General features: G+C 39.8%; 1 protein-coding gene across 2 annotated transcripts; it reads left to right on the forward strand.

The window, feature by feature from the left end:
* Positions 1-27114: 27114 nt before the first annotated feature.
* KLF3 (KLF transcription factor 3) lies at positions 27115-60457 on the forward strand. Of its 2 annotated transcripts, XM_067551549.1 has the most exons (7): positions 31488-31920; positions 32499-32550; positions 40310-40406; positions 49522-50014; positions 50763-50913; positions 54794-54954; positions 56205-60457. In XM_067551549.1, exons 3-7 carry the CDS (start codon positions 40350-40352, stop codon positions 56384-56386), a joined length of 1044 nt encoding a protein of 347 aa, XP_067407650.1. In that variant the 5' UTR covers positions 31488-31920; positions 32499-32550; positions 40310-40349; the 3' UTR covers positions 56387-60457. The 2 variants fall into 2 exon arrangements, with proteins under 2 accessions (XP_067407649.1, XP_067407650.1); XM_067551548.1 differs by lacking the exons at positions 31488-31920; positions 32499-32550 and adding an exon at positions 27115-27663.
* The last annotated feature ends 491 nt before the right edge of the window (positions 60458-60948 follow it).

Consider the following 60948-nt stretch of genomic DNA (forward strand, 5'->3'; position numbering starts at 1 on the left):
CCATGTTGTTATTATTGAGGGGGAAGTAGAAGCAAATTGCTGACATACAGCATTTGGATTTCTCTGGTAACCTGCCAAATGGCAAGTCAGTCATCCAGAGACAAGCAGTTAAAATCCTCCTGGATTGTTAAAAATCTTTACCAAGTGTCCAAAGCCTTGCCAGAGATGATAGGAGTTTCCCCCAGCACTCCAAACTCACTTTATCATTTTAAATGGAGAACGACCAGAGAATGTACTATGTACCAGAGAATGTACTATGTTGTTGACTGTTGTTGAGCCCTGGCCCTGTTTACTAGTTGTATCGCAAAATTCTGGCGTGCCATGCGGCCAGTGGTGCTGGTTTAAACTTTAACGATTTGGATATTGTGGGTCTCTCCATGAGCTCTTTATTTCGTTTGTGGATCCTGCACCTCTCCAAAGCACAGCTCTTTGTTTTCACTCTGAAATCAGCTTCCACAGGAGGCCATCCTTTCTGAGGAAGAGAGCAGTCCAGTATTGCCAACCCCTAATGTTCATAAATCATGATTCAGGCTCACCAAAAATCATGAGTTTGACTTTAAAATCATGAGATTGTGTAAAAATAATAGATTTGGAATTCTTTTTGTTTGCCTTCTGCTTTTTGAGCCTTTAGGGGACACTGGGGTCCTATTTTGAAGATTTCTCCACAGCCACAAGGGCTAAAAACCTACTTTTTCTATAAGAATGAAGGCTGAAATCATCATATAACCACTTGACTCCAGAAGTTGGGGCTTTAAGAAAAACAATAATTATCATGAGAAGTATGACAAAATCATGAGAGTTACTAACACTGATAGTCTCCCACGGAGCCAGGATCTGTGACCTTCTAGCCCATCTGCAACCTTGTGAGCTTTGCATGGTCTGGACAACAGTGGATATTGCATACTGAAGGGAAGCCTGGCCTTACTTACAGCAATTTCCTATTTCTTCTTCTTCAGTCTCATTAAGCTTTCTCTGACATAGCTGACACCAGCGCTGCCAAAGAGATCGGCTGGCTAAGAAGGCTGTATTAGTAATGCAGCTGGCATTTTGCCTCCCACAGCTGAGATCACTTCTGAGCACAGACTCTTTGCTTGGTCGGCATGGTGTGGGAACCTTACATTCTTGCCTTAATTTGAACTTCCCAATGCTTTAGTGGGTTTACCCTCATGCTATTGGGTTGGTCTTATGCAAGCTTATGCTGATATCTATGCGTCTCATATTTTTGTTACTGTCTTCAGTCTCTAGACAGACACTGGAATTGTTGAAATACTGAGCATCTGTATCCTAATTCACTTCTAAACCTCTTGTTGGCCCTGTAACTCATTTATCACAATGCTTCATTCCTCTGAGTCAATATGTATTTGCTGAATTATTAGTTTATTGAAAACATTTCTAAGGTATATTAGAATTTGTGGACCTAAATATTCTTTTGTGAAAATTCTTCCCTTTTATTCACCCAAACCCCTTACTTTGCTTCAGGCTCTTTAGTATTGACCAGAGATGTGAATCCTAAACTTTATTTTCCATTTATGGTGTTTGGAAGATCCTGAATTTTAAAAAGTTAACAAATGATAATGATACTTAGCATATAGTGCTTTAGGTCTCTTTTTTTATAATCAATAACTAATTAATCCTCGCCACTGCAAGGTAGGTAAATCAATATTGTTAGCCCCATTTTATGGGCAGGTAAATGGAAGAACAGAGCGGTTATGTGAGTTGCCCAAAGACAAAGTGGGAATCATGGTCAAAGCAAGGCCAAGAACTCAGGAGTTCCTAGCTCACAATCCTGTGCTCAGATTGTTAGACCACACCTTTTTCAACAAATATCTTTTTTTGTTGTTGTCGGCAAAGATCTTAATGGCACACTGATACTTGTTAGTTGATGGCAGTGCTTTCTTTTACTAGCAATCAAAAAGTGGCAGCGTCTTCAGAGTTCTTTGGGGCTGGAGCACCCATGCTTGTGAACAAACTGATGACATTAGGCCGAATCTTATCCATGTAGACAAGCCAAAAAAATGGGCTATGTGCTGGGTGTGGGGATTCTGGGAAGACATGGAATCTTCCCCTATCCAGGCTGTGGAGCTTCAAAGACACTCTGCAGTGGCTACTGCAACCCTAACCCTTAGCTTTCACAGCTACTGCATGACACTTCCCCCTCCCATTGATGTGTGGCCAGTGGATCTGCAATTCCACTGGTTAGATTTCCTTTTCCCCAAAACTTCCAGAAGGCCAGGGTGAATGACGCCAGAGAGCACAGCTTCCTAGTAAAGTCCCACATCCAGCCACTTAGTATTCCTCCAGTTCTGAAGCCTATTGGATCGTCTGTGTGCCTAGAAGATGGGGGAACAGGATTTGACCCGTTACCTAGGCTGAACTGTAGAGCTGGGTGAAATTTTTCAGTTGAATAGTAAATTTGTTGAAAGTTGTGGTGGACCAAAACTATTAATGAATTCAGGTCAAATTCAGAGAATAGTTTCAGCTGAATAAAAATGAAGGATTTTTTTTTCCAAAAAATCAAAATGACATTTTGTTTTGAAATATCATTTCAAAATGCCACTTGAAACATTTCATTTGACCCAAACAACAAAAGAACCCAATATGTATAACTATTCTTAAATCTCATGATTTTAAAGCCAATTTCATGATTTTTAGTGCCTGACTCAAGATAACTGAATGCTTGGAATTACCAATACTGTACACAATCCAACTGGAAATTCCTGTGATCCCAGATATCTTCTGCTTTATGGAGTCAAATTCAGTCTCCTGTGTACAGCCTGAGTAAGCAGACAATCCACCAAAGAGATCAGTCAGGGCAGGGAAGGAGAGGAATGTCTGCATCACTAGAGTGAATGGTTACTGTTCCATGTCATTTTGGAATCCCTGGACACCCTTCTGCTCTGCCCCTAACCCACTGTACTCTTATCCTTTCCAGAAGCAGGAGAGGATATGCTCTGTGGAGTACAGAGGGTGCATGGTCTCCTGGAATCATGCTCCCCTGCAAAACCATGCTAGAGTCACAAGAATGGGGGCAGGATATGTGTGCTTTGCGTGAAGGAATAAATGTAACCCATTGACATTTTGCCACTATGCACTATGAAAAAGTCCAAAATCTGGTATTTTAAGTCCAAACCGCAAATCATATAAATTGACCTTCACGTCCCATACTGCGTGCTTCAGAAAAGCAGTGCGGTGCCAGAGAGAGGAGCTCTTTTTCAAAGAACAAAAGAAAAATTGCGGAAATCCACACTGTTTACTGCATGTAAATCTCTTTCATATGGTAACGAATAGCTTAGACTGCAAGCTGTGACCCTAAAGACACCTTAGTGGTCCAGGAAGTTCAGAGCTATTTGAGTTAAATATTGTGCAATGCAGGTGCAGGCTGCAGATGGGAGGTTTGGGTGTGAGACCATGCCAAGTGCATAACAAAACTCAATTGAAGGAAGCCAATTTTAAGACCACAGTCTGAATTAGTTGAATATAAATGACAGGAATTCCATAGACACCCTGTGAGAGGAGTTTTCAAGGTTCTTCAGTGTGAGTTTGCATAAAAAATCACTGGTACAGTATAAAGGCACATTATCTTTTTTTATATAATTACAGTTATCATTTTTCATGCCAAAGTATAGCCTCTCTAAAATATACAGGCTAAATCCTCTCATGTAACTCCATTGGAGTCTGCAGAGAGTTTAGCCCACAATATGTACATGTTCATTGAATTCATAGATGTACGAGATTCAGATCTCACTTACACCATTGTAAATCAGGAGATCAAGATCAGAATCCTGTCTTGTATCAGCAGAGATAAAGATTTTCAAATCAATATTGAAACTTTAGGGAGAGTCCCTACTGTACAGGAGATAAGAATTGGGATTCTTAGATTTAAAAGCCACTGAATATTCAAGACTACAAATAAACAGCCTCCAACATTTTAACACGAACATATATTTTCATTTTAAAAATCCCACTTTCATTCTGTGACGTTCCTTCCTTGCAATCCGGACTGATGTGTAGCTGTGTCACCCCAATTCATCACTCCTGGGCCCTGACTTACCCCGATTTGCTGTGTGATCACCCACTCCTGGGTCAGCCCATGCCCAGCCTCCTGAAAGTAATCGGTCCCTGACCTATTGAAAGTCTTCTGACCAGCCACTCCTGGGATAGACCCCCAGTCCCAGATGCAACCCCGGGAACTGCCATTTTGTAGGGTTCAATTCTGTATACTGCACCTTGCAAGCTCATTTACATTTGTCCATCAATTATCAAAGAAATTGATATGCACCAGCTCTGTCACTCTAAGTGAAGTCTTTGCACACACTCAATCCACATGCACTGTTTTAAATAAAGCAAACAAATAAGTTTATTGTCTACAGCAAGATTTTAAGTGATTCCAAGTCAGATTAATATAAACCAAAATATTAATAAATGAGTCAAGGAGTTAATCACGATTAACTAAAAGATAACTCGCATCTTAACCTAAGATTAATATTTCAGTCTGTATTTAGCTTGCCACACAGGCTGGTTGCGATGTCTCTTGCAACCAGGTCCTCCCCTTCCTGTGGGTAGATTCTCAGTTTTTGGTGTTGCTTAGAAGATAGATTCCAGGGAAGAGCCAAGACACAAAGATGCCTCAGCTTTTAACAAGTTTCCCCAATACCCACTGGAGTCAGGTGATCGGCCCTGTCCGGCAATGGGCATGATTTCTTCCACTTGAGCCAAAGTGCTCACAGGTGTTTAGACCAGTCCATTGTTCCTGGATGCATGCCTTTGCGGGGCGTGGACACGCAGCTTTGTGTTCGTCTGCATCTATTCAAGCCATGTGAGACACGCATTTGGGGATATGACACAGCAGAGTTTCATATCTGTACATATGTATGACATTACAGGAAACATGCTACCATAACAATAATGTTCAGTATGCCATGAGCATTCCAAAAACACCTTACATGGCATACTTTGCATCAGACAATACACAGTTACACTGTAAAGGTGAACATGAATGATATACAAATCACACCATAAGAGTGTACATGGGGTACAGCGTGTCACAGATTCATTTTTGCCTTTCATAATTTCAATCTTTAGGAAGACATTTATATAAGAATGATCATTTAACATTTACTTTAGAGTTAAAAGAACTGGAGTTTTTATTCAAACCATAGAGCATAGTGCTGTTATTTTAATTCTTCTTCCACCTTCTATTCCTACACAACTCCACCCCCATCCTATGATTTGCCTAACATTCTTAAGAAATCCTATTTTGGTATGTCTCCTACTTTTAGGTTTCTTCTATCCTCATATGTGTTCATCCATAAAAAGAGAAACTGTAGCTTGTTTAGCCTGTAAAGTTGGCAGAATTTGAAGGAACAAATCTGATTACAGGCAAAACAAAAACAATTAACAAATTTTCCTAAAAAAGGAGAAATGAGCCCAAGTTGCAAAGTCTGGATGCTAGTCTGGATGCAAACTTTACCAAAGTTCAGAGAAGAGGGAGTTCACATCTTGGTTTTGGTTTTTGCCAATCTGTACTAAATAGCAATATTGATAGCTCATGTTTTAGAGGGGGAAAAAATGTCATGAAGAAAATACAAAAGCTATGTAACATGTCCTTAAAACAAATGTTCTTTGCTTGGCTAAATGACAGTGTTTGATAAATGCCTACCACAAGCAACATTTTAAAAAAGATGGCAACTGTCCAGAAAAAATCCACCCTGCATAATGTGTTCGAGTAAACCCTCAATAACCTTTGGGTGAACCTGCTGGCTCAGTCTTTCCTCGAACAGGATCTTTAAAGAACAAAAGAAAAACTGATAGACGTTTTCCTTTTTCTTAGTTTCCCCAAGTTGCACTCAATATTATGGCTTAGTATGGGTTTCAAAATGAGAAAGCTGCTGTGCTACATAGCCTTATAACCATACTAGTACGTAGCCATACTCTCCGTTGATTGGTCTCTTTGGTTTGGGTATTCTAATTTAGTTAATATGATGCACGTTTTATAAAGAAAAAGGCAGAAAATATTTGGCTTAGTTCTCCCATCATTTAGTTTCATATCTGTAAAATGAGGATTATATATATATATATCCCTGCTTTACAAGTTCTAGGAATCAGGGCCTGCAGCAAAGCCAGTCTCCAGGCAACCTAACAAGCACAGCTGCTTCTACTAGGCTGCTTGATTGGCTACCCTGCCTGATTGTTGGGATGACTCAGCAGACCAGCTCTTAAGCCCAGCAGCAGCAGTTTGGTGGCTGCTTAAAGCATCCACCCATGGCTGCATTAGTGCCTGTGCCTGTTTATTCCTAGCACAGTTCCTGCCTCGGACCCAGCCCCACTCTTGCATTGGCCCTGCCTTGCCTCATTCCAACTTACCTGGCTCTGACCCTCAGCTGATTCCTGACTTCTCACTCCGGCTCTGACCCTTGGCTCTGGCCTCTGACCCTGGGCTCCTATTCTTGGCTATCAACTTCAGCTCTAATCACTAGGCCTGACTCGTGCTCCAACCACTCGGCACAACCACTCATGTTCCAGTCTCTAACAAGAAGTCTGTCATGTGGAACAATTAATGAATGGGCTCCATTCTGCAACACTTAGTTTCCAAAGCAGTCCCCCTTCCAGAAGATGATCAGAATGGGGACAGCTTTGTCATTCATAAAGACATATATAAAATAATGTAATATAAGGAACATATATTTCATATGCCTGTTGACAGGGATGTAGGACTACTGAGATAAAGTACTGATTGTTAAACGCATCAGCAAATGCATACATGACATATGCATTTACCACCAGTAGTGTTTGAAAGGAGGCACTGAATGGCACACAAAAGTTGCACAATAAAATGGATGGAGATTGATTTGTGATGGTGAGCAAGAAACTGGAGGGGTTGGAGGCCAAAAAGGGGAAACAAGGGGGAGAGTGAGTGCAGAATACCCATACTTCCCTGCACTCGTCCTGGATTCCACTATCCAAAGAAAAAAGAGACAAGCAGTTGGTCACCAAACATAAAGAAATGTAAATTCCAGTCAACAATTATTTCATAGCCAGGGCTCACTATACATTCACAAAGAGTGGGAAGGGAATTTGTCAGCCATTTAAAAGGTCTCTCAGCTTGAACCAGTATGCAAAGGTCAATGCACTCATTGTCTCTATTAGTATGGGGTGATTTCCACAGGGCAATTCCATCACATATTAGATACTGGACAACAGACTAATGAGCTGCACTATTTGATCTGCTACCTGCTATGTGAGTAAGGTATAGCATCAGAGAAGGATGGTCTTTTGGTTAAGACACTGGACTAAGATTTGGCTGCTCTGGGCTCAGATCAGTTCCACAGTTTTCCTATGGGACCTCAGTTCCTCATCTGTAAAATCTACTTCACCAAGCTATGCTGAGGATAAATACATTAATATTTATACAGGGATGCAGGCCATGTGATTACCTAAACAGATGGCTAAACACTGAAAAAGAAATTAAATGTATACCCATTAGCCCCAGAGAGACTTAGCATATTAAGGGTCTTCCAAGAATGACTATTACAGGATAGCAGCATAGTTAAAGCACTGGAGCAATACAAATTCCACAACAGTTGCACAGACTGAAATCAACCTCTGTACCTGATGACTGGAAGGTAAGCAAGGGCTCCAGAGGAGATCCTGGCAATTACAGGCTGGTAAGCATAACTTCAGTAATGGGCAAATTGGTAGAAACTATAGGAAAGAAGAGAATTATCAAAAACATGGATGAACACAATTTGTTCAGGAAAAGTCAATATGGCCTTTGTAAAGGGAAGTCACACCTCACCAATCTATTAGAATTCTTTGAAGGAGTCAGCAAGCATGTGGATAAGGGTGATTTAGTTGATACTTGGATTTTCAGAAAGCCTTGGACAAGTTCCCTCGCCAAAGGCTCTTAAGGAAACTAAGTAGCCATCGGATAGGAGGGAAGATCCTCTCATGGATCAGTACCTGGTTGAAATATAGGAAAAAAAGGGTAGAAATAAATGGTCAGTTTTCTCAGTGGAGAGAGGTGAACAGAGGTGTCTCCCAAGGATCTATACTGGGATCTCTGCTGTTCAACAATATTCATCAATGATCTAGAAAAAGGGGTGAACCGCAAAGTGGCAAAATTTGCAAACGATACAAAATTATTCAAGATGGTTAAGTACAAAGCAGACTGCGAGGAATTACAAAGGGATCTCAAAAACCTGGGTGATTGGGCAACAAACTGACAGAAGAAATTCACTGTTGATAAGTGCAATGTAATACACATTGGAAAAAATAATCCCAACTATACATATACAATGATGGAGTCTAAATTAGCTGTTGCCACCCAAGAAAGAGATCTTGGAGTCACCATTGGTAGTTCTATGAAAACTTCTGCTCAATGTGCAGCAGTGATCAAAAAGACTGAGAGTATGTTAGGAACTATTAGGGAAAGGTATAGAAAATAAGACAGAAAAATAACATAATGCCACAATAGAAATCTATGGTGCACCAATACTTGGAATATTGTGTCCAGTTAAGTTGCCCCATCTCAAAAAAGGATAGAGTGGAACTGGAAAAGGTTCAGAGAAGGGCAACAAAGATGATCAAGGGTATGAAATGACTTCCATATGAGGAAAGACTAAAAAGATTAGGGCTGTTCAGCTAAGAAAAGCGACCACTAAGGGAGGATCTGATAGTGGTCCATAAAATCATGAATGGTATGGAAAAAGTGAATGGAGCAGTGTTATTTGCCCTTTCACACAATACAAAAATCAGTGGTCACCCAATGAAATTACCAGGCAGCAGGTTTACTATGAACAAGAGGAAGTACTTTTTCACACAATGCACAACTAACCTGTGGAGTTCATTGCTGTGGGATGTTGTGAAGATCAAAAGTATAATTGGATCAAAAAAAAACTGGATAAGTTCATGGAGGTTAGGTCCATCAATGGCTACTAGCTCAGATGGTCAAGGAAGTAACCCCATACCCAGGATTACCCTAAACCTCTAACTATCAGAAGCCGGAAGTTAAAGACAGGGACGGATCACTCCATAATTGCTTTGTTCTGTATATTCCTCCTAAAGCTCTGGTACAGGCCACTGTCAGAGACAGGATGCTGGGCAAGATGGACCATGATCTGACAGAGTATGGCTGTTCTTAGACCATCAACTTCTATCTTTGTACTCACAGCCTCCACTACCATCCTATCTGAACACCTCATAAAATTTAAAAAATAATTGTGCCAATCACTGTTTTTCCCTTTCTTCCGTCCCAGCCTGTGGGAGAAAGAGCTTGATAATTTGTTAGTATTTTTTGCTTGCTTGTGTGACAATAGGTTTGTAATGTCTCTGTGTGAAGAAATTATTGAGGAAAAACTAATTTTTTTTCTGTAAGTGATTCATTACATGATCACACTTTTCTCTTATGGAGGTGAATTCCACAATAGGTCCATCTCCTATGAAAGACACAAGCTTCTCCATATTGGTCAACAATGTTATTGGTCCAGTGGAACAAAGCTGTTTGTGGAAGAGATTTCTTGAGTAGCAAGGTCCATTGCCTAAGAGGACTTTGAATAACAATGAAACAGTATGATCACAGCAACCTATGTTGCTACACAGACAGGCTGCTATATGTTTTGTCAGTTAGAGTTTATTCAGGTATGCAGCTTCACTCCAAGATGCAATGAGCTGCAGTGTTCAAAGAAGTTATAAATGTGTGGATGCCTATGAAACAATTTCTTGGTTAGTTGTACATGGAAGTGGGAGTTTTCTGCCACTATGACTAGACTGTTGCATGTTTTAAGGAGAATAGAAGATTGCCTTCATCAAAGGAAGAATTGATGATCTCTGGTAGCAGAGGTCCCAGGAGTTCTCTGCTCTCTTTCACCACCCAGGAAAGACAGGAGTGAGAATTGCAGATAGTGGCCCTGATTGCAATCAATACTTCTATAACATCTTCTTGGGTGAACAGGACAAATCCTTGGGAGGATGGTGTGTGTTTCTAGTTCTGCTCTAGACTTCCTATTCTTAGTGCCCCATGAGGCTATCAGAGATGTAGATAATCATCTCTGTGAAATAAAATGAGAATTCCACATAGCAGGTGGTGCTATTTTTAGGGGTTGAGTTAGAGCTGTCTGGGTTTGCAGAGTGATTTATGGGTGAGGTTTTGTTCTGTGCCTCTATGAAATTCAGCACAGAACCTGCATCTCTGGGGGCTGAGGGTACTATGTTGATTTAAAGGTGCCTTTGTACCATCCTGATGCTGGGTTGCTTTGGTATCTGGAAGGTCTCCAGCATAATTTAGACACCCCTGACAGCCTACCTGGGCTGCCCTATTCGTGGCAGCAATTCTCAGAATCACCAGAGCACTGCATATTGTAGCCTTGCCCCTAACATGCTCCCTCTTTTTCGAAGCCTCACCTCCAGCAAACCCCTTTGCTATGGTTTGCAAGGGGATCCTGAAAAGGCAGCTTTACATCCTACTTCCAGAGTGCTTGTGCCAGGGGAATACTCCCCCAGCCAGAACTGGACTTTTGCATCCCCTTTATGCTCTTCTAGCCCTTTTACCTATTGTAAAGGGGATGGAACAGGGATGAGGATATTACGCATGGTCCAAAAAAGTCCTACAAGATGTAACTTTCCTGTCTCTGTGGCAGAGGAGAGGTAAACTCTCATTTCTGGACAGTTTTCAGTAACTTTTTCTTGTTTTGGAACTCTCTTTTATTTCTGTCTAAATATACCTATCACAGTTTGTGGAGTTCAGTGGCATGAAGTTATATAACCAAAACTTGCAGAGATAGAGGCCAAGGCACTCAGGAAGGATAGCAACACTACTGTAAAAACTACAAAAGCATGCAGCAGATTAAATATCACGGCATGTGCAGAAAGAGATGCACCTCAGCCCCCTCTCCAGCCTGAGGTATTCTACATGGCTTCCCTCAACCCCATAAGGGATAAGAGGATTCAACATGCCTGAAGCATCTGCGAATGACTATGTGAAGAGGTTCTGTAAACTTGTCAACTTTGGGGGTAGCAGGTGTTGTGAGATGGCAGATTATATATGCAGACTTCCAGCATTCTCAGGGAAGGCTAATGGTGAAGATGGGATTACTGGCACTGGTGCAGCAGATATGGAGTAAAGTTTTCAGAAGCACCTAAATGACTTAAGAGCCTATGTCTGTGACCCAAGGACCTCTTCATGCCAATTAGCAGAAGGCACAGGGATGCATAAGGGTTACAAGGATCCCCTGGGTCTGGTATTTACATACTAGTTCACCAAAGTGTCACGTGAGGACTCAGCTGAAACCCTGTGTCACAATGATCATCATAATCTTTGTGAAATGTGTGTGCAGATAGTATGTAAGGAAGTATGTATATATATTGAAAACTATGTTATTAAAACCTTGAAGTTAAAGACAGGTTACCCAGAGGTAACATGCCTTAAGACAGGCTCCACCAGACAGGAGGTGGGAGACACTTATTTCCCTTGCTGACTATTGTGTATTGTGTGTCTTACAATGAAAGGTTATTGGCAGACTGAATCAAATGCTAATGAAGAGATTTCAGAGACTTCAGGAGAAGAAATTAACAGGAAGAGGTGAACAGCAGAGGGACACTTTTTACAGGTGAAAACAAAGGTCTGGTCTAATATATCTAGGGGTGCAGAGAGACACCCTTGCATCCTTCATCTGGGGAGACAGTGGGCTTGGTCTTATGAAAGTAGGTTATCAGATATCCAGGCTGAAAAATGTTGTGGGAAGGACTTTGGGTAAGCAGTACCTTATTAGACAAAAAAGCTTCTTGTTAGTTAAGTTTAGGCTCTAGAATGCTGTTATGATTTTATTTTATATGAACCAAAGTCACCACCGTCAGATCGATCTTTCTGGATCGATTGAGCAGTCAGTGTAGACCCGCTCAATCCATCAGGAAGTTGACGCTGGTAAACCATCCCCTCGAGTGGTGTAGCGCTGCGTCGATGGGAACGTGGTTCCCATCAGCGCAGTGCAGTGAAGACGCCGCGCAGAAGGGAAGCACAGCTGTCGACAGGAGTTACGCAACCTACTCTGCGTAGCTTGCGTAACTCTTGTCGACTGCTGCCGAATCTCCAGGTAAGTGTAGACCAGGGCTTAATTTCCATTAATCCTACTTGCTTATTTTCAAATCTCTATTCTTTGTCAAATAAACTTATTCTTGTTTTCAGTATAAACATATCTCAGTGTTGTGTGTTAAACAGAGCAGTGATCTTGATGCAAAACTAATAAGCTGGTGTATACTATTCCTTTGGGAGTAGCAAATCTGTGCATTCTGTGAGTGTCCAGGGGAACAGGGGTTGGACACTACAGGGGGACACCCAAAGGACTTGAAGGTTGGAGTGTAACTATCACTAACCTGCAAAGGGATGGCAGAACCAGGGTAGGCTGAAAGGAGAGTGCTTGGGTTGCCTGTGGCTATTAGCTGACCCCTGGCAGGCACAGACTAGGCTTCCTCGCACAAAGGAGAAGTGGCAGTAAGGTCCCTCAGAACCCTGGGGACCTCTGGGGAAGCGTCACAGTGTCCCAATGACTTTCAATGAAACTTGGGCTCCTATGTGATATATCCATTTTGAAAATGGGATTTAGACTCTTTAGGTCATTTAGGTACTTTTGAAAATGTTACCCTTAATCTCTACATTCTGTCTCAGATTTCCATGTGTAGACTGGTGATGATACTTCTCTACCTCATATGGGTATTATGAGGACAAAATCCCCTACTGTGAAGTGTTGAGATACAGATCATATAGAGAGATGTAAGAAGTGTAGTTTTGCCGCATCCCAAATATATGAAAAGCCTGATGCTCTGCTCTTAGTTTAAACTAGGGTCTCTGGGAGTTTTGTCTCTGAAATGACTAGAGGATCAGATACATAGTGCCTTTACAGACTTTAGACAACAATCCACCACTAAAAAGACTGCCCCATCTTCAGTCAAACAAAGCAAGTGTTTAACAGGGTATAGGAAAAGCACACAGCCACTTATTACAGGAAGTGAATAACACTGAATTAAAATTTCAAAGGAATGTATGTAGGCAGAGCATAATTAATTACATTAAGTGGAATTTGGTTAGGACACTGGAGTTCACATTCATTTGAAAAGCACCATTGGATATTTACTGACAATTTTATCTAAAAGACAGCATTATGTACCTTAGTACCATGCTGGGCCATGGTATTCTGTGCAGACACAACAAAGAGTGCCACAGACTGATTCACCTATACTAGTTCCTGTACTACCAGGCAATTCATTGATGTATCCCATCCAGATTCTAACCCAGACTAATACTGCTTATCTTGTGACTGCTGGCAGTCAAGCAGAACAACCCGTCCACAAAACAGAGGTTGTCTGACTGTTCACCGCAGCTTTTTCCTAACTCTGTACTTCCTCTAACAATTTTATTTGATCACACTTCTTCAAATATCATTTATACTGATATATGGGCAAGGGGAGGATAATCCATCTCTGTGCAGTTTCATCCATCAAACCGCTGAATATTTGAATATTCTTCAATATTCACATACTGGCAATCAGCATGTACAGTACTGTCCTTGAAATGCAGAATAGAAACAGGGTCTGACTTTGATCTCACTGAACTGCTTTTAAACAGTGTACAGTAACTCCATTTAGGTTAATGGATTTGCTCCTGATTTACACCAGTGTAGTCAGATCAGAAGCAAGCAAACTAAACTTACATACTAAAAATTAAAAAGTTTAATCCAAATATAAGGAAGAAAATAAAGGAAGAAACGACCCAAACTGATAGGCCAAATATGTGGCGAGGTGGCTGGAGTGCTGGTAGAGCACAGATATTTATACATACACACATTTTCTCTTTTCCTCCCATTCCTCCTCCTTCAGTCACCAGGAATGAGCTTTTCAGAAGTGACTAGTGATTTTGCGTGCTCAACTTCAGATACGTTGAAGAGGCCTGATTACTAGAACATTCTGATCACCCACTCTCTGAAAATCAGACCCCTTTAAGATGTCTCAAGCTGGGCACCCAAACTTTGAGGGACCATAAATCACTAGTCATTTATGAAAATTTAGGCTCAGAGCTAGCTGTTGTAGGATGGACCAAGAAGGAGAAAAATTATGAGTCATTTTTCTGTTTTTAAGTTTAGCTAGAAATCTATTTCATTTGATGTTGCTTCTAATTTTGTTCTATGTAAAATGCCATGAGATATTTGTATGAAGCATACCGTAAAAACGCATTTCCTATTTTAGTGAAAAAACTTTTAATACAATTTGAAAAGATGCGGCTATTGCGATCCTGTAAGACATCTTTGTTTCTATTTCATTTTAGTATCACTGAATATTTGTTAAAAGTTAGTACATTTCTCAGCTAATCTGAGGCGTCCCAAATTAATAACTTTCATTTCAGACAATGCACAGAATCAATACCTCATACCATTAGCTCAGACCAATAGAAGATGCCCAGGCTCCATGTTGCTAACTGACCCGAGAAGCACCCCGGGGTGCTGGTTAATCTCTGGTGTGAGGATTGTAGGAACGATGATTTTGGAAGAAGCATCAGAAACCTGCACTTATGTGAAAAGCTCCCCAAAAGCCTGGGGGCAGTGAGGATCAGCTGGACTGCTGTCCACTGCAGGGAGCACATTAAGCACCTCCAGTTCACCTACTGCAACGCAAAGGATGGAAATGGCAAGTCCGGCAACTCCCTGGCTACCTGCCACCACTATGAAGACTTCTTCAACCAGGTGCTTTCCGTCACCACTGGTACAGACCTCATAGTCCTCTATGACTATCTCCTGAGTAGGGAAGGTATACTTTTCAGACCAGAGACAGAGGGGTCGGGGATAGCACTGGAGGAGAGCCCAGTGACAGAGTTGCAGTAGCAGACGCTGGAACAGAGCACAGTGCTGGAACTGGCACTGGGTCAGGCTACACAGCAGGATGGGCTGGGGAATATCTTGGTGCCGTATTCCAAAGATCTGTTGAGGGATGGGCCGGGGGAGGAGCCTGAAGGAGAAGTGGCACCAGGATACTAGGCACAGGTGTCAGCCACCTTTATTATGTTGCAATTTGCAGCATAAGTCGGGGGGGAGGATTGATATCGAGGAAATTTCATGCCGGGGGTTAGATTTAGCTTCTGTTGAGGGCAGAATTCAAAACAGCCTTGACAAATTGGAAAATTGGTCTGAAATCAACAAGACAAAATTCCATAAAGACAAGTGCAAGGTACTTCACTTAGGAAAAAAAAATCAAATGCACAACTACAAAATGAGGAATAAAGAGGTAGGTGGTAGTGCTGCTGAAAAAGGATCTGAGGGTTATAATGGATCCCAAATTGAATCTGAGTCAACAGTGTGATGCAGTTGCGAAAAAGGATAATATCATTCTAGGGTGTATTAATAGGAGTGTCATATGTAAGACACGGGAGGCAACTAGTCCTGTTCTATCAGGCACTCGTGAGGCCTCAGTTGGAGTACTGTGTCCAGTGCTGGGCACCACACTTTAGGAAAGACATGAACAAATTGGAGCCAGTCCAAAGGAGAGCAATAAAAATCATAAAAGGTTTAGTAAACCTGACCAATGAGGAAAGATTACAAAAAAATAACTGGGCAAGTTTAGTCTTGAGAAAAGAAGATTGACTAGGGACCTGATAACAATCTTCAAATACTGTATGTTATGGGCTGTTATAAAGAGAACTGTGATCAATTGTTCTCCAGGTCCACTGAAGGCAGGACAAAAAAAGTAATGGGCTTAATCTGCAACAAGGGAGAGTTAAGTTAGATAATAGGAACAATGTTCTAACTATGAGGGTAGTTAAGTACTGGAACAGGCTTCCAAGGAAAGTTGTGGAATCCCTGTCACTGGTAGTTTTTAAGAACGGACAAACATTTGTCAGGAATGGTCTAGGTTCACTTGGTCCTGCCTCAGCACAGGGAACTAGATTTATAACTTCTCTAGGTCTCTTCCAGCCCTATATTTCTATGGAAGCCATGCTATTTCCCTGGCCCTCTTTCTCTCCCCCCAACATATGGGATCCAAGATGAATTCCAAGCAGGGGGAAAAATTCTAACAAGCATCTAGCAATTTTTCTTTCTTTTTTTTTTACTAATTATATGCTTACTGTTAGAAAAAAGAATCCGGATTATAGACTTAGCATGCATGAGTGCATATTTGGGCATATATGGCTCTCTATGTACGTAACTTTGTTACACTGATAGGCTGTTGTAGAGTTAGACCTCTGCTAGCATGGCAACAGTGTCCCAGACTGTCTGGAGTATAAATCCCAGTGACTGTCGCAGGCAGCAAAGGCTCGTTGAGGACAGTGGTATTTGAGGATGGTGATATCCTGGCCCCCTGTCCATTTGTGGCATGCTGTCTAGGCTAGAGAAAGGGGTCAGGGGGAGGGGCAATTCTGCTGCTGGCAAGCCTCCACGTCCTAGCTCATAATTTTGTTAATGTGTGCCTGGATTTTCCCCCACTCCTGCCTGGTGGTGCTTGAAAATTTTTCACGCCGGAGAAACTCTACTCTCCACTCATTCACCACATAGATAGATGGAATACCTCTACTGGCCTAGAAACATACTCCTCCTTTCCACTCTGGAATTTCTAAGAGATTAACATCTTCCAAGGCTTCCCTGACCTGAAATAATGTTAAAACCAACATGGGTAACCTGAACTTTATTGAGATGACCACCCACACCTCCCAAGCCAGGCCCCAATTTTGTTTCTTAAAGAATGTATTATGTAATTCTATACAGTACGTCTGTGGACTGGCATCACTGACAGTAGGAGCTGCTGAGCAGGCTCCAGGTGGAGGCCCTAGCTGTAACCACCCCCACCTCCTCTTCTGAGAGCTTCTGCCATTGACTTCCAATGGATAAAAACTGCCACTGAAATGTCCACCACTGTCTCACAGGCTCTCCATCTATGTCCTGCAATAACAGTGCAGCTGTGAGCAGGAAAAGCTCTTCTATCAGTTCTGGATACAGGGATTAGCTCAGGCTGGAATGGACAAAAGCAAGCAATGTTCAGAGCCCTATGTGCCATGGCTAGATGTGTCAGCGGGCCAAGAACACTTCCACAGAGGGGCTTGGGAATGACAGATGAGTTCTCCCACAATACACCAGGAACCAAATCCTAAGTAGCTCCAGCTAGCGAGATACTAAGAACCCTGAGATACAGGACCTGGGTGGCTCCAAAGATGTATTCAAACTGGAAATACAACATCAATTTTTAACAGTGAGGGTAATTAATTATTGGAACAATTTACCAACTGTCATGGTGGATTGTCCATCACTGGCAACTGATAAATCAAGATTGGATATTTTTCTAAAAAATATGCTCTTGGAATTATTTGGGGGAAGTTCTATGGCCTGTGTTATACAGGACATTAAACTACAGGATCACAATGGTCCCTTCTGGCCTTGGAATCTATTAATACAACCCAGAAATCCTAGTGCAGACATGTGTCAATGCTGTGCCAGTGTGGACATGGCTGCACAGGTATGGGATATGAGTGACTCTGCCATGTGAACACTTGAGGGCAGGGTAGGCAAACATGGGTTCGCATGAACAGAAGCCCAGACTCAGGGTCACTCTGCAGCATACACATACCCTTGGTGTGATACAGGTCAGTGTCCCCTATCTGTTAGAAACAACCGCACAAGAGAATATCAGGACAGTTTAATCATATGTCTTCAATATAGTTCCTAACCAAGATAACCTACATAAAGAAATGCTAGTTGTGACCTTACCGCTTGCTGAATCTGTAAATAGGTAATTATTTAGCTGACTTATTAAAGTAACACCACACCCTGTCTAGGATGGAAAACCAGATCTACAAGATAATCCTCATCTCATGTTTCTGCTGGCTGTAAAGTCTCTAAGTATTTGCTCATATTCTAATAGTGAAATTATATAAATGCTTTGTACTAGAGCTGCATATGAGAGGGTCAGGTATTCAAGCTAATGATAATCTAATAGGTATATTCTGTCTCTGAATTCTATGATTCTATAACCCAAACCTGCAGACAAAGATGTGTACTCCTCCGAACAGTTTTTATTGATGATTATTTTATTCTACTACTAATTTAATTAGCTCAGTTTTCATTAAAATATGCACATAAGAGAGAACATCGATATTGCTGTTGCTTTGTGTATGCACATGTAGGAGAGAGAAACATCAACTAAGCAGACTGAAGTTTACATGATGATTGATATCACAAGTGGAACAAGCCCATGTTTTCACTCCTTCTAAGGCTCAAATAAAATAAAGGCCAGTATTTTAAAAAATTATGTGGAAACATGAAAATGAAAACAAAAAGTCAGAAACTAGACACTGATCTTTTATAAGAAAAATATTTATGAACCAATGTGCAGCTATAACTATTTCCCCTAATGTATTTTTACATTAAACAATTTTGAATCTTCAGTAAGGAACTCCCCCAGATGGGGAAAAAAAATTTAAAATTTAAAAAATAAATTGGACCATGAAGAGGGGACGGATGGTCCGGTCGTTGGGGTGCTAGCTCAGGGTATGTCTACACAGCAAACTCCTCATGGTGGTATGTAGAGTACATACACTGCACACTGTACACTCCCCTAGCACAGGTAATAGCCGTGTTATGGGGAGGCATTGCTTAGGGCTCTCTTACACAGCTCTCTACAGGCCCAAGCAGTGCCTCCCGTATCTACACTGCTATTTTTAGCAGTGTAGTGTCCCACTGCCTCCTCACTAGTGGAGCCTTTCCTCACCTCCCTGAAAGAAAGAATCTGGCAGCCGAGAAAGAATCTGGTGGGGAGAGTCAGCCCCACGGCTAGAGCCTTTCACTGCCGTGTGGAGCTACACACCACAACGTGGATGCAGCCTACTTTTTCACTGCAGTGTGCATCTTCATGTGTGGTGCCTGTATACTGCTGCTGGAGTAGACAAGGCCTAGGACTTGGGAGACCCTTATTCAGTTCCTTGCTGTGCCACAGACTTCTGTGTGACCTTGGGCAAGTCAGTCTCCCTGTGCCTCAGTTCCCCAGCTGTATAATGCAGCTAATAGCACTTCCTTACCAGACCGGGGTATTGTGAGGATAAATACATTAAAGACGCCCGTATACTATGGTAATGGTGGGAGACTTATAAGTACCCAACACAGCTAAATACTTATAAAGGCATGTTTATAACATATCTATCATAGGGTTTTATACTACTGCCCATCAGTATAATATCTGAGCACTGTCCACATAAAAGCAATTCTAATAGCAAAGTCCCTAGCAGACTTCATGGAGTCTCTGGCACTTCTTCCTTTTCAGGTGCAAAACTCTGCTTAGGGTGGAGGGGAGGGGTTGGTAGGGGTTTAGGAATAAAAGGGTATTTGACTTGTGATCTTATGTTATTCATATCACTTATAAAATCTTTCTTGTAAAACCCGCACAAAGCTAAAAGCAATAATTCTTATCCAGAATACTTTTCTGGTAAGAATTTAAAACACCAGACATATTCTAATCTAGCTAAAACACTTTTCTTATAATAAACACTGACTACTCTATTTATAGTTCAGTATTGTAGTGAGATAAAAATTGCTGGAAATACCTATTGGTGAAATTGCAGAACAGAATAGTTCTTGCTAATGTATCTAATACTACATAAGGGTATGAGAGAAAAAAGGAACCAATGGTTATTGCTTTGCTGCTTTGATTATTATGTGAAGTTAAGATGACTGTAAATATGAGTTTCATGTTGGGATTTGTTTTTATTTATGTTGCATCTTGGATAACTATACTAATTTAAAATCAGAAGTAGAGCCTTCCAAGGCCAGGCCTGTTTTGAACCTGGTACATTATGATCTTTACCTGCCTCTATAAACTGGGTCTTAATGTACCGCTATGGATCAGATTATTTTTCCTATGTGCTTTCAGATACCATAGCCTCTGCTGAAAATTAGTTACTGAAACATAAAAGAAACTGGAAAAAGATGGTGGTTTGAATGTACCAACAGTTAACTCCAGTCAGAATTTAAACAGATTATGCAGGGTTGTTTCAAACAGAAAGAAGACATTACTTGTTATCATGCTGAGTTCATACCACCCGCTGATATAGAAGAATTGATTCTGTACCCTGTCTGAAATGAAATTTGTTATTTAGGACTTCACAGAGTAGCTGAGCAACACGCTCACTTTTAATAAATATTCAATTACATTAAAATGAAATAGAAACAAAGACTTATAGTCTTAAAATAGCTGCAGCTTTTCAAACCGTATTTACAGTTTTTCATGAAAATCCAGATTTGGGGATATACAAAACATTGTCATTTCAACTTGAATGCCTTTAGATGCTGTTTTTGAATATCAGGCATTATGAGTCATTCAGCAGTTTGGAAATTCCATTAAAGTCAATGGAGTTATGTCAGGCCTGAATTTGACTGAGTTTCTGATGGTCCCTTCTAATCTATACACAGAAATAAACTCCCCAGTGTGTGTGTGTATATCTCTCTCTCTATATATATATAAAGTAAATTATGTGCAAAAAGTGATTTCCTCTAATAAAAATACAGACTAGATACAGAAAAAATATCATCCCAAACAATATCCAAAAATGTTCCTCTGAGAATAGAAAACCCAAATCTCTCCACCTCCTCCAACATACTATGCTTTTTGGTACGAGGATACATACTAAATATAATAAATTGAATTTGTGGATGCCCCAAGCCCAAAAGTTTCTGTGGCGCTTACATCTAAATAGTTCTAAAGAAAATTATGATAAACAGAAGCCATCTGCCAATAAAAATGCCCAAAGCTCTGGAAATGGGGAAAAAATCAACCCAAAGCAGATCTTTTTAAAAAAAAAAAAATCTTGTTTTGAGCCTCACCTAAGTATTTTACCACTAAGTAAAGACAAATAACTACCAGCTAGCACTGCAAATACAATAGCTCAGGCTAATTACCAGTAGCTAGATCCAGGATATAGAAGAAAGAAGGAACTCAGCATTGCACACATTGAACTGCTTGACTGAGCAAAATCAAAGCAGCCTCTACGGGATGGAGCAGCTCCTCAGCAGTTGTAAATTGCCATAGCTCGATTGAAGTCAATGGAGTTCTGCCAAATTACAATCGCAGAGGTTTAGCCCTTTATGTCTAAATGGATCATAACACAAAAAGGCACATCGGCCATAGCCAGTGGAATTGCTCTTGATGGAAGAATTTGTGAGGATAGCAGCACAGATAGTGAGGTTTCTTTGAATGCAGCATATGTGAAATCAGTGAGCACAGTATCATCGATTCAGGACTTTTGTGGCTCATTTCAGGGAGCAGGGCAAAGAAGGACCCAGCATTAATTCAGTAGGAGTCATCAGCAACATAAAAGAAGCCTTCAGAAGACTGGTTGACATAATATGCTACAAAAATCTGAGCTCAAAGGAGTGTTCCACTTCTTCTGAACTGCTTATCCAGTTCCAGCTTTGCTTCCAGTCAGCTGCTCTGGGAGTGGTATAGTAGATAGAGATCAGGGATCTGTAGTCAACAGGACTCTATTTCCCAACTCTGTCACTGACTCCATATACCTATTTATGTAAATCGCATCATCTTTCTGTGCCTCTTTTTACCCACTGGGCAGGAATGTCAGCACCACTGTTTACCAAAATCAAAGGAGTTCCTGTGGACCTCAAGTAATGAAATTCAAGCCCAGCCAACAAAAGCAAGAAATTGAGCAGCTGCACACTAGCTGTCAAAAGAACACACAGATGGCCAGATTGAGATGGAATCACTCTGGATTTACACCATTGTAACTGAGATCCAAATCAGATCCCTGAAGCCTAGAGTAGTTACATGTGGATCTCTGCTATTTGGTATTGAGATTGTCGCTGAAAATTTTAGGTCTCACTGGACCAGATCTATGTTATAAATAATAACAATGGCCTCTATGGACCTCAAGTAATGAAATTCAAGCCCAGCAGCCAGTACCAATTACAACTGCAGCAGAAACATGTTGGCTCTCAAAAGCGTGCAGATGCACGCTCACACAGAATCCGAGCTCTGGCCTGAGTCGTTTCACTATATTCTTGATTAGTGCTGCTGTGAGTTAGGTTTCTTATAATAATGAAGTACTAGGAAAGTAACCATGGTGGTAGCAGGCTTAGGACTTGGGCTGACAATGAACAACCAGTCACCACCATACTGATTAACGGCAGTGCTGACAGCCCTGTGTTGCATTGTTTGAAATCTACTCCTACCTAAATGTCTTTAATTGTTTCTTTCCCCCTGCACCTGCACTACATATACGGCAAGTCTGGCTCTCTACCTTGCTACTTCTCATCCACACCTTTTCTCCACCTAAATAGGGGCCCAATTATGCAAACACTTATGCAGGTTGAGTTAAACAGGATGACGCACATGTATAAAGTTACTCACGTGTGTGTTTGCAAGATCAGGGCCCAACTTTTTGAAAGGGGAAATTTCTGACTGTTATGAATTTAATAGATTCCTGATTGTGGAGCTTTCACAACAAGAGCTTTCACTGCAAGCAGCAAACTGATTTCATCTCCAGCCAGCTCCCAGAACTGAGTGAGAAATGTCTGCAAAAAGATGCAGATGAGTCATATAGGGCATTCACCTGGGAGATGCAAGAGTTGTATACCAGGTGCTACCCTTTATCAGCAGAGGAGGGTGTGAACCTGAGTCTCCTACATGCTGAGGGAGTGTTCTGATCTTGGGTACAAGGGCATCACTAGATCCTCCTTCATTTTTTGTGAAAGACAGCTCACCTGACTTACACACTAAACTCCAATGGCTGTGAAACCTGAGTAGAGACAGATATTTTTCTCTGGCCCAGAGTTAGACACCAAACTGCCTTTAAGGTGCAGGGCTGAGGCCCCACCCCTCTCCTCAGCATTTCCTTTTGGTAAACGAGGCAGCCAGCTTTGGTGACTTCCTTTTTTAGATGCCTAACTCTCCCCATGCATTGTATAGGGAGCCTGGGCACCTAACTTGGGGCTGTGAATTCCAGTAGGCAGCAGTGCAACAAAAGTTAGGTGCTGCTATGCTCAACATTGCTGTGCTCAAGTTCCACTTGTGAATCTAGTCCTCAGTGTTTCAATTCCACATTTATACAACTGGGAAAAACAACATTTGCCTACATTACGATATTGCTATGATTAATTAGCAAATGTTTGTATCATCCAAACTTGTAATAAAAAGTATAACAAAATATATTTATTAGCATACAACTTGAAATGGTCTGTGAAATATATGGCTTCTCAGAGATGTGTAATGTGTTTACCACAATCAAAGACAATGAATACTACTGTCGATATGGAGAGCAGTCTCCCTTTGATTCATTCCAGAGACAGGTTCATGAGTACCAGATTTAGTTGCTAACTACCTGACCTGAAACTTTGCAGTATTCACTACTCAGTTTACAAACACATATTTTTGTACTTTGCATCTCTGTAGGCCTTATCCCATATCCCTTGAGAAGGCAAAACTCCCATTTTATTGGGAGTTTTTCCTGCATATGGAATATAGTATTGAGCTCTTTGCAACACATTGCAATTCATGTCAGTTTAATAGCTGCAGTGTTTGAGACCAGCACCTTTCTCCAAGTTCTCCCCGATGGTCTAAAGATTAGTGAAATGATTAAAAATATTATAGCAGTTTCCAAAACTTGTGGCAGCAAAGTTCTCAGCTCTGGATTTAACAACCTTTCATTTAAATTAATTTTGTCTTGGGAAGCAAAATAAAAAACATGGCTTACTTTTAAAAAACATAATTTTGTAGGAACTTTGGAACAAATTTGTCCGTGTAACTCAGCTGACTTCAGTGGGGATAAATTTCACCAGGGTGAATATGGTCCTATACCATGACTTTGGACTGACCCTTTAAGCATTTTAACTAGAAGGTCGCACACCCCATTGCTGCTATAGGGTGAGCTCATTGCATACACCAGGAGCTCCTTTAATCCTTCCATGCTCACCCCCCACCACTAGCTCCCTCCCACACCTCTCTATTTCAGTGACTTCTTGACCCCTCCCACCTTGCCCCACATAGGAGTGTCCCCTCATTCCTCCTGCCCCCATGCCAGAGTCCCATATGCTCTCCCCTCCCATGCCAGAGGTTCTGTGTGTCCCCCATTCCCTCCTCCACCACATGCCCAGGGTTCTGTGTGCACTTATTTTCCCATCACCGACACCACGGTCTCCCATTCTCCCCTATATTTTAAACTCTATTGGAAGGATGGGCAGAGATAGAGGGTATTAATGACTGCTATCAACCAGTTCTTTGATCTTGAGACAGATACAGACCTGGATGAAGCTAATGTGGGTGCTAACCAGGTGCCGGGAGCTTTGCATGTCCCTCATTTCCCCTTTCCATTTTTCTTATTTTCACCCCAAATCAATAGGGTTGTACCCACTGATGCCTAGAACACTCTGTGAAAATTTGGAATTGATTGGATACGGCATTCAAAAGTTATTGCATTACGACAGACAGATAAATGCTGTCAAATTGAGTGCAGGGCCTTACTTTGCTTAGCCAAAAATGACTCAGAGTCCTGTTTCTCCTCTCACCTGCATTGGTATAAATCTGGAGTCACTCCATTGAAGTCATGACATTACATTGGAGTAAAACAGGTATAAGTGAGATCAGAATCAGGCTATAACAGACAAAACTCCCTTTGACATGAGAGAAAAGCAGTGGGACCTAATGGACATATATTATATCTTTTGATATTTCCAACAATTTGATACTGAGTCAATTCTGTTTTTGATTTCACAGGTTTAATACTAGTGCAATCAGTGGTAACTCCACCTGAATAAATTACAGTAGAATTGGCACATAATTAGTAGTATTACTTTTATCTTACCTTATACTTGAACATATGTATGTAGGAACATTGCAGCAGCTCCTCTTCGCTACGCTGAGATACACTGCGACCATTTGGTGTGCACTGATTATGTTTATTTTTATATATATTTTTATAGCCTTATAACATAAAATTTCACATTTTAAGAGTTATATGATAATATTTCAACAATACTGCATAGTGACATGATGCATCATAATCACTCAGAAGGAGAGATTACAATTTATTGTTGTGTTAGTGTAGTATTCTTCCAAGTTTCAGACTGGTGCTCTAGTTCAGTTTTTACAACACCATGGTGCCTAGAGAATGTGGTAAGATGATCCAAAGAATACATTAAAACATCCTTGAACTAAAAAAGCACGGATTGTAATGTGTCTGTAAACAAAGCAAACAGTAGAATGCTTAAACAACTAGGTCTTTTTGCCTTTATGTCTTTGTATTGTTTTTATAATATTATTATAAAAAAATCAAAGGGAATAGAATACATTACAATCAAACTTTTGAAAAACTGGTGCCTAAAGTTAGGTTCTTATGTCCTTATTTAGGCACTGAAATATATGACCTGATTTTCAAAGGTATTGACATATATTGACTTATAATATAAGGTCCTGATCTTGCAATAAGGTCGACACACAGGACCCCTGCACTCACAGAATGTTCTGACGGGCTTCCATCTGTCCACACAGCTCTTCCATGCAGTATTTGGGCCTTAGGGAAGGCAGAATTTGTCCCTTGCCTGGTTTTATTTTTAGGTATTATAGGTGTGTCAGGAGATTGCATGATTTGACACACCATACTGAATGTGTTACAATTCCTAGCCATAATGTGGCAAGTTAATGACAGAATCATAGCCTAACCCATGAAGTTGGGAACTTTAGACCTATATTTTCAAAAATGGGCTCCTATAATTAGGCTCTTAAATCCATATTTGGGCATCTAAATAAGTGACCTGATTTTCAAAAGTATTGAACACTTAGCAGATTCCACTGAGACTCCTGTCCTAAGTAAAAGTAGATAAATTGGAGACATGGGGCAAATTCCACTTTCAGTCTATGGTTGCATGTGTGTGAGAGCAAAATTTTTCCCATTGTTTGTGTGTCACTCTAAAATTTGAATATCCTGGGACCTTCTACTTGTGTATCACTTTGTACTGTAGTGTATTTGATTGTAATCTCCTTCGGGAAAGGGCAACTGCCTCTTCCATAGCCTGAACAGTGCTGAGCCCATCAGTGGCACTCACTCAGGGCCAGATTCTGACACCCTTAATCAGGCTGGGTAGCATGTGAGACCACACATTGTTCTACTGAAGTTAATGGGACTATTTGTGGAGTAAGGGTTCCAGAAGCTGGCCCTAAATACGTAACAATGTCTCGTAGTTAGAGGATGGGACTAGAAATCAGGAGATGTGTTTCATTCCTGGCACTGTTTCCCACTTAGGGCCAGAGCATGCTCTGACAGCCGTCTAAATCCAGAGTCACTCCATTGACTTTAAGATTTACATTGGTGTGCCCAAGAACACAATTCAGGACTTCTTGTGTTGCCTTGACCTGGTCACTTTGGCCAAACCTGTTAAGTACCTAAAGTTAGGCACTTAGAAAAAGTTGGCTCAAGAATCGCTGAGCACATACCACTCCTGTAACAGAAAGCAGAACCCGGCCCCTAATGGGATTTCCATTTGTTTTCTTTGTTTTACTTTTTCTTTTAATGTGATAGCAGCGACTCTACATTTCTGGTCCGTTTCATGTATGCGATGCGCCGGTGCCCTAACCCCTAGCCACGCTGGATCACAGTCACAGCCTTAGCCCACCACAGGGCCCGGGGGTGCAGCCGCGTCACACCGCAGTCCCCAAGCCCATGGTAACTAAGGGAAGGGGCAGCCCCGCCAGAGGACGGACGGAGCCGCCGTGGTCGCTCCGGCTCCGCCGCAGTGCCCGGCGCTATGCAAAGGGCGGCCCGGCAGAGGCGGGCTCCGTGGGTGGGGGAACTGGGTCACCGGGGTGACGGCCGCGGCCGCCTCGGTCTCTACGTGGTGCCGGTCCTCTTTCCCAATCCCAGCCACGCCAGCCCGTGCTCGGGAAGCCAGCTCAGCTCAGCCCAGCCCAGCCCAGACCCTCCCTTCCTGCTGTCCCCGGGGCGCGCCGCGCCGCGCCGCGCGGTTGTTTTGCCGCGGCCGCGGCTTTGCTCGGCCGGCCGGGGGGCGTAGTTGGCGCCTGGTGCCAGGCGCACGCCTCTGCCTGACACACACGCAGCTCGGGAGAGGCGGGGGAGCAGCTGGAAGGGCCGGTTGGGCGGCGGCTCCGCCGCGGTGCTGGGGATAATTAGTGTCTGTGAGTCTGTCTGCCCCCGCGGGGCAGGGCGAGGGGGGGAGTGCGTGCCTGGCTGGGTGTGCGAGCGACTGACTCGGCCCCTCCCGTCCCGGCCCCTCCGGCGCAGCCTCCACCCAGCGAGCTGGGAGCCGCCCTGGCCGCGCTCCCCTCCCTGACCCTCCCCTTACCCCGCCGGCCAAGGGAGCCTGGCAGAGCGAGCGGCGCCGGCGTCATGTGACAGCGGAGACTAGTGCCAGGAGCCCGGGGGAGCTGAGCCGAGCCGAGCCGACTAGCGAGCAAGCGAGCGAGCACCCGCTCCCCACCCAGAGACGCACGGCCACCGCGGACTGAGCGCAGGGAGCCGGGCCGTGGGCTGGTCGCTTTGCTCTGTTATCACAGCCCCCAGCCCCGGGCTTTTCGAGCGACCCCGGAGGCGGCGGAGGCCCCCTACCCTGCTGCGGGTGAGCGTGGAGCGGAGGCTGCTTCTTGGCTTCTGAGAGCAACACGCGAAGTGTCCAGCTGCTGGAGCAGGTCGGCGTTTGGGGAGGAGCGGTTTGGGGTTGGGGGTGACCTGGGTGCATGCAGAGCGGCGAGCCCGCTGAGGCTCTGGGGGGAGGGGTCTGCTCGGGCCGGGGGCAGGTTCTGCACGCCCGGCCCGGCCCGGCCCGGCAGCTTGACACGCTCCAAGTAACTTCTGTGGGACTCGGGCTGCTGCGAAAGTTGTTGGGGGGTAGGGAGCCGGGTGTGTGTGTGTTTCTATCTCCAGCTACTGTGGCTTTATTATCAGGTTCTGCACAGCTTGTGAGATGGGGAGGAGGGGTTACCAACTCCGCTGATACTTTGTCTCTTTCTGGGAAGAGAAGAGACAGAGGGGACAGAAGGTCACGTGTGTGTGTAGGGGGACGAGCAGGGGGGTTTCTGCGGATGTTTCCAGCCCCAGCTTCTGCGATTGCTGCAAAGCTTCTGAGAGAGGGTGGGACAAAACAGAGGGGTCTGCTCTGGTGTGTGTGGTTTTCTCTGACTTACTGGCTTTGACAGAGATTGGGTAAGAAAAATCACACACCTGTGTGGCCTTTGGCTCCGCTCTCTGGTGCTGATCCCGAGACATGTACATTTGCTCCATTGTCTCACTATGAAAGGGAGTCACTTTCTTCTCCGCTCTTGGCTCGGACTGTTTGAGACGTTCTCTTGGGCTCTTGCTACTCAGTTAGTAGCAGTTGTTTCAGCCCCCAGAGCATCTATCGGCAGATGGGGGACTGCAGTACAATAGAGGAGTTTACATTTAAAAATGTCATCAGAGCTTGCTAATGCTATTAAAGTACAAAATTGGGTTGGACAGTGCAATGGGTTCATTCACTTCGGTTGGATTGCAAATGTTGGTCTTCTCTGGGGAAAAATTAGTGAAGACGTTTGGTTTTGCTTGTTTGTTTTTTAAATAGTAGTCTATCAGTAAGACATTGTCAGGATTATAACACTGTGGAATAGTTTAATGGCCAAATATATAACTGGTATAACTCGACTGACTGTAGCAAAATTACATCAGGGATAAAATAGTCCTTAAATGTTTTTAAAACCAAATATTAACATCATCTAGTCTCATTTAACACTTGTCTAGGAAAAAGTTAAAATGTCTAATATTTATGATCGCTTGGACACTTAATATAACTTTTATAAGAAATTGGAAATGACATCCATAATTGACTTCCTGCCTTTATGAATGTTGTTGCTCCATGTGTAAATGGGAATAGGAATATTTATCTTCCATCTTGGTCAGATGTAAGTTTTTACACTGAAGTATTATAGCGGGGGGTTAGGGAGGAGAGGAAGGGGGAATGGACTAGAGAAACAAGTTCTTTAAGATCCCATGCTGAAATCCTACAGAAAGTAGCAAAATATCAGGCGTAATACTTTAGCTTAGAATAGTTCAAATGGTCATTCTTTTTAACTCAGAAATACTTTGATTAAATCAATATATTTATCTATACTCATTCTGATTCAGATTTACTGTACCTGCATTGTCTGCTTGTGCTCTGCCTCTACATAGTGGACCTTTGAAAACTCAGGAAGTGTCACAATTCATAGGGCTCAACTTTGAATGTGGTATTGTTATGAAAAGCTGAGTTTGGGTCGCTGATGGAGGGACTTCATAGCTTTGATTTTATTGATAATGTCCATAAGTGTTCTTTAATCTGTATTGAAAACAAAAAACAGAATTGCTGCTCACTCATGTTTTTTCTATAAAATATTAAAGATATGCTCTCTTGATTGTTATATGAGGAACTTCTTATATGAGAGGAACCACCACATCTGGATTTGATAATCCTGTCTGACCTTGAGGATACTTACATCAGACTAACTTTATCCCTTGTACTTTAAAATGTATGATTTAATTCAATAGAACTAATATTTTCAAATATAAGAGTATGCAGCAGAGTGTAGTTGAGTGACATACTTTCCTTTTATGCAAGCAGGTAAATGTGTTTTGCATTCACTAGTTAAAGCCTGGGACAATGGGAGGAGGTGGGAGGATGGAGAAAGGAGATGTAAAATGGTCCTTTCCTTTTATGCAGAAACTAACATTTTGTCAGTAAGTAAGTTATGAAAGTGCCCAACAATATTGTGGAAATACACAAAAGCTATAGTAATCAGCCAAAAACTCAGGTGAGACAAGGTGGGTGAGGTAATCTTTTATTGGACTATATTGCCCACTTTGCCTCTCTAATATCCTGGGACCGACATGACTACAACCCTACAAAAACAAAAGTGTTCAGGTAAGGAATGATGTAAAAGTGAATTAAGCTAGTTGAAAGTGCTCAGATATTACAGAGTGGGGGAGGGAGGGCTAAACAAATACTTAGCTACTTCTTATACTTACCTTTCCAAATGGTGAGTATGAAGAAAATAAGAAACTGGTAAAATAACTATAGAACATACAACCGTACACTGTTGTATAGATTCTTATGTAACCAGTTGTAATCTCATGTACTTCTGAAACTGCAGTTACTAAATTGAAATTTATAGTGGTTATTCTCATTACTAGGATGCTAATCCACATAACTTGCAGTAACACATTCCCATGTCTGATAATATCAGGTACAGCAGCTGTCTGTTCCACCACACGGAACTAGTTCAAAGCATGTTGTAAAAGGAAGAATAGTGAAGTAGTTGTTCCAATGAAACCAAGTATAAAACTTTTATTTTGATATATTTCATGTTAGATGAGTTGTGCTTCTCTCTCCCCCCATCCCCAGAGCTCTCTATTCTCATTATATTTTCTTCCTTAAGTAGCTTGATGGTTTTAGTGTGATGTGTATTAGTGATTTGTCAAAAATAAAAAATTATATTTGTGGTTAACTGGTTCTACAGTTAAAATCTCATTTTATAAGTGCAACTGAAGCAAAAGTACAGAAAAGTGAAAATTAGTGTGGATTGTTATAGATATGTGTTTTAGTAGAGTGGGTCTTTAATAACTGTTGAAATTTAAGTTCTGTCATCAGTGCACTGAAAAGAAGAGCTCTGTGTATGCTTGAGCATTTGTCTGTATTACCAACAGAAGTTGGTCCAATAAAAGATATTAGCTCACACACCTTGTCTCTATAATATCTTGTGTCCAACATGGCACGCACTAAATTATTGTCAGTCTTCAGCTGTCAAACGATACTGAATATTTGCAGTGGGAAAATAGCCAATTTTTTAAATAGGCTGTAGTTTTAAAATTAATTACTGTAAAGATCTGATCCCTCAATTTTTAGCTAAGAGATAGTTGTATGAAGTTTTATAAAATTCAGGCTGTAGTTAAATATTAGCAGTTTGGATGCAAAAAGAAATCCAAGAGAAGGCTGGAGTTAATTATCATGACCTGTGGTGTCTAAAAATCACATGCTCCCTTCTGGTGTTAAGTGTAGATATTTGCTTGTTTGTAAATAGGGCAGGTCTCTTTATAAAGACAGTGTTTGTATTCACACCCAATGAACAAACACCTCCACCCACTGTTGTTGTTTAAAAAACTCCAGCTGCTCATGAATATAGGGTCAGAGAGGGCTGCCTAAATGTTTCTCTGTGCTTTCTCTCCAGCACAGCCAGCAGAGCTGTTTCCTGTTCTTTGTTTCAAGGCTGGGGTTTGCGTCACACATTCCAAGTGGCATATGTGTGCTCTTTCCTGTTTCAGGCTGTTTTTTTAGTAGATCAGTAGCCCAGTCCAGGCCCCCTGCCACTGCCCCGCAACTCCCAGTCCCCACCCAGTGAATTATCATGTCTCTACACACTCATGATTGCTTAAGATGCTTGTGTTATGTCATCATGAGAAGTCTGAGTTAACCTTTTAACACATCCTCGTCTACTCCAGTAGATTTACATGGGTGAATAATGAGTTTCATTCCCTTTTCTAAAAACCTGTGTTTGATTAAAAAACCTGATTTCTCCTCTTACTTGTGCCGATATAAGTCTGTAATAATTCCATTAAAGTCAACGGAGCTGCACTGGTGTAATACCAGTGCAAGTCAGAAGAGACTCCAGCACTATATATTCATTTTTGTGAAAACCTATTGGCTTCTCCCCTCATCTCTTCTGAAGATACCACCGTGATCATTTTCTGTTCCAGTTTTGGTCAAGATTAAAATTGTACCATTTTTTGAAGGGAGAAAATATCTTACTATTATCAGAATTCAAGGATCCGTACTCTTCCAGATTTAATGCAGGAAAATGAGACATTGCTAACAACTTTCTTTGGATTAAATGGATATGGCAGTCCTACACTTTGCTTAACTGAGCATTTTTTGAAGGAGTAAAGTACATGATTTTTCAACTTTGATAAGATTTTTTTTTCTTTTGTCTGCTGTGGACAGACATAGAGAAACATCAAGAGGAAATTCAAAAAGAGGACATTAGAAATTTTTCTGTTAGTCTGTGTCTGACTGGAGAAGTACTAAGGACCTGAGACCAAGCTCATTGAAACTGATAGAAAGATTCCCCTGAACTTCAATGGGCTTTGGATCAGGCCCTAACTGAATGAGAAATTATATGAATATAGGAGATAGACTGTCTTTCTCTCTCATTTGTTATGTTTGGAAAAACATACATTTTCTTGCAGACACAAAGAAATGTTTCCATCTTTTTAAATGTGTCCTTTTTATTTAACTTGTTTTTCAATTTTTATTCTGCTGCTCCTGGCTTTTTTAGATGTTAAACTTTAAAAAGGGGAAGTTTATGTTGGACACATTTGCAATACTTCTTTCAAAAAACATAATAGGAAGACACTTATTGGGAACGCAGATAACTAAATTTTAACTAGATCTAAATTATAACTCACTGAAATGCACATATGCTATACATGGATACTTACATTATTTTGCTTTTTATCTCTTCAGAAATACAAATTGTAAAAATTATTTCAAGTGAACACACAAGCTAATAATTTTGGTAAGTTGTATTTTTAAGAATCTTTATTTCCTCTCTTTTAGGGATTTATACTGTTGTTCTTTTGCTGCTGTTAGAAAATTATGTACCGTATATTGGCATTGCACAGTGAATAAATGTAATTTAGCTACTAGTTAATCTGTACAGGATTTCAGCCTCAGTCATATTTCGTCTTTTCTACGTGGATCAGCAAAAGGTGTTGCACTAGTTTTAGTTTAGTATTAGGAGCCAATGTGTAAGCATAATACATTTTAATATTCAAAACTTTCTGTAGTCAAATTTTTATAAAATCTGAGTTTCATATTACAATAAAATTCTGCATTTTGTAGAACAAATTTTTTACATTAACCAACACAGCTAGCAGGAGGTCCTTTCAAAAATAAAACTCTTCTGTGCAGCCAGGATTGAAGCTTTGTGTTTTCATTCCAAGGCTTGTTGCTTCCAATCCAGAATGTGAAGTTTGGCAGAGCTGATTTAGGGAACAGATTTAACCCTTCACTATTCAGGTTTTATCTAGCGCCAGGGCTTCCTTTTAGGGACTTAATAGCTATTGTTGATCTGTCCCAAGGGAAACTAGTATAAGTGTGTGTTAGCGAAATAGAAAAATAAAGCTCTAACAGATTTAAAATACTAAAGTAAGTCATTATGGAAAGAGAAGTGGGGATTGGAGGGAGTTGGTAACTCTGGTACATGAAGGAGTGACAAAACCTCCACTCTTAGAGAGTCCATGTTTATCTAATTGTTCTTCCACCCCCACCATCCCCTCTGCTCTTCATTTCCCTAGATACATACACACACATGCTCATGGACATTTCTTTCCTATTTTCAAATCTTCATTGAAATTAAGAGAGTAAACTATTATTCATTAATGTATTTTTCATCACTTAATGATTAGAGATTATTAGCTCTGCCCCATGTGGTCAAGGGTGTAAAAATCTATCTGGAATATGCTTGAGCAAGTAACAGAGCATACTTGTGCTTTAATATTAAAGGATTATATTTTGTATCCTGATGTTGGATTTTTTTTTAAAGACACTCAGCCTGATTTCTCTGTATGTAAAACCAGCTTTGAGTTCTCTCGCGTTCTTTCTTCCCCAACCAGTCTTACCTAATAGAACAAAGGCTAGTTTTATTCTTCCTTTCAAATTCTCTTTAAAATTAACTTTTTTAAAAATTTTTAATAAAAAGGTTCAGTTTGGAGAGGAAAGATTGTCATGTCATTCTACATATTTCACTTGTTTTCAGAAGTCTGATCTGTTCTCTTTACTAAACTATTTCTCCTTGTAAGCAGTAGCTTGAGACAGGAAACCAGACAGCAGTCTACCCTGATAAGGGAGAGTATTGTATGCAGTATTGTGTAAGGAGGTGGCTAAAGATCTTTTCTTTTTCTTTCTTCTTTAGGTCCAATATATATAAAATAGGGATTGCACATGGTTGTATGGATGCAAAGTTTGTTTTCTCAGTGGAAACTTCTAACAAATACTTCTTTTATGAATACCCTTAGAAACTCTTTTCTAAGACTTTTTTTATTTGGGAAAAATGTGTTTTTCAGCCATACTGCTATAGAGTGTGTGTAACATAGCTGTAAATTTTTTATTTTTTAATTTTTTAATTTTTTTTTTAAAAGCTACCCATTAGTAAAAATTGTCTCTTGTTGCAGTTGCAGCCAATTCCTTATAACTTTCCGCAGTACTGCTGTTTGTGGGCCAAACTGCTTCGCTCCTTTCCCTAGCAGTGCTGTCTCTGGGTCTCAGCCTAAACTTAAAAGTTAGGTTGACATAGCTACATCAGTCAGTGATGTGAAAAAACCACACCCCTGACCAATTTAGGTATGCTGGCCTAACTCCATTGTAGACACAGCTGTGTCCATAGAAGAATGCATCCATTGATGTAGCTACTGTCATGGGGGGTCTGGAGGGCAGTGATGTTCCCACACTGGCAGAAAAACCCCTTCCATTGATGTGGGCTGTGTCTATATTATGGGGTTACATGGGCATAGCTATAGCAATATAGCTATACCAGTATAGTCTCTGTGTTGAAGACAAGCCATGGATCTTCACTCTTCTCAGTTTTGTTCCCTCTGACTAAATCTAATTGCTAATCTAAATTTGAAATTTTCTTTGCCTGGTGCTATTTTAGAGCGTAATGTAGGAAAGCACTTAAGTACATGCTTACTTCCCATGGAAGACTGAGTTTGTTCTTGTGTGTTTTGCTGATGTGGGGCCTTGAGGAGCAACTACTACAAATCTTGTTACCAACTATGGAGGGGACTTCCTTTAACCCTTTCAGGGAATCCTGTTAGTTCAACAGAGGAGGACCAGTTTCTGTTATCTTTTAAGACTCAACTGAAGATGATTTCTCATCCAGTCTTATTGGGGGGATTTAGCTTGAAGCTCATGAAGGAAGAAGTAGTTTCAGATAATCAGAATTGGGTCTGGACTGCAAAACCTTGGACACTTGAGTCAAGTTGTCTAGTAGATACATTATTGCAAAAGCTGTAGTAGTGGGCCCTGATCCAGTGCTGATTTAGTGGCAATGAGTAAGTTATTTTGTAATTATACCAATAATAATTAGCAGTCTCTAAACAATGATTGAGTCTCACAACAGTATAGGGTGCCTCTCCTGTTTTCACCTAACACAAAAACGGAATAAAGTAAACAAGTTTTGTGCAGGGTACTGTGCAGAAGATGGGAGGGGCAGAATCTGTTCTCATCACCCCCAGCCATTGTGTGGATGCGATCATTGGCCACTATTCCAGATATTTAACTAGAACAGGAGCGAAAGTCCTTGTGCATCTCTCTTGGGGATTTGTAGCTGCTGGATCTATGTGGTTAAGACCAGCCCCCAATCCAAAACCACCTCTTCACAGTAAGCTATATGGAACTGGTGGAGCAATATGGGTATGCAGAGCCCCTCTCTGTTTTCTGGCTGCCCTCCATCTGTGTTAGCAGTACAGTGCTGGGTGAAGTCTGTTGCTGCTATGCCCATGGGCGAATCTGATCCAGAGTAAATAGTCTGTACAAATCCTTATTGTTGGAATATGTGTTAAGTACTCTTACTCACATCTCTGAAATAACAAACCATACGTGTCAAGAAGTTAAAACTGAGAAGTCTTTGATGTTGACAGGAAAATTAACTATTTTTTGGTGGTAAAAAGTCATTTCAGAAGAGATGGATCGCTGAATATTGGAAAGGATTTAAACACAGAGTTTTCCTTTAATAAATGGCAGGGTTTTTTATCACTCGCTGTCTTTTTGCTTGGCTTTAGCTGTGAAAATGTTGAGGGACTTTGCTTGGACTTTACCTTTGCACCTGTCCTTATTTGCATACAAAAATCAATTGCTTCACTTGTCTTTTAGAAATTCAGGGTGTGAGCAGAATCTTATCAAAAGCCATGTCCTGTTTGGACAAGTTGGACTGCCTTGGCAAAGTTCCATAGGGTGGAGTGAATGGGAGGAGGCAGGAAAGTAAAACTGGGTGGCTTGTTAGCAAAGAGAGAAAGAGGGGGTGGAATGTTTGCCTACTGGATTGCAGTTAATTATTTAGTTTCAGATTACATACTGCATAAATGCTTTTACCCACGTAAAAACACTTCAGTGGAAAATAGCTCATCTAATTTGAGAGAGATCAAGACTCCTCCTCTGATTTTTTAATATACTTTGTGTGAATTTTATGGTTTCTCCTTACTTTGCTGTCTGGAGGGTACACCTGATACTTGAGAGGGTACTTTAGTTTTCTAGAAATTAAACTTATTTACTAAACAAGCTTCCGGCTGTGAAACAAATACGTTATGAAAATATTGTGTAGGCAGATCCCTACTATTCTTCACACCTTATATTTCACAGAAATAAGGCAGTCTCCCCCTACTCCTCAAATATTTTAATAGTAAGGGAACAGTGAGATCTGGCATAACTATGTATGCCTGATTTTTACAAGAATACTACAGAACCTTTACTATAAAATATTATCATAAATAACAAAATACAATTTTTTTGTTTACTTACTTGAAACAGATTCACGCTTCACACCAATGTGAAAGACCAATGTGTCTTTCTTTCATTGCAGCATTATTCTTTTAAATACACAGATCATTGTTCCATGGGTTTATTTTCACCCTTAGAGTTCATCCCAGAACAACAGTTTCCTAAGTATCAGACCCTCAGCTGGCATAAACTGAATACAGTGGAGCTAAACCATGCCACTATGTGCACCAGCTGAGAATACAGACATATCACCCAGCCTCACAGGACCGAAAAATCATGCTTATTGTATTGTCCTCTGTCCAAAATCAGCTTCTCTTACTATTTAGATGGAAATAGTACGGTAAAAGAACAGTATAATACATTAAAGGGACACACAACTTATATACTATGATACAGCAATAAAAGTAAAAAAAAATTCTATTTTTTTAGATGACTCTAAATGAAAGACCAAATTTTTCACTTTCTGCAAGACACTTTCTATTGTCAGTTTCATTCTAACCTCTGTACAGTCAGTTAGGCCCTAATTCTGCAAATATGTGTAATATTTGTGTATGTGTATATGTGTAATATATTACAAATATGTAATCTGTAATTTTACACATGTAAAGTTAGGCATATGTTGAAGTGTTTGCAGGATATGGGGCTTAGTCACTTTCTTTGGTTTCTGTATGAGTCTCTCACAAAGCAGAAGGAGAGAAAAAACACTGTAAAAATAGAGAAAACGTGATTTGCAAAACTACAAAAAATAGCAGAGGGAATAGGTTAGGGGCAGGGAAGGTCTTTTATTTGAAACTGCTAAACGTTTTTTTCCAGTGACTAGATTACAAGTTGATGGTGTCACTCTAACAAAACACATTTAAATTAAAAATGAAAAATTTCTGGAAATCTTCTGAAAGCAGATATTTACAAATTCTCATATATATGAAGACTGGTATGCAGTGAAGGCTTGGGTTGTTTTTGCATTGTAGAATATCCTTTATCCTCTGTATTCATGTATTGATACATGCATATATCTGTATCTTTGGGAAGTCATGTATAAACAAAGTTCCTTCACATGAAGGTGACTAAGAAAATTTAATTTGTCAGTAGATTATCTGAAATGGTTAAAACCAGAAAAATATCTAATATAAATGATCCCCTTAAGTCACTGGTAAGATTGCATAATTGTTTTTCAACTTTCTCACAGGCATATTGACAAATTTACATAGACATATCCAAATTTTATAATTTTCTATCTTTCAAAGCTATTACTTAAAATGCACTTTTAATTTAGACAGAACTGGCAGTTTCTTTGGACTATGTATCTGTTTCTCTTTATTTTCTCAATTTGGTTTAATTTCGCCCTTCCCATTTATCAGGATAATCATATTCATGCTTATATTCAGTGATGCTTTAGTTTGTTCTTTGAGAATTAAGCTTTCTTCATTTCAATTACTTAGAAAATGTACTGTTGTAGTATTTTCCATAAATTACTAAACTTTGCTCTTGATCTATAAAGTAAATCCCTGGTAGGCTTGAAACAATTCATTCTCTCTTTCTCTCATATTTCTAATTGTTTTGTCCAGTACGTACACACTGATTAACTATTGCATGATTGCCCATTAGTGTTGAATTATTGGAATTGGTCTAATTTGGGGCAGACATATTCTTATGTATCCCATTTAAACTGTTTGATTTGCGAGAAAAAAATTCCAGACGCAATTAAAACCTTTTAATATATTAATGAGCCTTAAGCTTATGCTCAATGGAATTGTCTTGACAGAGTACAGTAGCATCTTATTATGGATTTCTAGTGCCACCAGCTGGATGCAATTGAATTTGTTAATACTTAACGTCAGTCCTTACATATACTATGAAGAGACGTCACTGTGAGTGAGGTAATATCTTTTATTGGACCAACTTCTGTTGGTGAGAGAGACAAGCTTTTGAGCTATTGAAGAGCTCTGTGTAAGCTCGAAAGCTTGTCTCTCATCAACAGATGTTAGTCCAATAAAAGATTACCTCACCCGCTTGGTCTCTAATATCATGGGACTAACACCGCATATACTGTACAGAACATACAGTTTGTCTGGCATGGTGAAGTTGTGTCCCATACTCTCCTTCTTAACTGGCATACTCTCTGCCAGTCCTCCAGGCTCTACTCAGCAAGATTCTGTTTGTGGCTCTGTCTGTTCAATAGCTTTTTCGTATGTATAAATCATATCAAATGGTTTTTATAAAAGCTTGCCAAATGGCACTTTTTAATGGCTTTGAGTATTAATTTCCTTCACTTGTCTAAAATATTTGGTTTTACTGTGTTTTTTCTCTAGTATTTCTCTGTCCCACTCCAAAGGCGCCTGGTACTCCCTGACATCTTCCCCTCCTTCCTCCACAATTGTCACCCTTGGTAAATGTGTAAATATGGTGATTACCTGGATAGTTAAGTTACTACATATGCAGAAAGACTGAAAATAGGCTTGAACAAGCTAACAAAGTAGATGGCGCCTTTTTTAAGGCAGTCTGGGCTACATAGAACACAATCTAAATTCTGAAATTTTATTCTTAATAAGGAAGCTCTTGGAAATGTACAGTTGTTACAAAATAATGTTTGAGTTGTCATAGTTCCTTTTGGTGAACCAGTTGAATTAGCCTCCCAATCAGACATCACAACTGATATCTACTGTACCTCTCCAAATTAGTTTTGTTTTTAATTTCCTCTCCTTGCGTGGCACTAGGGCTTGGTCTGCACTTACCTCCTACTTGCATAACTCCCGTCAACTGCCGTGCTTCTCTTCTGCGCGCTGTCTTCACTGCACGGCGCCGACGGGAACCGCGTTCCCATCGACGCAGCACTATGCCACTTGCGGGGGTGGATTAATAACGTCGACTTCAGGCTTGACTGACCGGGTCTTTACTGACCGCTCAGTCGATTCAGATAAGTCGATCTGACAGCGGCGACTTTGTCACCGTCAGTGCAGACATAGCCTACGTGTCAAAGCACCAGAGTGTTTCAGCACTGCTATCAGGCTTACTGACTGAAGCCTGTCAAGTACTGGACTGCCCTCCTTCCTGAATCTGATTTAGATCTGTTCACTGTCTCTTCAGCTAAACAAAAAATTAATCTCAACCTGGAACGATAGGAAAAAAATGATGATCTGAGCTGGGACATGTTTTCAGCTACTTACAGTGTAGTGACAGCTGATTAAAGCTGAAAACTGCATGCTGTAGGTGTGCTGATCAGCGCTTTAAGGGCCCAACCCAGCTTCCATTGAAATCAGTGGATGCCTTTTAATGAACTCTAATGGCAATTGGATTGGCCTGTTGGGAAGGTACTGTGCAAATGACAACACTGGAACATTTTAAGGAATTTTAAAAAGCATTGTCAAATATTTGATGAGAAGACCTATTAGACACAGTTGGATATTTCATAGCTCATGCATTGTGGAATTCATGACAAATTTTCATTCATTATAAATTAATTAAGGTTATCTTCATTGAAAAAAATGTATATGGAATGCCTGTTTGCTACTTTTTGACGGATAACCCACTGGACTATGCCTATATGTATTCTGATCATAGGCGTGTAGGGTTTTACTGAAATTGCAAAGTAACTTTTATATCAAGCCACCCAACAGTTTTATTATAATAGGATATTTAAGAACATAAAGCTTATCTCTAGATTTGGAAGAATAAAATCAAATACATTTAATCTTAAGGAATAATGAGCTAAAAAAAATTCAGAAACTTGATTCTAGCCATTCCTACAACTTCACAAAGCACTTTTTTCCCCCTCCCTGTAGCCCCGAGACAACAGACCCATCAGAAGCTTTCACTGAAAAGATGCTAATGTTTGACCCAGTCCCTATCAAGCAAGAAGCCATGGAACCTGTTTCAGTGGTAAGTCTTCAAACATGTTATCACCTTGATTGCCTTCTAGGGATTGATCCTGCTGCCCTTGAAATCAAGAGCAAAACTCCTGTGAACTTCACAGGGCCATGGCCTCCTCTGAGAACTGCTGTGAAGCTGTCTAACGGAATACCTGAGTAACAGCAACAGATAAATTTGCACATAAGTAGCATTATTGTGCTCTTTCTGGAGACAGTGCCATTAGAGTTGCTTACACTGGTCAGGATGCCAACCCCATGTTTTCTTTTCATGGTGATATATGAGCCTTACCATGACAGCTATGCAGAAGGAGGGAGGGAAAAAGAATAAACACCTTGCAGGGACACCTTGGCCCTAGGCAAGGAACCAAGCTGCTGCTAGGCTGTTCTAGGGTGAGTCTGGTGCCATAGGCCTGTTTGCTTCTGTGTACTTGGAAAATAATTGCAAATGGAAAAATTTGGACAGGGTATTGTATGTGAAAGCTGGTAATGAGAAGCTTATAAAATTAGATCATCTGTGTTTGGCTGTTGCTTTTCCTGCCAACAGTGGTTATACAAGACTTAAGGGTCAGTTTGAGGCCCTAGAAACAAAGTTGTCATGGATATTGTTATTTGTAATATTTGGTAGAAAGCCTTCGAAAAGCAGCTTTCAGGGAAAAGTTTTCTGCCTTTACCAATTACCAATGTAAAAGGGGCACTATCAATTTAAATCCAATTTTAAATAAACACATTTACCTTGGTTGCTAATAATACCGTTAGATTATTAAAACTACATGAATTTTAGAAATGCAATTTACCTTTTTGCTGTGTTTACCTTGCTTGCATTCTTCTGAGCAGTGGCAGGGGAATGATTTCTAGCAATGAAGAATAGGGATTTGGTCTGCCAACAATATTAAGAGTGTTTCTTTAGTTAAGTAATCCAGCCCAGGCTAGACCTACCTCTAACTTCCATTACTGATGCTAGCTTTGCATTAGTTAGCATCTGAAGAATTTAAAGCTGAGGTATAATTTCATCCCAGTGTTTTTGGGGACCTGTGCGTGTTTCTCAAAATACTAATAGGAATTATGTGCATAAATTCTCTCAATGCATAAGACTAGCCCCCTAAATATGCATTTACAGATACCTATGATCCTATGAAATCTCTAATACTCCAGAAACTTAGAAAGCTTTGCAGAATGATAAAACTTCCTTCCAAGAGTGCAAATGTATACCAAAAAACCAGTTTAAAGATAAAAATGACCCATATCATCACAGAGCAGTATTATATAGTGGTGCAGACAGGTAGGTAGATGAAATGGCAATGAAATAGAATAATGCACAACCTTTGTTTCCACCAGAATGACTTGTACTTGTAACAGAAATTAAAATGGATCCTTAGTTAGTAAATAGCCTATTCTACACTCAATGCACATGTATTATTTCTTATTAACATTAATTTGTGGTTATAAAAAGTGAATGCATCAAATGCAGCATAGAACACTAAAGGAGCCAAAAAAGACCTACAGCGACACTAGTGACAAATTGCCTTAGACATATAAAATAGCTGTCCTTTGCATGCATCAGTATCTACCTCAGTTGGAAGTTTCTGCAATGGTGTGTGAGAATCACACACAAGAAATGGCAAGACATTAAAAACCCTGCCCAAACCAGCCAGTAGCTTGGTCAAAACCTGACAGGATTATAGTACAATGGAGTCACCAGTTTCTTGTGGTCCCTTAAACAGGATTAGTTACTCAGTACAATCTCCAAAGAAAAAGTGAGTGATCTCTTCCAAAATGAAGTATGAATGAGGAAACTATGTGATGGGATGAACTAGGGCAGAAGTCCTGCACCAAATGAAGTCAGGGACAGTAATTCTATTGCCTTCAGTAGGAGCAGGTTCCTGGAGATGGAGAACAACAATGGTTATTCCCCCTTGTGCTTTCTGTGGTTTTGGCAGAAGAAAGCTCTCCCACTATACTCTCAGAACAAAATGAGAGTTCTGGACATGTTCTGGACATTCTGGAGATTTCTGGGTGTGGAACTGAGAGGATAAGTTTGGACTTTGACCAAGGAAAACCTTTTTCTTGGGGTGGGATATTACATTTTCATGTGCTATTTGAAGATAAATTGTACCTTTCCTGGGCTGGAACTTCAACACTATCTTGCAGATTCCTTTCTGTCGCCACGCTGGCCAACCAGCACAGGGCCATTCTCTTTAAATATACATGTTGTCCTTTGAATTACTACATTACTGAATTACTGCATTAAATGAGTGTCAGTAGGAAAAGGAAATAATTTTGGGTCTGCTTGTAGGTTCTCTCATAAGAAGGTGCAGAGGAGGAAAAAAAATTCAGTGAAGTTCCCCTCGCAGAGATTCCGTAGTTCTTCCTCAGGAAAGAAGGAGTTTTTGAGTCTACCTTTATGGACAAACTGGCCATTTAGACCCCAAACCCTTGAGATCCTGGTCTCCCCAGCTCTTCCTGGTAGCGCAGGTCCCCTTGGAGCTAGGCCATCAGGAACTACTTAGGCCTGGCCTATTCTTAAAATGTCAGTCAGTGAAGCTGCTCACGTGAGGCTGTGAAAAGTCCACGTCACTGAGCACCATAGCTATTCTAGCCCCCAGTGTAGACATAGCTAGGTCGATGGAATAATGCTACCATTGCTCAGGAAGGTGGTGTTCCTATAGTGACGGAAAAAACCCCTTCCATCACTGAAGTCTGTGTCTATGCTGAGGGGTTACAGCAACATAGCTACAGTGCCATGACTATACTGTAGTGTAGATATGGCCTTAGCAGACAGCTGTCCTGGAGTCTTCTTTAAAGAGGGAGGGATCTCAGTGTGAGGAGAGTGTGGCAAGAAAAGTAGCGCAGCTACTACGGGGTTGTCTGTACTACAGCTGTGCTGCTGTAGGGTAGATTCTTCCTACATCAATGGAAGAGGTATTTCCATCAGTGTAGTTAATCCATCTCTCCAAGAGGCAGTAGCTAGGTCAGTGGAAGAATTCTTGGCTAGAATTCTTTCATCAACCTAGCTGCATCTACACCAGGGGTTAGGTCAAGTTAATTACAGTACTCAGGACCTCGCCCTATAGCTGGGTTGATCTAATTTTTAAGTGTAGACCAGGTCTAAGTGAGCTAATTCTCTTAACCATCTCCCATGGGACTGATAGGGGAAGAACTATTCTCCAGATTCTCAGAGGTGCTGAGCATTCCATTGGCTTCAATGGGAGCTGACCATGCTCAGAGATTTTAAAATCAGGCCTTATATGCTTTGTATATGCTGCTTTGATAGCATCATCAGAAATTTAAAAACAAAATGAAACTATTACAATAATTAGTTAGTTATTTTAATAGAAAAACCAGATTAAAATATGTCAACATGCACCATGTATTGTATATACAAATTTGTTTTAAAATATCACTACTTTGTGATATTGACACGTTTGGGGTGGAGAAAGGAAACAAATTACAAAGTTTTAACACCCACATTTCAAGGCATGTGTTTTAAAGGATTAGCTACACTTCTCAGATGGTTAAAGCATACACCCAAAGTGTTTTGTCATCCCATACAGTCTGTGGCATTGAATTGTTGTGCACATTTTCTGATACGAAAAAAACATTTAAATAATGGTATATAATAGATCTAGTTACAGTATTGTCTCAGTTCCACTTAAAATAAAGTAAATATTTGTTACAAGCATTTGTTAAATGCTTTGTCAAAGACAATGACAATTTAGTTGCCAAAGTTGTTTTTTTTTTACTGTGGTGCCTACTCTCTTTTGGAGTTGAAATAAACAATCTTTGTGTCCCAAAACAGTCTCCAAAACTTTTTGGTTCACAACTTTTTAAGAGCAAGTGCCTTAGCTACATGATGCCTTGAGGTATTTTGTAACTAGTGCACTTGTGAATAAATCTCATCTTAATAATATCAATAACAAAAATGCTTTGGGGAAATTCTACACTATTCAAGATTAAATCCTGGTCACCCTTCTCATGTGACTTCAATTGGACAACTTACATGAAAAAGGTGAGCAGGATTTTCCCCCAGTTTGAAGAAGAAGGGATTCATTAGACTCAAAGTTGTTGGGGTTTGTAATTTATGAGAAGTTTGATTACATTACTTTAGAATCTATAAGCCTGTAAAATAGTCGAGTTGTTTCACCACAAACATTCTTTGGAGTTTAGCAATTAATATTTAGATTAGCCTTTCAGAATGTCTCCTTATGTGAGCAGCCATTTGTGGGTAGGAATAGGTGTGTATATGACACATTGGCCAGCCTTTTATCTTGCCAGATTGTCAAGTGTGAGAAGTGTAGAATCATAGAAGATTAGGGTTGGAAGGGACCTCAGGAGGTCATCTAGTCCAACACTCTGCTCAAAGCAGGACCAATTCCAACTAAATCATCCCAGCCAGGGCTTTGTCAAGTCACACCTTAAAAAACCCTAAGGATGGTGATTTCACCACCTCCCTAGATAACCCATTCCAGTGCTTCACCACCCTCCTAGTGAAAAACTTTTTCCTAATATCAACCTAGACCTCCCCCACTGCAACTTGAGACCATTGCTCCCAGTTCTGTCATCTACTACCACTGAGAACAGCCTAGCTCCATTCTCCCTGGAACCCCTTTTCAGGTAGTAAAAGGCTGCTATCAAATACCCCCTCCTTCTCTTCTGCAAACTAAACAAGCCTAGTTCCCTCAGCCTCTCCTCAAAAGTCATGTGCTCCAGAACCCCTAATCATTTTTGTTTCCCTCCGCTGGAATCTCCAATTTGTCCACATGCTTTCTGTAGTGGGGGGCCCAAAACTGTACACAGTACTCCAAATGAGGCCTCACTAATGCCGAATAGAGGGGAATAATCACTTCCCTTGATCTGCTGGCAGTGCTCCTACTAATGCAGCCCAATATGCCATTAGCCTTCTTGGCAATAAGGGCACACTGTTGACTCACATCCAGCTTCTTGTCCACTTTAAGCCCCAGGTCCTTTTCTGCAGAACTGCTGCCTAGCCAGTCGGTCTCCAGTCTTTAGCAGTGCATGGGATTCTTCCGTCCTAAGTGCAGAACTCTGCACTTGTCCTTGTTGAACCTCATCAGATTTGTTTTGGCCCGATCCTCCAATTTGTCCAGGTTACTCTGTATCCTATCCCTGCCCTCCAGAGTATCTACCTCTCCCCCCCCATCTTAGTGTCATCTGCAAACTTGTTGAAGGTAAAATCCACCCCATCCTACAGATCATTAATGAAGATATTGAACAAAACCGGCCCCAGCACCAACACCTGAGGCACTCCGCTTGTTACTGGCTGCCAACTAGACATCAAGCTGTTGATTGCTACCTGTTGCTTTTTTTTTTTTTTTTAACGACATGTTTGAATTGCTATTAGATGAATTGCCTTTATCTTCAAATAGCTGCAGCTAAAAAAGTAAACCTTACAAGTTATCTGAATTTGTTCTTCAGAGATCTCTCTCTCAGTCAAATCCTGCTGTCCTTACTCAGGACAGACACTAAGAAAGGGGAGAAACAGTATTGTTTGGTCCAGAGAGGTAGAACAATGATGTGGGCAATATAAGTACTTAGATAAGAAACTGTTTAGGAAAATATACTCAAAAACAATCCTGCACCTTTATAATAATCTTCTGCGGTGATATAGTATCCTGTAGTATTTCTGCAATCAATTCTAAATTGAGGTTAATTTATATTCTAAAGTATCTTTCATTACTCTCTGTAAAATATTGTAAAGTATTGCTTGCATGTTGACAGGAGATCCTCTGTTTTTAGCAGTACAAAACATAAACCAGTTCAATATTGTCACTGTACGGTTAGGGGGTATGTGTACACAGTGAGTAGGTAGTGTTGTAGCCATGTTGGTTGCAGGATGTTAGGGAGACAAGCTGGTTGAGATAATATCTTTTGTTGGACCAGCTTCTGTTGGTGAGAAAGACAGAGTTTTGAGTTACACAGAGCTCTCTTTGGAAAGGTACTCCCAACATGACAGTCACAGCAAAAGCAAGGTGGAACAAATTGTTTAGTAATTAGCAGATAGTGTAAGGGACCATTCAAGATAGAGCGGCCCGTTGTCACCTCTGCAGTCATAGGGCAAGGGTGAGATCCTATAACAGCCCTCAGTTCAGCACAGATCTTAATCTCTGCTTAACCTCAAGCATGTGAGATGTGCCATTGACGTCAGCGGGAGGCTCACGTGATTAAGTTCTTTGCTGATTTGGAGCCATCTCTAGGTACAAATAATCACTATTAGTGGAGTTCTTCCATAGCAGAATGGAATCTACCAGTAGGAAAAGGTTTCTCATGGGAGACCTCTCTTCACCCTCTGAAACTGCAGTCTTAGGGGCCACTAGCTGCTGTGATAGGAGGCTTGGAAAGCCAGGTAGTCACTCCTAGTGGGGAGCAAGATCACAAACCACTTCTTTCAGTTACTGTTGGGAATTCTTGCAGTAAGAAATTCTTCTTTACTGCTCCCCCTACGTGATGGCCAGCTTTTCCTAGTCAGAGCAGTGACAATCTTTTTGGAAAGTAGCAATTCATATCAATCTGATCATGGTAATTGCTGCATTCCAAAGAGAATAAAACTAATTTATAATGAAGTTTCACTCTTCTAGAAGACAAATGAAACTTCATGATAAGAGGATTGTGATTCAGCTGAAAGTGACTTTCCCTTCACTAGAAGTGCAGATTCACTAGAGTACTATATTAATTCAGTATAAGTATGTTGTACTGTATATACTATTTGTGTCTGTTGTTTGATCTATAATGTCGTAGCTTTCACTTGTTTCGGTTTTGTATGTGCCTAATGTAATGCAGAAAATGTTTGACTATGTTTTGAATTATTTTTATGTTTATAATCTGAACTAAGAAGTTTGTTGTACTTTTTCTGTTTTCTTTATACCTCCATTGATTTTTAAGGTTTTTTATGCCTAGCATTTCTTCTTTTGCTTTTTAAGATTACAGAATTTTTTCCAACTAATTTTTGTAAAGAAAAACTTTGTCTCCTACTGTTTTCTGTCACTGACATCTGCAGCTCAAATAGGAACACAGCAAATAAAATTTTGGAGTGAAGGAAAGCTGAGAAAAAGGAGACAATCTCTCCAGATAGGCACAAAAGAATTGCTGACTTAAGTCAAATCTGTGACGGCTTAGTTACATCAATGAAGACCTTCTGTTCAAAGCAATTCATGAGGTTGGGAGCAGTTTTGAATCCCTAACAAATCAACTTTTAAAAAATATAATGGTCATCATCCTAATTTTTTAAGTCTTTTTGTTACTTTGAATTTAATCTGACTTTTCTAAACTAAAACTAAGAAGTTCCCCAAGCAGCTCAGAATCACTGCAGTATTTTTCTGCACTGCTATTTTAATAGATTGGCATTTTTTCCAATGTGAGTTTCATTTGACTTGGAGTCTTGAAAGAAAGAAAAATGGTTTAATGGGCTAGATTATAGCCCAAAGGTGTTTCATTCTTCTGCAGATTCCTACTTTACTGAAAAAATTCTCTCCTTTAAACAGATTGGGTGGTTTTTCTTCATTTTGCCTTTCTATTACTCTGTCACAATCTACTGAGGCTTTCTCAGCGTAGTATATGGTTTTAAAAACTGAAAGACTTGTTAGTCCCCTGTTCTGCCGAAAACTTACTCACACTGCGGGACAATGGGCTACTCCTGTTCATTAAAGCAGTGACATGCACAAATGTCTTGAGGTTCTGGACTTTATATTGTCTGAATATAAGAGTACTTGGATGAAAAATGTTCTAGGAATTCTGCCGTTGCTTCACTGATGCTGGAACACATTTCTCAAAATTAATAAATGTATACACAATTCTTCCAGAGTTCCACTGATGCCTAGCTGTACCAGTGAATGTTTATACAGCATAGAGAAGTCAAGTGGACTTTGTACTGTAGGCCAATAACATACGTTTTAACACAAGCACTTAATACAGCTTATATATTAAGTGTTTGAATTTCTGCCTACCCCCATGCCTTAATCAGATTCAGTAGATGCTAAATACTGTTAAATATTAAACTCCATCAATAGTCTGTGGCCTTGATTACTCAGAATTCTAATACATATAATTATTTCCTTATCCAGTAGTGCTTATGAGTTCAATATATATCTTGCTCTAAGACACACACGTTAGATCTAAAACATGAACTCCTGTGAACTTTATTAATTAAATGCTGTATGTATAAGCATAAATTATATTTATATGAAAAATAATCCTTTAATATGAACTGAATATAATTGCTACAAAGATTCTTATGTTTAATCCATTATATAATTTTAAATAAGTTCTAGAAATGAAAAGTTTTATTACCAACCATATAGGTGGCAGTTCTCTTTCAATTTCCCTATGTTTATGTAACTCCTTTTAAATTAATGCTAGTTATGTGTATGCATGGAATATAGAATTAACTACTCAGCTTTGTTGCTATGTCTACCTACAATCCTAGGAATGCTAGAGAACTTCCCATTTTCTAAAGTGTCATAGAATTGTTTCTTGCACTAATCAAAAACAAAGGCAATAACTCCAAAACATTTTACAGTAACATTTTTGGCTCAGTTATACTAGTTTTGGTTTTGGGGTGTTTTTAGTTTTTTTTTAAATTTAGAATAGACTTCTGTTTTAGTGAAGTTTGATGCAATGTTTTTCAGTTTTAGAACAATCCGTGTGGATTTAGGACACCTGGGTTCTATTTCCAAGTTAACCACTGACTTGCTTAGTCACCATACTGCCTCAGTTTATCCATCTCCAAATGGGTATAATACCAAAATGTACGTACCATACAGGATGGATATAAAGCTTTATAAATGTTTGTAAAGTACTTTTTATAGAGAAAAATATCTTAATAATTGAATAAGTCTTGAAGAATGTAAATCTCTTTTATTTTCCTCTTTCATCATGTATTGTGTAATGCTTCCAAATGGTTAGTGAATCAGAAATTGAATAATTCCCCATGTGAGAAATCTTGTACATTCTGTAAGAGAAAAGAGGAGTATATGAAAATGCCATATCTTCATCTTTTTCATTTTGCTTCACTTGTTCAGCCATTAGTCACTTTAGCACTAGATTTTTATTTTTTTTTCCTATGTTATGGCTTCTGTTTCAGTTCTCATCTTTTTTTTTTTCCCCTCTCACAGTCATACCAGTCCAATTACATGGACCAAATGAAGCCAAACAAATACAGTGTCATTTATCCTACCCCAAATCTGTTGCACAATAAATTCTATCCAACCCCAGAAGGACTATCTAATGGAATCCAAATGGAGCCAGTTGACCTTACAGTGAATAAACGAAGCTCACCACCTTCAGCTGGAAGTTCTCCTCCTCTGAAATTTCAGACTGGTCATAGGAGAGCCTCACCTGGATTAACTTTGTCCTCACCCAGCCCACCTATGAAAAAATTCACCCCACCTCCTCCCCCAGGAGTTCAGCCTTTTTCCATGCCATTAACAATCCCTCCAGTAATGGCTGCTCTTTCACGTCATGGACTTAGGAGCCCTGGAATACTTCCAGTTATACAGCCACTTGTGGTCCAGCCTGTTCCTTTTATGTATGCGCCACATCTCCAGCAACCTATAATGGTGTCTACAGTTCTTGCAGAAGAGTTGGAAAATCCAAGTAGCATGCCAGGTGAGTGCTGTTGTGCTGTTTCTCTTTTATGTAGTATTGGTGTTCTTTTATGCAGGGCAGTTGCCCTGGGCACCAACTTTCAGGGGGATGCCATATTGCTGTGCCACTCAGTGGTTGGGTTTTTTTGTTTGTTTGTTTTTGGGGGGACGGGGGGGGAGGAAGGATGTTTCTCCCCTCCAATTGGCCGGCTGTAGGGGAAGGGGTTGTTTTGTTTTCTAGTTAGCTTTGATGTGGTTTGGCTTGGTTTTTTTGTTTTACTCAGTTGCTTTGGGGAGAGGGGAGATGAAATATTTTCTGCCCTGGCCAGCAAAATGGATAGGACCACTCCTTCTTTTTGCCAATCAACTTTGGAAAAATAACTGTGGATCCAGGAGTGTTTTTACAATAAGTTAAAATATTTTGACGGGAAATGAAAAAGGGAGACAAATATTCTTTTGTCGTCTTCTAAAATATACAATACCTAGAATTTACTGTGTGAATATTTTCCTCTAGTCTTACTGGATCAAATTCTGCTCATTTATACCCATATAAATCTATTGATGTCAATATAAGTAATCTATATTTAAACTGGTATACTTGAGAATAGACTTGTGTCTCACAAAGTAGACTGAAAATTGAAGTCTTGTATTTTAACATGAGTCTTGATGCAAGATATATCAAGATGTTAATTGGAGTTTTTTTTAAATACAGATTTTGTCTTTTTCCTTTTACTCACATAGCTCTTTATATATTTTATTTTTTTCTCTAGTACCTGTAATTGAATCTTATGAGAAGACCACATTAAAGAAAACAATCAAAGTAGAACCAGGAATCGAACCACCTAGGACTGAGTTCTATCCCGAACAAATGTCTCCTCCAATGATGACCTCCTTGTCTCCTCAGCAAGTAATGTTGCAAGAGTAAGTAATTAATCCTAAAGTATCTATCTTCAGTTGAACAATGAAGCATAGTGCTTTGCTGTACATTGGGTTCCAGATACAGGGGTTACAAAATGTAGGTTCTTTGAAGGGAAAGCCACTGTGCTTTGGACCATGTAGTAAAATATCATAAATAAGGATTGCAGATTGTAAATGACTTGGGGTTTTGTGCTTAGGTTTTCCCCCTCTCTACCCCACAGCCTCAACTTTATTTTCAGCAGTATAATGGCTAGTATGTATGCAATGTACATGTGAACCATGTAGATCTTCTGTATTTGTATAGTATGTTGCTAAAGTGATATAGGGCCCAGTCCTGCAGACCACTACAAATGAAATTTCCAGTGCAATGAATAGTAGTTCTTCCTGTAATAGTCTTGCAGAACTGGGCCCACATTTAAACAGATAACAAACTGATAACCTGGAAAAATATTACATGGGAGCGGGAGGATTTTTATGACTTTTCTTAGAGAAGTAGTAACACTTCCATTGGTGGTAGCAGGCCTTTGATATTTGCCAGGGAGAAAGTCCTCGGGCTACAGAAATGCCTTTTTTGTCCCCATGTAACTCCATTCAGATCTACCTCAGTTGTAGTGTTAAAAATCACCGTTTCCCTTTTCGTGTATTCCCCAGGAAAATTCTGGCAGCCTGCCACAGTCACAACATTCTAGAGAGCCTGGCCCATGCTTCTGCCAGAGCAGCAGCAGCAGCAGACACTGTGCTGGGAATGCCTGGGAGTGCCAGAACAGTTATAGCAGTAGTTGGGGGGAGCTGGACTGGGCTGGACTTTCCCCAATAACTCCATCCTCAACAACTTGGCACATGGCCCCAAAGTCCCCACCAGAAGCATCACATAGGATCGGAGTCCCCACCTCCCAGGGTTGCCGAGGGAGAGAGCCAGACAGACTCTTATCAGTAAAGTTCAGGAGTTAATAGCCCAGGGTGAAGCAGAGAGAACGAACTGGTCTGGATTCCCATCAACCACCCAGTGGATCCAGCATATGGCACCAACAGCCCTTCCTCCACTCTAGCATATCAGCCTTCTCCTGCTGCCATCTAGTGTAGTTAGTCCTGTAGTGCTATGAATCTGAGCTGTAGTGCTGAAGGCTCAGGGTTCAGATCCTACTACTGATGCATTATCAGATCATTATGTTTCATTTGTACATAAGTTTTTAACTTCGTTCATTAAAAAATCTAGGACATTATCCACAAAATATTAGACTAAATAAACATTATTTAAGTTGCAAAATCAAGCATTCGAAAGTTAGGAAAGTTAGATTTTGAGTTGCCCGTGCAACCTTAATTTGGTTCCCTTCCGCACATAACAAACTGTTTTTTCTATGGGGCCCCTGCCTTATTCAATGCATGGGTTGGACATATAAGAGGGCTGAATGAAGCAACCATAAATATGTCACTTTCTAATTCCTGAGTGCTTGAATTTGAAGTCTAAATAATAATCTTTTAAAATGTGCGGGGGCAGGAGTTGTAGGTATGAAAGCCATTGACTTCTCACAGTGAGCATTGGTGGATACATTCTAGCTATTTTAACCCAAAGTCAACGTCTTTTGTGTGGGAATTAAAGTAATGTGTCAGTTCTCCCTTAAATTAAATTTCACGTATTGATCTCAGACTATTGCCATACACAGACATAGACGAAATATAATATGAAGCCTTAATTTTGTTTTCTTGTTTATGTGAAATCAAAGTTTGACTCATGCTACCATCATCACGTGAGCTGTGGGTGTAGCGACAAGGGGATGCTTAAATAAACTGTCATAACATGATTTTTGGAAGACATCATTAGCTATTTGAGAAAAACACCCACGTATATAAGGCTTAAATGAATTCAGATATGCTTGTGTAAGCAGAGACAAGACCTTGTGGAATTACAGATGATCTTTTATTTCAGCAGTTATTTAATATTGTTGGCCCTTCTTCCGACACCAGTGTCTCATTTCTTAAACCAGTGTCCCCCCGCTGCCAGTCATTTGCAGAATTCTGTGGTCTTGCAGGTTGGCTTCCCAGTGGAAGAGAAATAAGAAAAATGGAGTCTGAGTGTACTCCAGTTGTAACTTGTTTTATTTGCAAACACATACCAGTCTGGAACAAAGGCTATGACAAACTGCATGCAGGCAACCTCTTCTTTCCGCAATGTCAGCTTGCGCACCAGTTCCCACTTCTCAAGAAGCTAGTGTCTCAAGAATTGTCTCCAAAACAGAGAATAAAGCAGAGAGTTTGCTGTCTTTTGTGGGCCACAACATCTGTCAGAGGACTACTGCATAACCAAACTAACAATAAAAAAAACATTTTCTTCTAAGATTGAAAACTTGCTCACATTCTAAGAATTGTAAGACTGTGTAACAGCATCATCTGTAGACCCCATCATAATAATATTTTAAGTACATTTAAGTACATGATGTTGAATAACAAATTCTTCCTCACTTGGCACGCTTTTTGAGTTACTCATGTCATCTTAGGCTCACAGAGAAGTCACCAAGTACGTACAGGACCCAGAGGAAAGTAAAGCTTTATGAAAGTAAAGCTCACTGAACATTTTGAAATTTCAGCTAAAATTTTTCATAAAAGATGTCAACTTTCTAATTCAATCTCTTCACCATTTTTGACCCATTCTTATACATGGTTTAAAGGAATAGTACATTAAATGTGCATTACATATTATTTGTTCCCACAATAAAGTGCTTAAAAGTTAATGTAAAGGAATGATAGCTGTAAAGGATAGCTGTAAAGGAATGATAGCTGTAACTGGATCTAGTTAAAAAATGTGAAGTAAAGTAATTGCTAGAACTCCAGCTTTTTCAGCAAGTTTATTTTTATCAGCTGGTGAAGCCAGATTTCCTAGAATGAGTCTTAGCATCTGTATATCGCATATTAAGTTTCACTTAAAAGCTAGACAATATCTAAGAATTTGGAATATGTATTCATTAATCAGCGGAAAAATGTGTCCGGTGAAGCTGTGAGATGTAAACAGCCAGTCTATTTAAAAAAATATGTTTTGCTCTTTTCCTACCTCTAACATTGGCATAGAAGGCAGGTTTATGACTGTTCCCACTGATTTATATGTGCAGCTGATAATATCCTTAGAAAATTGTGTATATTCACATGTACACATAATTGTATATATTAAAAATGTACATACAGTGTGTCCGTGTCTTACCTGAATAGTACCTGTGGGGTTAAAGACAAGAAAATTATGTTTATGAAGGTGGAGTGCCAATTTCAGACATCCTGTGGGTGTGACATGCAGTCTAAGCTCTACTTTTAGGAATTGACGTCAGTGGTAAAGGGAGGCCGCACCCTTCTGCCGGCACCAAACAGGAAATTCTTAATTACTCTCTAAAGGAGTGGCTGCAACAATAAAGACTCTGAGTTCTGCTTTGTAAGACTAAAGATATGATGTACTTAATCATATAAGAAAAGCTGCTTTAAATTAAAAACAAATTGGCTGTCTTCTAAGGAAGAAGAAAAATGTAAACAAAAGCAATGTAAGTTAACTGGAAATTCAGTGAAGAAGCTGGAAAATCCTGAGCGTCCTTGCCTGAGAAACAAGAGTGTGTCTTTCATTCCTGTATAAGTAAAAATAAATTAAAATCCAGTATGCATGCTGTGAAGAATATCTTTGGTTTTGCTCATATCATGAAGTGAATGAACTCAGAGGAAAGAATCAAAATATTATAATATTACTAAATGTGCTAAGTCCTCTTGAATTTTTTTTACATACACGCAATGTAGTTCACACTGCTAAGAAAGAGAGTGGCAGTGAATAAAAGGGCTCTATCATGGATCATTGCAATAAGGTTTACTTTGTTAAATATTTTTCATTTTAACCTATAACTTCACTTCATAGGAATCACCCTTCAGTTATAGTTCAGCCGGGGAAGAGACCTTTACCTGTGGAATCTCCAGACACACAAAGGAAACGCAGAATACACAGATGTGATTATGAAGGTTGCAATAAGGTCTATACTAAAAGCTCCCACCTAAAAGCTCACAGAAGAACACATACAGGTATGAGTCTTGGTAGACTTTCCTTTCATTGATATTGGCCTGGATTAGTCAAGGTCAGGCTTCTAAGTCCTGCAGAAGACAAGCTCTGGATAAACAACAAGTGTTTCAGAGTTTTTCTAACAAAATGAAATATATGGGCTAATATAAATTTATCCGAAATGTTCTTTTAAAGTAAAGACCACCAAGACAACATTCTGAATAAAGAAAAGGTAAAGCAACCTAAATGTGTCTCCTTCTGCTAGCTCACTGTATCCTAGTCATATGTCCCAGGAAGTCCCATCATGTAGTGGTGAATTCCTCCCTTTAGTCTGGGTTGGCCATGGAAACATAAGATTAAAATTCAGTGGTGCTGGCAGATTACATGTCAGGTATAAGTTGTAAAGTCGTGCAGGTTAGACAAGTTTGACATTCAGCTGAGTTTGCAATGTGTGTAACAGGGAACTAGGGGTGTGAAAGCTCAAGGAGAAATACTCACACTAGCTCTGATTGAACTAGCACACTACAAACCGTGTAGCCTCAGCGACATGAGTGGTGTTTGGGCTAGCCGCCCTAAGTACGTGCCTGTGGTCTCTGCTGGGTACATACTGTAGGCATCCCATCCTGCCACCTGTGCTGCTGTGGCAACACACTCTATTTTTAGCACGCTAAGTCAGTAGATCTAGTGTTTCCCTTATGCACTTATGACAACATCATTATTTACATTTCAGTAACTTGTAAAGACTGTGACCAGAATGGGACCCCAGTGTGTTAATGCTGTACAAACATGTAATAAGAAACAGTCCCTGCCCCAAAGAACTTACAATATAAGATCTCAGTCCTGCAAACACACGCAAGCTTCACTTTAATCACATGAATAGTACCATGAGCTTGTGCTTAACTTTACGTATTGAAGAGTAAGTCTTAGCAGGGTCAAAGACCTAAAATTAAGACCAGACACAACATACATACGACAAATGGGGTGACAGAGTAATGCAAACGTGATGTGACACAAAACCCTTCATGATCTATTCACTTCATGCACATTTAGAAATTCATAAGGAAACCAAGAACTTCCCAAACTCTGCTAGCTAGATAGGTCAGTTTGGGTGAATGTAAAAGAATTAGTTTGGGGTCTGAATGGGTAAGAGAGGATGAATCATATGGTATAATGCGGTTGACCTGTTTGTGTGTTAACGTTACTAAACACCCTAGGGAAGCCCCATCCTTTATTTCCCACTTTTAACTCCCTGGTTCTCTGTTCCCTTTCTTAGGTGAAAAGCCATACAAATGCACCTGGGAGGGATGCACGTGGAAGTTTGCTCGTTCAGATGAACTAACGCGACATTTCCGTAAACATACCGGAATCAAACCCTTCCAGTGCCCGGACTGTGACCGTAGTTTCTCACGCTCGGACCATCTTGCTCTTCACAGGAAACGTCATATGTTAGTCTGAATGCCTCTCACCCTTGACTCCTATCACACTTTCTTTTTTACATGTGCATTTTAATTTGGATTCAGCTGGTCTGAATCTCTGAGCTTATCCCATTAAAAGCTTTCATATGGTCAGTAATAAATGTTATCTAGCCCTGCTATGTCCTTGCCACGGGTCAGACCTAAAGAATGTGAACACTTTTTTTCTGGGGATGCTAAGCAAACCCTTCCTGCAGACAGTATGTGTAATGTATTCCTTTCTGAATATGGGAATTTGTAAACTAACAACTTTGTTGGTTTCCCCATATAATCAGCCAGCATATATTGATCAACCAGTAAATGTTATTGAATATCCAGATTGCTAGTCCTTGCCAGAGACTTTTTTATGAGCACTGCAAAAGATAGTCTCCTTTTATGCTCAACAGTGCAATGAATGGACTTTGCAACATTGTTGGTTACAGCAACATGTTTAAAGCAACACTTTTAGAAAAACACCTTCTAACTGTAGAAATTCTTTCTTCCAAGACAGTGAATGATACTGTAATAACTAACCTAAGTAAAGTACTCTTTACAGCATGAACAATTAAATAAAATAAATTAAAATAACCAATTTGGGCTAAATGAATAATACTATTTGAAGACTCATCAGCAGAAATTGGTGTATACACATGATTGTGCATCTAAACCAACATCACCTATCTTCTGTATTATGGTGTAGTACACGAGCTTGTCTTTATTGCATGATGCCTCAGTAGATTCCTGAAGTGTGTCTGACACCATATCTCTGTTTTGTGTGCAGCTGTGTGGTTGGAACACACACATGGTACTGCTGTGACATGACATTAAATTATTTTCATAGAGACCTACTGTACCTCTTTTCAGGAATATTGATTTGGCCCTTAATAATCACTCTCCTACAGTTCCTGTTCTTTAAAAATTCATCATACCTCAAAAGCAGCAATGGTCACATAAAAATGCTCTAAATTGTATCACTGATGGAAGTGAGTGACAATTTGATACACTACGATATTTAAATTTTAGTTCAAAAGATTATTTTGATGACAAAAAGCTGAATGGCATCCAATAGGAAGCACTTCCTGTGAGAAATTGAGTTGTGTAAATGTCTCAAATGAAAAGAGTAGGCTTGATATGCTATTTAGTGCCCTCTGAATTGATTTGTGACTCTTGATTTTTGATCCTAGGTGGACCAAGAGATCCTATGGATATGCTTATTGCATTAACAAATAGAGTCAGAAAGGTTCAACTCCTAGTGTCTGTTAACAAAATTAAAATAATTGCCCATGTAAAACAACCTGAAGCTTGATGCTAAAGATGTTCCAGACCTTTGGAAGTGTTAAATGTAGAAACCTCGCTTTTAATGCAGTTATTAGTTGGCTGATTTTGTGGCACTCCAAGGAACCAGGATGCATTTATCTAGATTATTATGCACCACAACATTTTTGTTCAGTTTATTATGCAAATTAGACATAGTTCCTGCAATATGAAAATGTCAAATCAAATTTACTCCTCATGGAAAAACCACTTGGAAAAGAAAATATCTGCAATTTTTGCTGTATGCTGTCCTCTATGGAAAGGAATTTGAGACCCTGTGGAGCAGGCCGTGTTCATGTCCCTAAACACCTGGAAAATCTTACAGATCCAAGAATTTGTGTCAGTTTACTCTTGCCGGTGTGGCTTCTCCAGGAGAGGCTCACATCTACCTGCCAGCCACATCCAATCCCCTTGGTCAGCACAAGTGGCAGGAAAGGGAGGGTGCTAGCATAAATACAGGCCAATTATAGACATTTGGGAGGGGGTAAAGAATAAAATACCCTCAGATAACTAAACGTTAATGCCCAGTGTCAGAATAATTAAGGATGTTTTCACTTACTGTACAGAAAACTGCAAAGAGTTCTTCTGCCATAAAATACAAAACATTGCCCCTCTAAAATTAACACTTCTATACTAAAGTATGGAACTGAACATCCATTTTATCTCTAAGGAGTATTTTATCCGGTTGCAGTGCTGTGTTGTTACACAGTCACAACATATAGTGAGGAATGTGAATTTTCATACCATAACTCACACTGGTTGGAAGTTTTGTGTGAACTCCGATAGAAGGGATCTGAGCCACTTCTACTCTCTTACACCATTATCAGTCTGGAGTAATTTCATTGGAATTAGTTGAAGCTATGCCAGATTTACAGTTGTGTAACCAGATAGAAGTTCAGGCTGTCGTCTCTGAATTGCCAGCTAAATCTGGAAAATTCTCTCAGCCTTTTGTTGATACACAGCTGTCACTAACATGGAAAAATTTCCTGGACAGAGAACTAATATAGCCTAGAACCAATTTTTTTCTTTTAGTGCCAGTGATATGAGACTCAATTTTTTTATTTACACACATGGCTAGCTGTTCCATACATATAAAACTCTCATTGGCTTTAATAGGGACTCCACACAGTGAGCTACTACAAGCTCAATTCCTGAATTTGAACCTTGAAACATATCACAGGAGGATAAGTGTTTGGTATGAAAACAACTCAATTATACCCATGAAACAAGGAGTTAAGATCCTGTAAAGAAAGGCAGGTGCCAGACATTCTAACTCCATTTCTATTTCTAACTAATTTATACACATTAAATTTGGTATTTGTGACATTAAATTTCCTGTGCTGCTATTTTTTTTTGGTCTTTCATAAAACATTTTTGTTAAGTGTTTGCATCTATTGCTCACTGTAATCTTGGGCCTCATGCTCTTCTGGCATAACTCCATTGAAGTTAATGAAGTTCTCCAGCAGAGAATTAAATCCTTGACATGCAGGCTATTAATCATGTTCACCTATTAACCTGTTTGCCTCTGTTTAAAGGTATTTGTGAGTTGTAGGAAAAAATACAGTGAAGATGCAATATAATTATAAAATGCCCTTGGCCATACCCTTTATTATATAGGATATTGACAGCAGGTTTAAATTTAAACATTAAATAGAATCTTAATTATTTTTAACCAGATAAGATAGTTTCATGTAAATGCCTTGTTATAGGATTTTTCACTTTATATATGTGGTGTCATATCTTCTGGGAAGTCAGAAAAGATATTACAAAGTAAATTTTATCTTTTAATTTAATCTACATTTTAAATGGGGCATTAACTCTAACTTTGGTTTGGGGAGTACATCAAAATATATATAAGGAAATACTAAACAAGCATCAGCTCCTATCTAGAGAGCTCACTCCTCTTGTTGACCTGAACGGAAGCGGGGTTGGGTCTAAAGATACACACACAACTCTGCTGCAGGATTTGCTTTGTGTATTTAAAAGAAAAACCTGTGCACTAGCAATATTGCACTGTATAGTATGTAACTTGGAATACCATTGTACTAATACTGTACTTGTACGTACCATTTAGCATGATTATAATGGATTACATATTTCCAAGACAATCCTTCAGAGTTAAACAGGTATGACAGTAATGTGGTTTTATTTAAATATATACACCATAGTTCTGTAGTGATTTCTCTAATGCCACAAGCTTGTCTGAATGTTGTCTGTGTTTTGTCTCTGTCAAGGTTAGCAACCTGTAAATGAATGCAAATCCTTTCTTTAAAAAGAAAACAAAAACATTTTACATGTATTAAGAGGGTTACAATTTTCATTGTCTTACAGATATTAGCACTTTTCTGCTATTTATGTATTTTAAATGTTAGAGGGTCAAAATAATCTTTCTGCTTAGCATTTCTTAAAACTTTACCTGCAAATGTAGCAGGGATATTACATTTACTTTAATACTTGTATAAACTATACAGAAATTTTTTTAATAAAATGTAATATATTTTATAAGCTAATAAGCCTGAGTGGGTAATTAAAGGTTTCTAGCATGCATTACTCTAACTTGCAAATACTGAAACATTTTGGTAATCTTTCTTACTAAAGATGTGAATGTTCAATGTACTTTCACTGTTTCTACTTTGGTAGTCCAATGGGAATTCAGTAATGACATTTTGTCATGTCAAACTGTGAACATAAATTTGTACTGTACAGTCCTCATACTATATACAGTATACAATATGTATTATACTTGTTAATAAAACTATCAGAATATTAAATGTGATCATGTAGTATATACCATACAACATAGTATACTCACATATGGACCAGAATGTTCTGAAAAGAAACTTTGGAAATATGTAAAACCAGCACTTGTTAAAATGAAAAAAAAAAAAAAAAAAAAAAACCCCAAACCAAAAAAAAACGGAAACAAGCTCAATTTCCCATTTCTGACTTTTGAAGGGCTTTTTAGGATTCAGATTATAGGAATATCTAAGCACCCACAGATATTTTCATGCAAAATACTTCTCCATCCATTAAATCAAGGAGTGTGCTGATCTGTAAATTATATAGATTGTTAGATTCACTACAGTCCATGAACCACTTATGGATACATCTGAATGAAAAGGGTAAAACAAAACAAAAAACGTAGTGCAAACAGTTCACTGGATTTTGATTCTACCTACTCTTTCTTACCTCTTTATTATTTGTTGTTCACAACCAACCAAAATTTTTATGCTAATGTTTTCAGAAAGTGAA

This window comes from Emydura macquarii, unplaced genomic scaffold, assembly GCF_026122565.2.
Source record: "Emydura macquarii macquarii isolate MOO-44397 ecotype Brisbane River unplaced genomic scaffold, CSIRO-AGI_Emac_v2 contig_1353, whole genome shotgun sequence".
NCBI lineage: Eukaryota > Metazoa > Chordata > Testudines > Chelidae > Emydura > Emydura macquarii.

Excerpts from the sequence above, each read along its gene's own strand:
- KLF3 (XM_067551548.1), top strand. The coding sequence starts at position 40,350 with ATGCTAATGTTTGACCCAGTCCCTATCAAGCAAGAAGCCATGGAACCT. Across the intron at positions 40,407-49,521 it reads CCATGGAACCTGTTTCAGTG|TCATACCAGTCCAATTACAT; the intron begins GTAAGTCTTCAA and ends CCCCTCTCACAG. Across the intron at positions 50,015-50,762 it reads AAATCCAAGTAGCATGCCAG|TACCTGTAATTGAATCTTAT; the intron begins GTGAGTGCTGTT and ends TTTTTTCTCTAG.